Source organism: Manis javanica, chromosome 3, assembly GCF_040802235.1.
Source record: "Manis javanica isolate MJ-LG chromosome 3, MJ_LKY, whole genome shotgun sequence".
In the NCBI taxonomy this organism is placed as follows: domain Eukaryota; kingdom Metazoa; phylum Chordata; class Mammalia; order Pholidota; family Manidae; genus Manis; species Manis javanica.
The window spans coordinates 172,429,348-172,501,436 of NC_133158.1; the positions used below are offsets into that span (position 1 = coordinate 172,429,348).

General features: G+C 41.3%; 1 protein-coding gene and 1 long non-coding RNA gene across 4 annotated transcripts; one reads left to right on the forward strand and one right to left on the reverse strand.

Annotated features, from left to right (window-relative positions):
• Positions 1-11,056: 11,056 nt before the first annotated feature.
• On the forward strand, positions 11,057-47,320 carry CCR3 (C-C motif chemokine receptor 3). 3 transcript variants are annotated; one of them, XR_012129540.1, is made up of 3 exons: positions 11,057-11,272; positions 32,127-34,195; positions 45,628-47,320. XR_012129540.1 is itself a non-coding variant. In XM_017666566.3 (2 exons), exon 2 carries the CDS (start codon positions 32,139-32,141, stop codon positions 33,210-33,212), a length of 1,074 nt encoding a protein of 357 aa, XP_017522055.2. In that variant the 5' UTR covers positions 11,057-11,272; positions 32,127-32,138; the 3' UTR covers positions 33,213-35,520. The 3 variants fall into 3 exon arrangements, 1 of the variants encoding a protein (XP_017522055.2); XR_001854040.3 differs by lacking the exon at positions 45,628-47,320 and adding an exon at positions 44,889-45,612; XM_017666566.3 differs by lacking the exon at positions 45,628-47,320 and having other exon boundaries at positions 32,127-35,520.
• Positions 41,877-54,854, reverse strand: LOC140848514 (uncharacterized). The gene is made up of 3 exons (XR_012129541.1): positions 54,781-54,854; positions 54,542-54,683; positions 41,877-42,148 (listed from the first exon to the last, which is right to left on the reverse strand). It is a non-coding gene; the product is annotated as an uncharacterized lncRNA (long non-coding RNA).
• Positions 54,855-72,089: the final 17,235 nt, after the last annotated feature.

Below are 72,089 nucleotides of genomic sequence, written 5' to 3' on the forward strand. Positions count from 1 at the left end.
ATAAACTGCTTTAAATCTATAGATTAATTTGGGGAAAAATGATATCTTTATTATGTTGAGTCTTACATCCCATGAACACACTATGTGTTCTCTACACTTACGAGGTCTTCTTTGATTTATTTCACAGCATTTTGTTGTTTTCAGCCTACAAGTCTGCATTTGTTTTGTTATATTTATGCCTAAGTATAATCTAAAAGCTTTTTAGAGAAATTGTAAATGGCATTGTGTTTTTAATTTTGGTTTCCAAGTGTTCATTAATATATAAAAATATGATTTTTGTTGTTTTATTTTCCTGCAACCTAACTGAACCCACTTGTTTGCTGTAAGAGTCTTTTGGTAGATTCCTTGGGATTTTCTACATAGACAAAATGTCAAATGTCATCCTTAAATAGGCAGAATAGTATTTCCTCCTTTCCACCTGGTACTAGTTTTATTTCTGTCTCCCTTAGCGCGCTGATTAGGGCTTATGGTGAGAAGGGCATGCTTGCCTTTCCCTGATCTTAGAGGAAAGTGCTCAGTCTTACACCATGAAGTATGATGTTATCACTAGGTTCTTTGCAAATGTTGTTTACCAAGTTGAGGAAGTTTCTATTCATAGTTTACTGAGAATTTTATCATGAAAGGGCAAAATACTTTGTCAAATGTTTTTCTGTGTTAATGTCAACAGATTGTTCCACATATTCTAAATCTTTGGGAGTATGAGCATCAAGTTTACAGCGTTCCCTTGCCCCGGGTAATGGCCGAGGAATCTGTAGTGATGGCCCTGTTTCGTCCCTGACATTGGTGATCTGTCTTCCTTCCCCCACTCCCGCACCCTGTCTCCCAGCCCTGTCCTTCTCAGCAGTCTCACTAGAGGTTTATTCCTTCTAATGACTTTTTTGAAGAACCAGTCTTTTGTTTCATTGCTTTTGTCTGTGGTTTCTGTTTTCAATTTTATTGATTTGTGCTCTACCTTTGTTTTTTTCTTCTTTCAGCTTAATTTGGGTTTATTTGGCCCTTTTTCTAGTTTGATGAGGAAGAAGCTTAGGTTATTGATTTGAGACTGTCCTTTGAAATGTAAGCATCGAGGGCTGCATATTTCTTCTTAAAACTGCCTGCTGACCCCCATGTGTCTCCATATACCACATTATTGTTTTCATTTAGCTCTACACATTTTTTATTTCCTTTGAAACTTCCTCTTTGACCCATGGATTATCTAGATGTGTTTTTAAATTTTCAGTGCTTAGAAATGTTTCTGTTATCTTTCTATTATTACTTTTTAATTGGTCTGAGAACATGTTCTGTATAATTTCAATTTTTAAATGAATTTTGAGGGAGGCTCTGGATATGTTTTATCTTGGTGAATGTTCTATGGGTTCTTGAAAATATTTACTAGTCATGAAGGCATTGAAGCCTTGTTTTAATTTCCTTCCTGGCCAAAATATTTATAAAAGCCTTTTTCATGACCAAACATCCCATACTAGAAGGTTACACCCCCCACTACACAGTAATTCATAGTAAACTTCCTTCTGAACTTTCTTTTCCCCCCAAACTCTTTCTCATCTGCTGCCTGTTGCTGGGTGTCCTCTCTTCTCCCTGGCCCCACAGATCTTTCCAGTCTCCCTAGTATCAGCCTGATCACATCTACCCATTCCCCATGTCACTCTCTCTATCCCTTTTTTTATCTAGAGAAATTTTTTTTCTCTCTCAGATAAAAAATTTGAGATTTTTAATTTGTCCATTCTTTCAGCTTCATTTGGGTTTATTTGGCCTCACCATTCTCTTACTAAGAATTGTCTTTGTGCTTCACCCTCCTTAGAATGCAGAGGGACAGTTAGAGCAAATAACTTTCTCCTTCTCCTACAATTAAGTTTGACACCACCCTGTATCTGTTTGCAGTAGTCTTGTTGACCATCTGCTCTGAAGTCCAAGTTGTGAGAAAATTATTCTCTAGTCCTTCTAGAATCTTTGAATAGCAACAGAATCTTAATATTCCTTGATGCCTTGGGTTATCTTGAAATCTGCTGTTGATATTTCACAGTTTTCATGGAAATGGAAAGATGCTGCAACTGATTTGTTCTGCCTGATGCTACAGCAGAGGCTTAGGAATCAAGAAAGTCCTAGATGCGAATCTATTCTCTGCCATTTGATATCTGTGCAACTATGGGGGGCCATGTAATCCCACATGGCTTTTTCCCCATTGTAAGTTGGATGCCTATAGAATTGTGAGGATAAATGTGATAAAGTGTGATCAAGCACTTGGCTTGAAGCTACTCAAAAAAATGATAGTCATTTTTATTGTATGTCATTTTGTGGTTATGTTGTTTCTGTCATGGGTGATAATGATGTTACATGTCAGTACCCCTTTTCTCTTCCTCTTTATAACTTTTCCTGTCCTGGTCAGACAGCTGTATGCATGCCTGAGAAAATGTGTAATTTCTGGGGACACAGATAAGCTACACTTCTAACCTCTCTTGTGTTCATATCACTGAACACTAGCCAGTGGAAGGTGAGCAGAAATGATGTGAGTAATCTCTAGGCCTGCTCCTAAATTCTTCCATGATCATTCCCTCATATATTTTTCCCTTCTTCTTGGGCGATGAAGCTGTATACATTTTGATGCAAATCCTGGGTACACTATTACTCTGGGGGAAAATATTTTTCCAGCCCTGGGCAAAATACCTTTGCAACTGAAATTAGTCAAAGGGAGAAATAAAGTGGGAGAAACCCATTTATTGCTTACAAGCATTCATTCACTTCTGCTTGCCTGTTTCTCTTGCAACTCAGCTGCAGAAAGGGACCCCACCCAACCTCTCCAGTCCAGATATGCCCGCTCCCCCTTGTAATCACCTACTGATATGGAGATGGCCTACTTCTCTCCACCCCTGGGAAACACCTATTGATATGGAGATGTACCAAGGCCAGGAGAGAGATGATGGAAATATTGCAATTTTACCCACATACACACTTTAGTATTACCACACTCAAAGTATATAAGGTGCGAAGGACCCTGAATTAATGATTGAAAGTAGACCACCACCAGTTAGTAATCCTGACAAACTGTACATGATCAAAAAATACACTCCTACATGTTACATGCATTAGGTATTTTGGAATTTGTTTGTTGATAGCTGGCATTTTTTTAACTTATATAGAAATTGGTACCTTAAGGTGGTGCCAAATAAAAACCTAAAATATATAATGTTGGCTTAACAGGCAGGCAGTGGGCAGCAGAAAAACTGATCTTAAGAACTGGGAAGGTGTGGTTGCCTGTGGAGGGAGGGATGGGCTAGAAGCGGGCACAGGGAGCCTCTTGGAGGTGATGTCTTGACCGTGGGAATGCATATGACTGTTGAAATCCATCCAATTCTAGATGTTAAATAGATGCAGTTTATTGCCCACAAATTATATCTCAATCAGTTGTTGAGGGGAAAAACCAACAACTCCCATCTATGGCAAACGCCCTCTTATTCACGTGTGAGAGATTTGTGAAGTGACCATTCTCAGAAGAAACAGCAAAGGAGTAAGAAAGCAGAACAGGGAGGGAGGAAGCTCACAGGAATGTGAGCGCAGGCAAAATGCCCTGAACATAGCCGCCCTTCCCCTGACCCTGAAGGGGGCTGGCTCCAGGACAGAAGCCTCAGAGTGTGTCTTGTCTCAAGACAAAGAAGTATGACTCCTTCTGATTCTCTGTGCATACCGGCAAAATGGCTCGCATGGCCTGAGGATGCGCCTTCACAGTCAAGTTGCAGCTGGCTGGAAGCAAGGAACACAGAACCTGGGGAAGGACAGCACAGAAATGGTCTGAGGGACTCGAAAGGATCTAGCAGAACACTGACAATATCCTCTGCACATTTTCAGGTGACCTGATTGAAAAAAAAAGAAAATGTGGAATTAAAGCAAAGATGTTCTGATGTAAAAATAAGCTGTTGAATCTTTGTTAGGCAGGAAAATAGATATGAGCGGGGTGGAAAGAGATTAAGGCCTGGAAAGCCCTGAGTTAATCAGTTAAAGCTCAAAAAGCCGGGAGCAACTTGGCCTGGAATGTTTGCATATTCCCCAGATAAAGGAGGGTACCTCAGCATAGCCCATGTCTTTATTGTGTTAATCATGCAGGTCCAGCTTATTTTTTAAGTTTACCTATATGCCGTTTTTTGTCCTTCGACCCTAATCATAGTTTGCAACCTAGGCAACTAATTTAGCATGCAGGCCCAGCAGTAAACAACATAGTAAAAGGCAGGAAAGATTCCATCTTAAAGACAAGACTGCATTTTAACACCCAGGAAGTAAGATTCTTAACTTACTCTCTAGCAAACAGACAGTAACTCAGCCTACTTTGGGGGCTGGGCAGGCAGTCGTTGTTTGATCTGCTCCCAGACCAAGACTGCCCTATCCAGGGGAGAAATCAGAGCAGGAAGTTCCTTGTGTTAAGTTAATTCTAAATATTCAGAGACCACTTAACAAGTCTGCACCCCCAGCCCTTAGTCACATTCCTGAAGAATTCTTAAAAGGGGGAACCCCCAACCTTTCGGCATGCTCCGTGCTTCTGTGTAACCTTTTAATCTTAAACGTTCTCTCTCCAAACTTTCAGGGCACCTCTCCTTCCCAAGGTGGCCTGTACTTTTTCTCTCTTTAAGTAACTTTAAATAAAACTTTTACTCTGCTTCACTACTGTGTCTCTGCCCTTCAATGCTTTGTTGTGGCAGGGACAAGGACTGAGGAAAATATATAACACTCCCCCACCATCTTGGTCACGGGCTGCTGGAGTGGGTGGTCCAGAGCCAACTGAAGCACTCCAGCAGGTCAGCCCCCGGGGCCTCCAGAACTTCCTGTAGGAGGGAAGCAGCACAGAGATTAGGGGTGGGGGCCTGGAATCAGATAGAAGTGAATTCCAGGACAAGCCCCACTGTTTTGTGGTAGTGTGATCTTGGGCTTTTTGCGTAACTGACTTGCCTTAGTTCCTCCTCTGAGAAATGGTAAAAACAAATGGACTTACATCATGGGTCACCAAGATTTAAACAAGATGAGGTACAAAAAGCCCTTAGCAGAATGCCTGGCATGACACAAATGGTCAGGAAATGCTGTTTTAATTATTGAACAATGATTTCTCTGTCACCCTCACACAACTCCCCCACCATCCACAGCAGTCCCCAGTCCTTGTCACTCCTGGTTGCCAGCTGGTATTCAGGACTAACATACCTCTCCTCCAGCCCCCACCACATTGATTCTTTTATTTTTTCCAGAGCAGAAACTTTAGCACATTTTTTTTATTCACTCTGAATTTGCATTGCTCAAAACAGAGTAACACATTTAAAAAGTACCCAGATTAATCTTGGGGTAGGATGCAAAATAACACCCATATGAAAACTAAACATCTACCCCTCTCACCTTGATGTTACACTTCTAGGTGTCCTGCTGCCTGGTGATTTACAGAAGCCTCCACAATACCGTTATTACATAGTTGTGAACAATGTAGGAATTAAATTTTCTCACATGGTAGAAAGATTTCTGGCTGCTATTTGGAGAAAGAGGAGATATTAGCTTAAAGATCTATTATGTATCCGTCCCTGGTATCCTGGTTCCTCCATTTTATCTATCCTGCCCCTCGCTTCCTCCTCCGTTCCACGTCCAAGGGTCCGTCTCATACTTTGAGACACCGTGAGATGAAGGACTTGTGCTTGCCTGACTATGTATGTCTGCCCCTTTTTAAACAGGGCGCACTGTATTTGCACTTGATTAAGAAGTACTTCTCCTACCTTGGGGAGAAAACTATTCTCCGCATCATTTCTAAATCATTGTTCAGTTCTTTTCTCCATCATTTAATTTATTCACTAATTTTGATACTAGCTTTTGGTGTTTACATAGAAGACTTAAAAAGAACAAAACAAAACATCCAAAATAGATCAACAGAGCAACAATGGATTCCTCACAGGACTGGCCTGGAGGAGCTTGGGGTTTACTTTGAAGCTGACTTGGATCTACAAGTGGGATTAGTCCAGATCTCTGAAAAGCAGACACCTGGTAGGTTTTACAGCTGTAAAGCCTTTATTAGAGGAGGCACCTGTGAGCAAAAGTGGGCATGTTCTGGGAGAGGCTGGGAGAGCAGAGAGCTAGGGAAGGATGGTGCAAGAGTGTTAGACTGTTGCACAGACTAAGGGAAGCTTGGTATAGCCACTGAGGAATCCTAGAGCTGATGTTGGTCATCTGAGGAGGCGCATGGAGCGTGGCCTTGGGGCAAGCACAGTGTGGTGGCCCAGCAGAGCAGCCATAGTGGGTCCCACTCCCTGTAGTCATAGGTTGTGGGGAAAATGGAAGTTCCTACAGCCGGGATCCTCACCTGACCCTAAACTACTTGATGATGTAATCGGCCTTCTGCTAGGCTACTGCTTCCACACCCTAGGCAATAAGCTATTACTGACTGAGTCACTATATAAAGAGCTCTGCCCAATTCTCTGGGTGGAGGCAGAGATGAAGGAGGATTACAGATCTGCAGACTGCTGGAGGCATACATGATTCTAGTGCTCTGTATATCCCCTGGAGAACACAGCTTGGTATAAATCCTTTTACCCTATGGAGAAAGTGAAGGTTCCTATGGCCAAGATTCTCACCTGGCCCTGGTCAGCTTGCTCACTACACATGTATGGGCAGTATGTTATCAGTGACTCTTATATAAAGAGCTCTGCCCAGCACTCTGGTCTGCATGGCTGCAGGAGAGCAGAGGCTGGAGTGGTGGCAGCACCAAGGACAGAGACTGAGACGGCTGTGGGGACAGAGAGGCCCAGAGGCAGAGACCTGCTTGCTGCGTGCAGACTCTCTCTGAGTGGACGGGATTCTAGTGACTGACCTGCCACTGTGGGAATAAAGTTGGGTATAAACCCCTTCAGCCCAAGAAGGTTCCATTGTCATTTTTGGTCTCATTTAATCCATAGTGAACTTGTCTGGGGCTGAAACCCATTGGCAAGACGTGGCTGAAGCCCGACCTTCCTGCCCCAGGTGAGTCCCAAGAACTGCACCCCGGAGCTATTGTGGGAAGGTGGGTGTAAATAAGGAAGCTGTGCATTTCTCCTTGCAGCTTAGGCAGTCACTTCCTTTCACATGCTCAAGGCCCTGTTGACCTGAGCTCTCCTGCAAGAAATTTCTGGCTTTTCATAGCTTCTGAAGGGTCTTTGTTTGTTTTTCCCTCAATTGCTCCTATATTCCTAAGCTGCCTTTGGTTTGGTTTGTTGGTATTGGTGATGGTGGTATTTTTGGTTGTTTCTGCAAAACATTTCTGCTTTAGTTTATGTGGCATTGAGAACCTGGAAGATCGGAGGGCATTAGACTTTAGGCCAGACTTTCCCACGTACTTTGGTAAACCTGTGAGGTAAGTGCCTTGAGCAGCCCTAAAAAGCACCAAAAATCTCTTGCCCCTACTGAGAAGAGCTGGGATGGAATAAGCCACTCTAGACCTTGGGGAAACCACTTTGGGTCCTGCCCTTACATTTGGTCATGATGCCATCTTCATCTCCAGCTGAAGGACAGTAGGCACCTGTTCTTTAAATGTGGTATCATGCAGGGAAAAGAACTCAATGGATAGTCTGACCTCTAGTCTCTGTGGCTTTGCCAAGTCTCTCACTGGATCCCCATTTCTGCATTTATATGGGGTAACAAAAGCATCCCTGCCAACCTCACAGGGCTGACATGAAGACCCCATCAAAATGAGAGGGGGGCCAGAAAGCAGCAGCAACTGTACCATGCCATGCCAGTGTGCTGGCACTCATCAGACCAACACCTCTCAGGGTTCTCCTGGGCATTCCTCATCTTGAGGGATGTTAATAGGTGTTATTGAAAAAACAAATGCTTTTCCTCCTTTAAAATAGGTTTGGGAAGCACTAGGCTAACAAAGTTTAAAGTGGTTCTGCACTGAAGGATTTCTCAGACACTTTATGGTACTGTGAATCTCCATGAATGTTTCCAATGCGCAGGACAATCTTCTTTTCGTGGGTTCCACAGAACACCCTCTATTAGCAATGCCGTATTAGATAACACAGTGATCCTTGAGTGGAGGACGTAGGGGTCAGATTTGGTGCAGCTGTAATGCTGCTGCTCACATCATGGGACCTCAAACACACTGGGACAGGTTGTTAGTTTAACTAGTGGATAGGTCATGAGGAGCTGCAGCCTGAAAGACCTAGGTAGGGCACTTGATACCAGAAAAAACCCAGGAGAAGTCCTTGCCACATGTAAAGATCTGACCAAGATCTCCTGGACTCACCATGGGCTCTTGCAGAGTCCCACACAGGCTCCTGAGTCATACTTCTATCAAGAGTTATATGTGGTGGGGTTTATCCTCACATATATTAACTCTCACCTTAACTTTCTCTAAAGCTTAATCTCTCAAATGATGAGAAAACATTGCCCTGCTTTCTCATTTACTCCCTGGGGTGCTCACTGGTTCCAGAAATGCCTCAGGCGGTCCTGCCATCTCACGGTTGCCCACTTTTCCCCTTTTCTCTTCTCCCTGCTGTTCTGAGTCCTACCTGTGGTCAAGGTCCGGCTTCCCTCTGAGGATATCCTTTTTTGCTTAGAAAGACTGGACTCTGGTCCCAGTTAGCTGGCAGTGTGCTGAGGCTTCCTCATCTGTAAATGGAGACCACAGCACCTGCACTGCGGCTGTGGCCACAGACGGCCACCTGGGCTCTGCTCCAGCAGCTCCTTCAGCAGGCTCCCAGGATGCCCCCACTCTGGGACAGCCTGCTGAGACTGTTCTTCTTGACAGGAGCGGAAATCTGCCTCCTGGAACCTCTCCCCCCTGGGTTACCCCAAACAGCCCATGAGGAAGGCCAGTTGAGAATAACATAAAACAACCAAGGACTTCTTATCTTCTCTTTTCAAACCAGAGGCCTCCAGTTCCTCTTAACTCTTCTCTGAGAGGGGTTTGCAGACCCCCCTGAGACTAAATGCTGGCTGTCAAGCTCCCTCAAACTGGGGCCTCTGGGGTGCCCATGAACCCTACCTACAGAGTTTTTAATCTTTTTTTCCTAACTTTTCTTTATCATTTGAAGCATGTAGTGCAGTCCTGCCTACATAGCAGATATTTGATAAACAGTGAATTCATTGACTTGTCAACTTAGATTTCCTTCACTGTGCCAAAGCTTTTTTGTTTTATTCGGTCTCAACTGTTAATTTTTGCTTTTGTTCCACTTGCCTGAGGGAGATAGATCCAGTAAAATATTGCTTAAGTTGATGTCTAAGAGACTACTGCCTATGTTTTCTGTTAGGAGTTTTATGTTTTCAGGTCTTACATTTAGGTCTTTAATCTGTTGTGAACTTGTGTGTGTGTGTGTATGGTGTAAGAAAGTGGTCCAGTTTTATTCTTTTGCATGTAGCTATCCAGTTTTCCCAACACCACTTATTGAAGAAAGAGTCTTTTCCTCATTGTATATTCATGCCTTCTTTGTTGTATATTAATTGACCATATAACTCATACAACTCATACCAAAAAAATAAAAAATAAAAATAATCTGATTAAGAAATAGGTGGAGGACCTGAACATTTTTCCAAAGAAGGCATACAGATAGTCAAAAGAAACACAAAAAGATGTGCATCACTAATCATCAGGAAAATGCAAATCAAAACCACAATGAAACATCACCTCACACCAATCAGAATGGCCACTATCTCAAAGACAAGGAATAGCAAGTGTTGGCAAGGATGTGGAGAAAAGGGAGCCCCTGTGCATGGTTGATGGGAATGTAAATTGATGCAGCCACTATGGAAAACAGTGTGGAGGTCCCTCAAAATATTAAAAATAGAAATATCATACAACCCAGTAATTCTACTTCTTGGTATTTACCCAAAGAAAACAAAATCACTAATTTGAAAAGATATGTGTGTCCCTATGTTCATTGCAGCATTAACACCAATAGCCAAGATATAAAGGCAACCTAAACATTCATTTATAGATCAATGGATAAAGACTAAAGATAAATAAATGGACAAAGAGGTGGTTCAAATATACAATGCAATATTACTCAGCTATAAAAGAATGTAACCTTGCCATTTGTGACAACATCTATAGACTTAGAGGACATTATGCTATTTGAAATAATCCAGGCAGAGAAATACAAATATCAAATGATTTTACTTATATGTGGAATATAAAAAACTATGCAAATGAATAAACAGACAAATAGTAACAGACTCATAAATTCAGAGGACAAACTGGTGGTTGCTAGAGGTGAACGGGTTGGGGGGATAGGTAAATAGGTGAAGGGATAAAGAGGTACAAATTTCCAATTATAAATAAGTCATAGGGATAAAAAGTCCAGCATAGCAAATATAGTCAATAATATTTTAATAACTTTGCATGATGACAGATGGTAGCCACACCTATCAGGGTGAGCCTTCATATTGTATATACATGTTGAATCACTCTGTTGTACATCCAAAACTAATATAACATTGTATGTCAACTCTACTTCAAGAAAATCACACTGTACATGGTGCCACAAGTACTGTCTGAGCACCTGCTCTGTGCCAAGCATCTTGCTAGGTTCCCTGTTCACATCAGCACACAGAGCAGGCACAAGGCTCTGCCCTGGGAAGCTTATGTCACAGGGTGTTCTATCCACACATTATGTTTGCTTAGCCCTGTATATTCTACAGAGCCTTTTTATTGCATTTATCTTAGCTGGTTCTGTGGCAACCCTATATAGTTATTATTATTTCAGTTAACAGATGAGAAAGCTGAGATCCAGCAAGATCAAATGATAAACCAAAGGTCACACTGCTGTGTGCACTACAACTGAGACTCAAACTCGAGTCTTCATGGCTTGTCTAACCCTATGCCACAGCTTGCCTCACCAAAGTCTGCTGTTGCGCTCTCTAGAATAATTAGGTTAACCCTTAATCATCATTTCTTCCTTCATAGGGAAATTCTGATTTCATTTCTTGTCCTCCCTCCCCATGGGTCAAAGCAATGCTCATTTAAGAATTATCCACCCTTCCAAAAAATGAGCAATGCCAAGGAAACTCAGAATCCCTAAAGTAGCTGCTGAACATAGCTGCATTCATCTCAAGGATTACTCAACTCAGTGTTTAGTATGTAATCTCAATCATAAAAAAGAAGAACTACACCAAATTTGATATCTCTCTGAAATCTTGCAAAACCTGAGAAGCTAGCATATTTAAAGAGGAAGCTGTGTTATTTATTACCTTACTAATGTCTGTGATCAGATGGTATATCTCCGTTTCAAGAGGGGCGAGACCTAAGCCATCCCTGGATGCATAAAGGACTTTGCTAAATTAACAGGTACCACTTGTTTCTCTTCTTCTCATCTGGGCAAGCACTTATTGAATGCAACACAAGTTGTTTATTTAGAAGAGATTTCCAGGTAGACTGTTAGGTTTCCAAGAAAAAGGAGATGGAGCGAGGGGTGTATGCAGGTGGAAGCAATACCTCTCAGGAACGCTCTTAGATGGAGGAGGCAGAGGAGAAGGTGGTCTACCATAAGTTAGTAGGTAGTATGGGGCCAAAGTAGGAGGGTATATTGTGAAATATGTCCATTTTCTTTCTGCTTTCTCCCATTTTCCCTTCTTTCTCCCCTATATACCATGATTAGTTTGCTTTTCCAATTCATCCAAACTTGCTCTTTTATACTTCTTGACTCCCATGACTGTGTCCATGTTACCTTTGCTGTGATTTCATAAATTCCCAACTATTAAGAATATGACCACCCCAAAAGGGTAACATCTAGTAGTTTTGTGTTTATGGATATTGACTTTTAGGAAACAGTCAGTGAAAATATAATTTATGTGTATGTACATATATTTACATATCACATTTGTAATATGTATATATACTTCAATCTTAATTAAAAGTCTACTCTGTCAGACTATTAGGTGAATCAGTTGATCAGTTGATTTGGTCTCTTTGTCTGGTTTTACAAGGTTGACTGTTTCTTTTCCTGGAACTGTATTAGAGGATAGGGATAGAAAGCCTTCCTAATATTCTGGGAAACCTTGCATTGGTCGGGGATGGAAGCTGACTGTTGTTTGACAAATGTTTCAAGAGAGGATGGTGGGAATATGGGGTCTTTAGTATGGAAGCAATAGGAGTTGGAGTGTATCTGCAGCTCTTTTCAGAAGGTGGTAATCAATACATTAAACCATGCACACTGAGTTATTTCTCCTTGGGGAAGAATTGTGTGACTCAATAAGGAAAAAGCATACATACTCAGCAGAATAAAGTGGGTAAAGGACACAAAGAGGTAATTTACAGAAAAGGAAATACAAATGACTAATAATTAGTTTTAAAAAATCTTAGTAACTAAATAAATGTTAATTACAAAAATAATGACATCCTTTTTGCTCACATAATTGGCCAAGTAATTTTTTCTTTTCAGTCTTCTCCCTGTTGATGGATGTTTACTGAGACTGGCATGATCAACTATTAGTGCCAAGAGTGTATATATGCTCACACTTTCTGGAAGCAATTTAGCAAAATGCATCACTTAGGAATATGATTACAGGTCGAAATTGTGCTTTAGGAAATCTACTTTAAGGAAATAATAAAAAATACAGGCAAAGGTGTTTATTGCAGCATTATTTACAAAAGTGCAAATTGGGAGCAACTTAATCACACAAGATAAGACTAAATAACCATTTATACAATATATTGGAGTTGTTAACAAAATCTATTTTCAAAGAATTTTTAACCATGTAGAACTAGATGCAGGATATAAAATTTAAAATAACAGGATAAAAAATGATGTACAAGTATGATATCTATTATAACAAACATGGTACCTAGGAAAGAGATAGCAGTTATTTCTCCATGGTACAGGTAGGGACAGTAGTACCAGGGACTAGGAATCTGAGTCCTCTGGTTAAACTGAACAACCCCCAACCATGTTATTTTATTGCACAGGCATACCTTCCCTATGAAAACATATTCTTCAGATTATCTCCTTCAACTAAATAACATATCAGCCTGCATTCAAATACTAAATATGAGCTACATTTCTGAAATGAAACATACAATGGAGGGATTTAAAAGCAGATTAGATGTAGTAGAAGAGACATTAAATGGAATAGAAATTATATAAGAGGAATACAAAGAAGCTGAGGCACAGAGAGAAAAAAGAATTTATAGGAATGAAGAATATTGAGAGAACTTTGTGACCAATCCAAATGGAACAATATTCACATTATAGGGATACCAGAAGAAGAAGAGATAGAAAAAGGAATAGGATGTGTCTTTGAAAAGGTAATTGCTGAAAACTTACCCAGTCTGGGGAAGGAGATTGTCTGTCAGGCCATGGAGGTGCACAGATCTGCCAACACAAGGGACCCAAGGAAGACAACACCAAGACATATAATAATTGAAATGTAAAAGATCAAGGATAAGGCCAGACTTTTAAAAGCAGCTATAGAGAGAAAAAAGATCACAGACGAAGGAGAACACATGAGGCTATCATCAGACTTCTCAACAGAAATCTTACAGGCCAGAGGGAGTGGCATGATGTATTTAATGCAATGAAGTAGAAGGGCCTCGAATGAAGAATATTTTATCTGGCAAGATTATCCTTTAAATTTGAAGGAGGGATTAAACAATTTCCAGGTAAGCAAAAACTGAGAGAATTTACCTCCCAGTGCATTTTGGAGGGACTGCTATAGATGGAAGTATTCCTAAGGCTAAATAGCTGTCACCAGAGGAAATAAACTATAGCAAAGAAAGTGGAACAATTAATTACTAAGCAAATGCAAAATTAAATAAAATACACACAAAGTCAGTCAAGGGATACACAAAGAGCACACAATATGACACCTAATATATACAGAATGGAGGAGGAAGCAAATGGAGGAAAACAAAAAAGAACATTTAGGTTGTGTTCATAATAGCATACTAAATGAGTTAAGTGAGTAAAATTAGACTGTTAGATAGTAAGGGAATTACCCTTGAACCTTTGGTAACCATGAATCTAAAGCCTGCAATGGCAATAAGTACATACCTATCGATAATCACCCTAAATGTAAATGGTCTGAATGCACAAATCAAAAGACATAGAGTCACTGAATGGATAAAAAACAAACCATGTCTATATGCTCCCTATAAGAGACTCACTTCAAACCCAAAGACATACACAGACTGAAAGTAAAGGGATGGAAAAAGACATTTCATGCAACTAATAGGGAGAAAAAATCAGGAGTTGCAGTACTTGTATCAGGCAAAATAGACTTCAAAACAAAGAAAGTAACAAGAGACAAAGAAGGACATTACATAATGATAAAGGGCTCAGTCCAACAAGAGGATATAACTGTTATAACTATCCATGCACTGAACACAGGATCACTTACATATGTTAAATAAATACTAAAAGAATTAAAGGGGGGAAATACAATACAATGCATTCATTTTAGGAGACTTCAACACATCACTCACTCCAAAGGACAGATCAACCACACAGAAAATAAGTAAGGACACAGAGGCACTGAATAGTGTATTAGAACAGATGGACCTAATGGATATCTACAGAACACTCCATCCAAAAGCAACAGGATACACATTCTTCTAAAGTGCACATGGAACATTTACAAGAATAGATCATATACTAGGCCACAAAAAGAGCCTCAGTAAATTAAAAAAGATTGAAATTGTACCAACAAGCTTCTCAGATAATAAAGATATGAAACTAGAAATAAATTACACAAAGAAGACAAAAAAGCCCACAAACACACGGAGGCTTAACAACATGCTCCTAAATAATCAATGGATCAATGACCAAATAAAAACAGAGATCAAGCAATATATGGAGACAAAAAACAATAATTCAACACTACAAAACCTGTGGGATGCAGCAAAGGCCATGCTAAGAGGGAAGTATAATGCAATACAGGCCTACCTCAGGAAAGAAGAACAATCCCATATGAAAAGTCTAAACTCACAATTAACAAAACTAGAAAAAGAAGAACAAATGAGGTCCAAAGTCAGTAGAAGGAGGGACATAATAAAGATTAGAGCATAAATAAATAAATTCAAGAGGAATTTAACAATAGAAAGAATCAATGAAAGCAGGAGTTGGCTCTTTGAGAAAATAAAAATAGATAAACCCCTAGCCAGACTTATCAAGGAAAAAAGAGAGTTTACACACATAAACAGAATCAGAAATGAGAAAGTAATAATCACTACAGACACCAAAGAAATACAAAGAATTATTAGAGAATACTATGAAAAATTATATGCTAACAAACTGGATAACCTAGAAGAAAAGGACAACTTTCTAGAAAAATACAACCTTCCCAGGCTGACCCAGGAAGAAACAGAAAATCTGAACAGACCAATTACCAGCAATGAAATAGAATTGGTAATTAAAAATCTACCTAAGAACAAAATGCCTGGACCAGATGCTTTCAGTGCTGAATTTTATCAAACATTTAGTGAAGACCTAATACCCATCCTCCTTAAAGTTTTCCAAAAAGTAGAAGAGGAGAGAATACTCCCAAACTCATTCTACAAGGCCAGCACCACTCTAATACCAAAACCAGGCAAAGAAAACACAAAAAAAGAAAATTAAAGGCCAATATCCCTGATGAACATAGATGCAAAAATACTCAACAAAATATTAGTAAAATGAATTCAAAATACATCAGAAAGATCATCCATCATGATCAAGTAGGATTTATTCCAGGGATGCAAGGATGGTACAACATTTGAAAATCCATCAACATCATCCACCACATCAACATAAAGAAGAACAAAAACCACATGATCATCTCCATAGATGCTGAAAAAGGATTTGACAAAATTCAACATCCATTCATGATAAAAACTCTCAACAAGTGGGTATAGAGGGCAAGTACCTCAACATAATAAAGGCCATATATGACAGACCCACGGCCAACATTATACTTTACCGTGAGAAGCTGAAAGCTTTTCCTTTAAGATCAGGGACAAGACAAGGATGCCCACTCTCCACTTTCATTCAACATAATTCTGAAGGTCCTGGCCATGGCAATCAGATGTCACAAAGAAATAAAAGGCATCCAGATTGTCAAGGAAGAAGTTAAACTGTCCCTGTTTGCAGATGACATGATATTGTACATAAAAAATCCCTAAAGAATCCACTCCAAAACTACTAGATCTAATATCTGAATTCAGCAAAGTTGCAGGATACAGAATTAATACACAGAAATCTGTTGCTTTCCTATATACTAAGGATGAACTAGCATAAGGAGAAATCAGGGAAACAATTTCATACACAATTTCATCAAAAAGAATAAAACCCTAGGAATGAACCTAACAAAGGAAGTGAAAGACCTATACTCTGAAAACTACAAGACACTCATGAGAGAAATTAAAGAAGATACCAATACATGGAAACACATCCAATGCTCATGGATAGAAAGAATTAATATTGTCAAAATGGCCATCCTCAGTCATCAAGACAATTTGGTACTGGCACAAGAATAGACCCATAGACCAATGGAAAAGACTAGAGAGCCCAGATATAAACCCAACCATATATGGTCAATTAATATATGATAAAGAAGCCATGGACATACAAGGGGGAAATGACAGCCTCTTCAACAACTGGTGTTGGCAAAACTGGACAGCTTCATGCAAGAGAATGAAACTGGATTATTGTCTAACCCCATACACAAAAGTAAACTCAAAATGAATCAAAGACCTGAATGTAAGTGATGAAATGATAAAACTCTTAGAAGAAAACATAGGCAAAAATCTCCTGAATATAAACATGAGCAACTTTTTCCTGAATGCATCCCTTTGGGCAAGGGAAACAAAATAAAAAATGAACAAATGGGACTACATCATGCTAAAAAGATTCTGTACAGCAAAGGACCATCAGCAGAACAAAAAGGCATCCTACAGTATGGGAGAATATATTTGTAAATGACATATCTAACAAGGGGTTAACATCCAAAATATATAAAGAACTCACATGCCTCAACACCCCAAAAGCAAATAACCCTATTAAAAAATGGGCAGAAGATATGAAGAGACAATTCTCCAAAGAAGAAATTCAGATGGCCAACAGACACATGAAAAGATGCTCCACATCGCTAATTTTCAGGGAAATGCAAATTAAAATCACAATGAGATATCACCTCACACCAGTTAGGATGGCCAACATAGAAAAGACTAGGAACGTCAAATGCTGGCGAGGATGCAGAGAAAAGGGAAGCCTCCTACACTGCTGGTGGGAATGTAAGCTAGTTCAACCATTGTTGAAGGCAATATGGAGGTTCCTCAAAAAACTAAAAACAGAGGTACCATTTGACCCAGGAATTCCACTCCTAGGAATTTACTAAAAAAAAAAAAAACTTCTCAGACTCAAAAAGACATATGCACCCTATGTTTATTGCAGCACTATTTACAGTAGCCAAGATATGGAAGAACCTAAGTGTCCATCAGTAGATGAATGGATAAAGAAGAGGTGGTACAATGGAATACTATTCAGCCATAAGAAAGAAACAAATCCTACCATTTACAACAACATGGATGGAGCTTGAGGGTATATGCTCAGTGAAATAAGTTAGGCCGAGAAAGACAAATACCAAATGATTTCCCTTATTTGTGGAGTATACCAACGAAGCAAAACTGAAGGAACAAAATAGCTTCAGACTGACAGACTTCAAGAAGGAACTAGAGGTTACCAAAGGGATGGGGTTGGGGAGGGTGGGTAGTATCATGACTGTTGCACATGATGTGCATGGGGTCACAGGGAAGACAGTGTAGCTCTGAGAAGACAAATAGGGACTCTGTGGTATCTTACTACACTGATTGACAGTGACGGCAATGGGGTATGGGGAGGGACTCCATAATAAGGGTGAATGTAATAACCACATTGTTTTTTTGTGTGAAATCTTCATAAGACTGTATATCAATGATACCTTAATAAAAAAAAAGATTAGGCAGATAAACTCAACATTGAATTGTGAAAAAAAAATAATAATAATGATTGGCCATTGGTTGCCCTAAAATACAAATGCTATGCTATGTCTGCAGCTGGAAAGAAGATTGTATTTATTCATGACTTCAACCTCGAGAGGTTCTTGTGTATTTCCCAGGACGGAGCCTACTGGCTCATAAGGTGTCTCATTCTGTTCCTGCACAACTTGGTCATTCTCAGCAAATTCTTCCACATGTGTGAAAATGTTGTTTCCTCCAATGCTATCAAATTTCTGCTCTCTGAAGAGTCTACCCTAATCTACAGGAAAAGCTGTCATCAATCCACCTCAAAGGGACTTTTCTATCTCAAAGGGAACTAAAACATTGCGTAAACCAATCCTTTAGTAAAAAAAACTTTGGTCCAGACCAAAGACATATCAATCTTGGTCAAAACAAAAAATGAATCAAAATGAATCTGAAGACTGTTTTTCATACAAAACATTCCAAGTTCTGCCAACTTTGGTTGATGTTTCTGTATGTTCATCATCCCGGTGGCTACTAACCCTCTTCAGATGTGGTACCTGGGACAGAAAATGATATCTTAAAGATACCGTCAGAACTGAAAAAACAGAGTAATTAATAATTATTCTCATCATTGTAGCCATTTCAGACACACTTACTAAGTAGCCATTCCTTGTCAGGCATTATGTTGTCGGGTACTAGTACTGCCCTGTCCAACATGGCAGCTGTTTGTCACATGTGGCTATTCAAATTTAAATTAATTAAATTACAATAAAATGAAAAGTTCAGTTGCTCAATCACACTGCATTTCAAATGCTCAGTAGCCATGTAGCTAGTGTGTGCTTTACTGGATAACAGATACAGGACATGTCTATCACTGCAGAAAAGTTCTGTTGGATAGTGCCGCAACACAGCATTATTTTTTCGGACAACCCCGGGTTCTCTGTGGAAAGAAGTAGAAGGGGAGGGAGGACTGGCTTAATTGTGCAGGTGGGAAGCAATGTGAGTAGCTAGGTGGATAGGTCAGTGGATGAATAAATGAAGGGATAGGTGAGTAGATGGGTGGATGGAGAATCAGGCGGGAGGATTTCTTTTATTCCGGACGATCAGTGTGGACTAAAACTGGATCAGCTCTTGGGGTGGCCGTGTCACATGCTGGCTTCTATTGATCTTGCAACTGAGGACATTCTTCGTTTTACCCCTACATTTCCTTTTTTCTTGTCACCTAAGCTTCAGGAAGTTTGGAGAGTGTATAACTCAGAGATAGAAAACAGACTCATAAAATTTAGGAGGGACTTCTTGTCCCCTAGAACAGGAGTTGTCAACCTAGGCTGCACACGGAAATCGCCAGGGCACCCTACGAATCATTGAGGCCTGGGTCCCACCTCCAGAGACTCTGATCTAATCGTTCAGGGGTCACTGGGGTGTCAGACGCTCCCCCATGATTCCCACGCATAGCCAGGGTGGAGAACCACTGCTCTAGTCAAGCTTCCTCTTGCTGTGGAAGTCCCCTCCCGCGATGCCCTTGACAGGCAGCCGCCCAGCTTTTGCTTGAATTCCTTTAATCACAGCTTGCTCCAGGCCTCACAAGGCGCCCATTTCATTTGGATAACACTGCTCAAGCTCCTGCTTATGTTGTTACTGAATTTGCCTCTCGGAAATTCCTGCTGGTTCTGGAGCACTGCTGGGAGTCAGCACATGATTCTGATTCTCACCCACACACCACCATCTTGCTTGCTCTCCTCCCCTTAGTGTCCTTTCTTTAGGCTGAATAGCTCTGGCTCTTCAACTCAGCTTTATTGGGTAGAGTTTCCTTTCAACTGTATTTCAGTGGGGTAATGTTTGCATTAAGTGTCTTGCCTGGGACCTAGCACAGAGCCCGGGATATAGTCTCAGACCATTTAAAAACCCCATCACATGCTAACCTGTCATTCTAGTTGAGCATAAAGTTAGCAAGTAATGGGGATTTTTTTTTCTTGCATAAGATCATATATTGCAGCATTGTTTGAAATAGCAAAAAGTATCCATTTATAGGACACTGGCGAAATAGACCGGTATATTCACACAATGAATGCTCTGCAGCACTGAAAAAGCATGAGAAAAACTTACATGGCTAAGTTAAAAAAGCAAAGTGCCTATTGATGAATGTAGTGTCCTGCTTTTATGCAACAAACAAGGTAAGATTAGAAAGTATATTTATATTTGCTTACAATTGCATATGGAATCCCTGGGAGAAACACAAGAAACCAGCAAGACCAGTGACCCTAGGTGGCTGAGTAGGGTATCGGGGGACAAGGTTCTGAAACTCTTCTGAGCAGAGGCCCAACAAAGTTTGTTGTCAATTAGCTTTGTAAGGATGTTTTGAAGAAACAGACTTAGAAGATCAAGATTATGTCTCCCTCCAGAGCAGAAAACAGGTTTTTTTTGCTATTAAGTAGAATAAAGATTATGTCTCTTTCCAAAGCAAAAATTGTGCAGGTTTGTTCTCAGCCCAGTGAGAAAGACTGGGGGTTTCTAAACTCGGGTTCTTTGGCTGTGTGGCAAACCCAGTGTTCACATGACCCACCCTGGAGAACTGGTGAGAACATCGAACTCATGCAGCCTGCTGCGCCATGACTAACGACATCCTTTGCTCTTACCTGATTGTTGCACATCTTCTGCCAATATCCATGAAAAGGTGGCAGGCTTGCTTGTTAGCTGGCAAGTAGAGTAAAATCTCCAACCCTTCACAGTTCTTAGAGAGGATGTGGGGAATGAGATATATGGGGAAGGAGTAGGATGAGACTTCTTATTGTACATCTTTTCATATTATTGTATTTTGAGCCACATGGTTGTGTTACCTAGTCAATCATAAATAGCGTTTAAAATTACTCTTGGAAAAATAATTCCTGCATGTAAACTTAAATTAAATGAATAGAAGTGTTACATGCAGATTATGGGAAGTGATCATTTTACAAATGTGGTCAAAATAAGTAGAACTCTCCCTCATTTCTGGTTGTCTTTAATTTTCCAGGAATTCAGTTATATGTTTATCTATCATCTATCTATCTATCTATCTATCTATCTATCTATCTATCTATCTATCTATCTATCATCTGTCACCTACTTGTCATCTTTGTCAAAGATAATTTGACCCCTGATATCTCTTTATTAGACATGTCGGTAAGTAAATGGTTAATATAATCTTTGGTTCCCATTAGGTTATTTAACTTGGTTGAGGTACAAACACACTTCTAGAAATTTAATCTCCCCATTTATTGTAACTAAAGATTTTAATGAAGGCTAAAATGTCTTGTAGAACAAATTATTGGGGTCTTTGTGGATTTTCTATAACCTTGGATAATGGTTATAGAATATAGACTAATTGTGGAAAGGTAAGAATTTCTGCTTACGCAGAAGAGATATTTCCTCCTCTAATGTTGTATTATATGATGTTGGAAAAGACCTAAGAAATTTTGGAAAGGCCTGAAAACTTGAAAAATAAAGGTCAGTTGGTGGAGAGAGGTATAGAACTAATGTATATCTTCCTGTTCTAGATGCTTTCACGTGTTAGTTCATGTAATCCTTATGTCACTCCCTCCTTAACCTCTCTGTGCCTCAGAGTCCTTATGTGTAACATGGTTAAGCTACTTGCTGTATGTCACTCAGTCATTTTTTTCAGACCCAGAAGTTGAAACATTATTCTACACTGAGGAGGACCCAGGTTATCTAAGAAAGAAAATCTTACAGCTACAGATTCCCTGGCACTAGGTACCAGTGAAACCAAAAGGCCCTTGAGCATAGGATCTGACCTTAACCCCAGGTGGTCCTGCAGGAACGAGCACCACTGGGAGTCACCTGGAGGCAGGGCTCTTCCAGTTGGGCAGGTAGGTCCAGGTGGCGAGCAGTGACTTCTACTTGCTCTCTTCTCTATATCCTTGGGATGACCCATCAGTTCACCTGAGAAGCTGATCCCCTCAAAGAGACTACACACTTCATTAAATACACCTGGATTAGTGACTTTACTAAACTGAGGTATCATTCAGTATGTGGTCTATCGGATATACCTGGTTTTAACCAAACTCCCACTACTGTCAAGGATTAAAAGTCTTAATTATTAGGCATAAGAGTTTTCCACTACAGCAAACTTTTAGAATAAAATGAATTTTAAATTAATAGTATCTTTTTTCACCAATCTGATAAGAGCTTGTTGACATTTACTTCTAAAAACATTCACACTAGCCCAAGAAATATTGCCAATGATTACTCAGTATATCTCTGGCTTTGGCCGCCATAGATGGATCACATGCGATGGTCTTGTCATTATTGAGAGTCATGCCTCCATGTACAGTAGATGTCCACAGTGAGGGAATGGTGCTGGAACTGAGAAAGGTGTTTTCTGTCACACTGAAGGTCCCCATCCAGGCCTCATGCTGACAGGCAGGGGAGGCTGGGAAGATTGTCTGGGTTTCTTGAGCCAGGAACACGTGGGGTCAAGTCCCAACTTAGACATTTGCTCTCTGTATGATTCTAAGTTATGGAATTGCTATGACCTCTGAGGTTATTTATTTATTTTGGTATCATTAATCTACAATTATATGAAGAACATTATGTTTACTAGGCTCCCCCGTTCACCAAGTTCCCCCCCACATGGCCCTTCACAGTCACTGTCCATCAGCATAGTTAGATGCTGTAAGTCACTACTTGTCTTCTCTGTGTTGTAGAGCCCGCCCCATACACCCCCACTACATTATACATGCTAATCGTAAGGCCCCCTTTCTTTTTCCCTTCCCTTATCCTTCCCTTCCCACCCATCCTCCCCAGTCCCTTTCCCTTTGGTAACTGTTAGTCCATTATAGATTCGGTTGATTCTGCTGCTGTTTTGTTCATTCAGTTTTCCTTTGTTCTAATACTCCACATATGAGTGAAATCATTTGGTACTTGTCTTTCTCTGCCTGGCTTATTTCACTGAGCATAATACCCTCTAGCTCCATCCATGTTGTTGCAAATGGTAGGATTTGTTTTCTTCCTATGGCTGAATAATATTCCATTGTGTATATGTACCACATCTTCTTTATCCATTCATCTACTGATGGACGGACACTTAGGTTGCTTCCATTTCTTGGCTATTGTAAATAGTGCTGCGATAAACATAGGGGTGCATCTGTCTTTTCCAAACTGGGCTACTCCATTCTTAGGGTAAATTCCTAGAAGGGGAATTTCTGGGTCAAATGGTAAGTCTATTTTAAGCATTTTGAGGAACCTCCATACTGCTTTCCACAATGGTTGAACTAATTTACATTCCCACCAACAGTGTAGGAGGGTTCCCCTTTCTTCACAACCTCACCAACATTTGTTGTTGTTTGTCTTTTGGATGGTCGCGATCCTTATTGGTGTGAGGTGATATCTCAATGTGGTTTTAATTTTCATTTCTCTGATGACAAGTGATGTGGAGCATCTTTTCATGTGTCTGTTGGCCATCTGAATTTCTTCTTTAGAGAACTGTCTATTCAGCTCCTCTGCCCATTTTTTAATTGGATTATTTGATTTTTGTTTGTTGAGGTGCATAAGCTCTTTATATATTTTGGATGTGAACCCTTTATCGGATCTGTCATTTATGAATATATTCTCCCATACTGTAGGATACCTTTTTGTTCTATTGATGGTGTCCTTTGCTGTACAGAAGCTTTTCAGCTTGATATAGTCCCACTTGTTCATTTTTGCTTTTGTTTCCCTTGTCCCGGGGAGATATGTTCATGAAGAAGTCACTCATGTTTATGTCTAAAAGATTTTTGCCTATGTTTTTTCCTAAGAGTTTTATGGTTTCATGACTTACATTCAGGTCTTTGATCCATTTTGAATTTACTTTTGTGTATGGGGTTAGACAGTGATCCAGTTTAATTCTCTTACATGTAGCTGTCCAGTTTTGAAAGCACCATCTGTTGAAGAGGCTGTCATTTCCCCATTGTATGTCCATGGCTCCTTTATCATATATTAATTGACCATATATGTTTGGGTTAATGTTTGGAGTCTCTAGTCTGTTCCACTGGTCTGTGGCTCTCTTCTTGTGCCAGTACCAAATTGTCTTGATTACTGTGGCTTTGTAGTAGAGCTTGAAGTTGGGGAGTGAGATACCCTCCCACTTTATTCTTTCTTCTCAGGATAGCTTTGGCTATTTTGGATCTTTGGTGGCTCCATATGAATTTTTGAACTATTTGTTCCAGTTCATTGAAGAACACTGTTGGGAATTTGATAGGAATTGCATCGAATCTGTATATTGCTTTGGCAGGATGGCCATTTTGACGATATTAATTCTTCCTAGCCAAGAGCACGGGATGAGTTTCCATTTGTTAGTGTCCTCTTTAATTTCTCTTAAGAGTGTCTTATAGTTTTCAGGGTATAAGTCTTTCACTTCTTTGGTTAGGTTTATTCCTAGGTATTTTATTCTTTTTGATGCAATGGTGAATGGAATTGTTTTCCTGATTTCTCTTTCTATTAGTTCATTGTTAGTGTATAGGAAAGTTACAGATTTCTGTGTGTTAATTTTGTATCCTGCAACTTTGCTGAATTCCGATATCAGTTCTAGTAGTTTTAGAGTGGAATCTTTAGGGTTTTTTATGTACAATATCATGTCATCTGCAAATAGTGACAGTTTAACTTCTTCTTTACCAATCTGGATTCCTTGTATTTCTTTGTTTTGTCTAATTTCCATGGCTAGGACCTTCAGTTGAATAACAGTGGGGAGAGTGGGCATCCCTGTCTTGTTCCCTATCTCAGAGGAAAAGCTTTCAGCTTTTCACTGTTCAGTATGATGTAGGCTGTGGGTTTATCATATATGGCATTTATTATGTTGAGGTACTTGCCCTCTATACCTACTTTGCTGAGAGTTTTTATCATGAATGGATGTTGAATTTTGTCGAATGCTTTTTCAGCATCTATGGAGATGATCATGTGTTTTGTCCTTTTTCTTGATACGGTACATGATGTTGATAGATTTTCAAATGTTGTACCATCCTTGCATCCCTGGGATGAATACCACTTGGTCATGGTGTATGATCCTTTTGATGTATTTTTGAATTCAGTTTGCTAATATTTTGTTGAGTATTTTTGCATCTACATTTATCAGGGATATTGGTCTGTAGTTTTCTTTTTTGATGGGGTCTTTGCCTGGTTTTGGTATTAGGGTGATGTTGGTTTCATAGAATGAGTTTGGGAGTATTCCCTCCTCTTCTATTTTTTGGAAACCTTTATGGAGAATGGGTATTATGACTTCTCTGTATCTCCTGGGCTGCTCGGTCGCTGCCATGGCAGGCTTGCACAGGCCGCTCCCGGTCCCCTCTGGCACTGCCACCCCCGGTGCGTGCTGCTGCTCTCCCACTACTGGGCTGGTGTGTCGGGCTCCGCACCAGTTTGGGGAATGACTGGCAGGCTGCTTATTGCCGTGAGGGGCTTCAGAGCTGTGCTGCCACCCAGGGGTTTAGGGTGCCTAAAGTTCCCCGGGATTCCCAGCTGCTGGCTAACTGTGTCAGGACGACTTCATCCAGCTGTGGGGTCCCTGTCTTTTTAAGACTTGCAAAAGGCACTCGCTTTTCTTTTGTCTCAGGGGTGCCCATTACGGGGACCTGCCCACAGGTTTTGCTTTTTCCGTTTCTCTAATATCCAGCACCCTGTACAACCTTGTGTCTGCACTCCAGGTGCAGATTTCTAGAGCTGGTTGTTTAGCAGTCCTGGGCTTTCACTCCCTCCCCATTCTGACTCCTTTCTTCCTGCTGGGTTCTGGGGTGGGGGGTGTTTGGGTCCCACCTGGCGGCGGCTTGTATCTTACCCCCTTCATGTGATGTTGAGTTCTCACAGATGTAGATGTATCCTGGCTGTTGTACTGCATCCACTGGTGTCTCTTTTAGGAATAGTTGTATTTATTGTATTTTCATAAATATATATGTTTTGGGGAGGAGATTTCCACTGAACTACTCATGTCGCCATCTTGGCTCCGCCCTTCTCTGAGGTTTTTTTAAGCCATAAAACCAGAATAATAAAAATGCCTATCTCCCATTGTTGTTGCGATAAGTAGATCATACAAAACAAGTTAAGTTTCTAGAAAGGAACATCAAACAAGGTACCTACTCAAAAAATGTTAATTTTCTTATCCCCTAAAGACTAAAAGTATTCCTCAAGCTTCCTCTTTTTATTTTTCAGGCTTATGTCCAATGGCTTAGTTTTTGAATTGCCATCCATTCTTCAAGATTCTTACTCAAATTCTTAAGAGCTTTTATCGAAAGTAGACTGTCTTAAGGAACAATGGAAGGCTTGCTCAGTGCTCTGGGACTTTCGAAAGGTTGGAAGGGGTGGGGGGTGGTCTCCCATTCAAATCAGGAACTGGACAAACTACGGATATCACTATTATTCAACATCTCTGTGGGATTTCCAGCCAAAGCAATAATGTGAGAAAAACAAATGAGCACTGCAAGAAAAGAGGCTGGACTCTCATCGGTGTTTCACAGGTAATATGCCTGGCAATCTAGAAGTCCTGAAGGAACTTATTTTAAAAATCAGTATGATGGCAGCTGAAAAACTAAATAATTTTCTTTGCTGAATATAATAATTAGTCAAAAATTTATTAGGAAAAAAGATCTCGTTCACAGTAACCTCAGAAAATAGGAAGATAGATAGAAACAATAAGAAATGCACAAGACCAGAAATGAAAAGAACTATAATAAGTAGGTAAACATGTCATGTTCCCAGATATAAAAACTTGATATTGTCAAGTTATCAATTCTTCTTAAATTTATTTACAAATGTATTACAATTCCACTCAATTATGTTGTGATAAGTAATTGCCCAAGTGATTCAAACTGAACAAATGGCTCTACTAGATAAGACATATTTAGAAATGAATAATGAAATGAAGTTGCATAATCATATAATCTAATCAACAACCTAATATCTCTAATAATTAAAAGAGTTTCTGGCACAGAAATAAGAGATCAGTGGAGTGGAATGTAATATACATAAACAGAATCAGGAATATGAAAGAAGATAGGACACCAATGATGTTTCAAGTCCAAGGAGGGAAGGGTGGTTATTCAACCATTTAGAGAGAAGTAAAATAGAAGTGCACTTCACACCATGTATCAATTTAAATTAAAAATAGAGTAAAGATTTATATGTGTAAAAACACTGAATCACAAAGTTACTAGAATAAATGCAAACATTATGTGATCTTGGAGTGTGGCGGTCCTTACTAAAGGGAATCCTAAGGCAATAATAGTGTGGGCTTTGGAGCCAAAGGACAGAGGATCAAGTCCCAGCTCTGCTGGAAGCGGACAGGAGAGCCTCCGGCAAGTGACCGAGCCTGCTGAGCCTCTGTTTGCTCCCCTATCAATGGGGATACAAACACCTGCCTTGCACAGCTGGGAGGACAAGCAAGCATACGTCAAGAGCCTGGCCTAAGGAAGGCACGATTATTATTGACTCTTCTCTCACATTGATCAGTGTAAAGAATGTAAGCTTCTGGAACTCAGAGACCATTGTCTTCCTAGCACTTTTTCCCTTTCCAGATTGTTGTTAACAATAAGGAAAAAACACATTATACAAAGAAAAGTTGTGACCTTTTCCTGCATTATGTGATCTGTGCTGAGAAAGAATTTTTCCTCCCTTTAGATGCACCATGTGGACCAGTGCACAAGACCACAGGGCTGCAGTCACAAGCTTATCTGGGGCATCTTTGGTGTTTAACAAGCCTCCCTGAGGAGATCCTCATGAGTGAGAGGCTCTGGCTTGTGTCTGGGGAGGTGTTGGCAGGTGCAGAGAAATGTTCGCCATTTCTTACAAGACAGGGAGGTTTGAATTACTGTGAAGTGGGGAAGTACCCTTCTGATATTCACTCAGGAACATCTGAGCACAGCCACCGAGGCTGAGTCTGGGCTCCACCAAGAGAAGAACAGCTGGATAAGACCACCAACTCCAGCATTTGCCAAAAACACTGAGAATTGGAAAGCAGTGAGAAGAGAAAATGTGGGCGTGAAAGTATCACACACTACATAATTTGGAGGCATGTGTTCACGGGGAGGTGCATGCCATGGTCATCTGAAGGCCCTTCTCAGTCTCCCTGTGGAGGCTGGCTAAGCCCCTGACTGCACAGCTGTCCAGACCCTACAAGAAATTTCCCCTTACTGAATCCAGTGTTTGCACATCAGCTGTACCTAAGATCAAAGAGGAGAACCGAGCTAAGATTTCTAACCTTTAAAACAAAATCCGGATGTTTTACCTAGTGTGGCCTCCACTTCAGGTTTCTTATGATGTGTAACTCTTTATTTTGACCTTTGCCTAGGTTTTCAACCCAATTACCTTCAGAAACTCTTTACCGAAACTTCCAGCAGCCCCTGCCTGAAGGCACCTGCTTTTCATTACAGTTTAATTGATCAGAGAATACACAAAAACTTTAATAATTCTACAAGTTTAAAAATTATAATCCACTTGCCTTGAACAACTGTTCTTTCATCCATTGCCTTTTAAATGCACATGTAGTTTCACATCGCTGCAATCTTAGTTTGCACAGTTTACACTCTTTATTTTTCCTAAACATTTGTCTGTGATACTACTGGGTCTCGAAATATTTGTTTTATTGACTACATAATAATCTATTGTGTAAATGGATGACAATTTATTCAAAATATCCTTCTTGTGTCATTTAGACTGTTCCCATTTCTTTTCTGCTTTCTGTTATGAAAACGATGCCACAGTGAACATCTTTGTACATATTGAATTTTGGTTTGGAGGACTTTTTCTCTTAGGGTAAATTCCAAGGAGTAGAACTGCTGGATCAAAGCCATGTGTATCTTGATGATTCTTATTATATATAAAATGTCCAAAACTTATTGAATCAGCAATGAATTCTCCAGGTTCAGTGCAACCCCATCAGCTTTGAGCGTCATCACTTAAAATTTTTTAAGAATCAAAATGGCATTTTCCAAACTTAAATACATTTTCTAAAGAAGGCTCCCCAATTCTAGATGCTTATCCTTATTTCAGCTTTGCAACATTCATTAACATTCTAAATTGGTGAGTGTAAAACTATGCTTGCTAACAGGGAGAGGTAGCCATTACATATTACCTAATAAAAGTGGAAGTTGCATATATATATTTACTTGGAGCTGGCCAGCCAAGACTGGGGGCAAAAGGGCTCCTCTCCCTCTGCCTCCAGGAATTGTGAGAAAAGAGACAGTGGCTATGAAGAGAAACAGTCACAGCTGTGAACTCCCAGATCCCCCCCATCCAGGCTTTGCCCAGAGTTAGGGGGTTTGGAGGTCTGTTTGATAAACTGGGGGACTCCAAGAGGACGAACCCTCTCTGCCAGGTGCCTTCTTACCCACACAGGGTGGGCAGCACTGTTAAGTGAGTGATGAGGCAGAAAAAAGATGGAGTTTATACTCTTGAGTGTCTCTCGGGATGGGCATATGCATGGCATGGGCATGAAGGCAAGGAGCAGCATGCCTGGTACCTGCCAGTTCAGAAGGGGGCCAGCCTGGGCCAGAAATGTGATGGACATGTGGCAGCAGCAGAGGGTTCTTTGTTCCAGTCAGAGCTGAGGGAAATCTGCCACCTGGGAGACATGCCCACCACAACCATGGCTCATGAGGCCATTAAATACAGATGCTGGCAAAGGGCTCAGGGCTGGGCCTAAGCCGCCCAACCCGGGCAGACGACAACCACAGGAATGGGACCGACGGGAGACAAAGGCACCCCCTTCCCATCCTGCCCACCCTCGAGTCATTATGCTGGCCCCTACCCTGTATCTCCACTGCCATCTCAGAAAGGACCAGTGAGAGGACAGAAACTGAAATTACAGGCTGGCAACATAAACAGGATGAGTAAAACCTAAAATCATCATTCAAGTGAATGGGTCAGACTAACTTTAAGCCACTTTTGACTAAAATCTGTGAATCATTTTTCTTGCTACCCAGGAGGCAGGAAGCTGGGAACAGAGACCCAAATTGTTTTGGACACTAAAGAAACTTCATTTACATTGCACAGCTGAGTTGTACAGTAAGCAGTTTCAGCGAACCAGCTGAAGTAATATGATCTCATATTTTGCACAGCTTTTACCCATGTATGCTTATCTGCATAGAGAAATGCTAACAGGTCAACTCCACATGGTGAAACTTAGGGTGGCTTTTGCTTTAGTTTTTTTTTGCTTTCCTTTACGGTTGATGTCATTTATTTATTTACTATAACCATGTCATTTTTCCAAAATTCAAAATGCCATTTTTAGAACCTAATTCAAACCTCTTGGCTATTTCAGATCTAAATATTCATTTTGATTAGGGCTTCATAGACAGAAGAAAACCATATCAGTTTTCGTATCTCTGACCCCATGTAACTAGTAATCAAGGACTTGGCTCCTGGCTCTAGAGACCCTGCATGCTCCCCTGGGCTTTGTGTTCTAGAGCCCCCGGAAGATTCTACAATTCTATACTGGACAAGTTGCTTTTGGAAGTGACACATGAATTAAAGACACAGTCCTCAAGCTGAACAAAACTTCAGTGAATTTTTTTGGAAGTTAGACTTATGTTTAGATCAATCTGGGAGAAAAGGAAAGAAAACACAAAGAATTAACTATGAGTAGAGGCTACTTTGCTTCCAGAGCAAGCTGCTGTGTCCCTGTCTTGCATTAGACACTGAAGTGTAGAGGGACGTTCTGTGATTGTAAACACACAAGAGACAAAGTGATGGGTATTCCTTCTCTGCTGCTGTGGATTATGCCAATCGGAGTAAGAGTGCTGGTAAGATCATCCAACCCCATTTTTCACCTCAAAAGCCTGAATGTGTGTCCCTGACCAGTCATGTGAGCTACTGGGACAAGAGCCATAAAAACAGATCAACAAGTTCTATCCAAGAGACTCTACTTTTCCCTAATTTCACAGTAAATGGCTTCTCATCATCTTTCCTTCATTTCTGCTCCCTACCAATTTTATAGCTTTTTTTAGCTTAAAATGTGATCTCATGTACACTCTCTCGTTTGATTCTTCCCATAACCTCAAGTGATGTCGTGATGCTTATTTTGGAGATGAGTAAATGTGACTCAGAGCTAAGGGCTTGCCCACGTCCCCAGCTGGTGAGAGGATGGCTGGGAGTGGCCCCTGTGTCCCCATCTCTGCTCTCACTTTGACTACACAAGCCCCTGAGAGGGGCTGACCTTTGGGGTCCAATACTCTATTAAGAAGCCAGTTCCTTGCTGGCTCTAATTATTGCATCCCCAAAACCTACCTTGAGAAATGTGCTCTGACATGTAGTCATGGCCCCCACTCGTGCCCTCCTCACAGAAAGGAGAAAGATGGCAGGACTGCCGAGGATGGAAGGCAGGAGTTAGCTGCCCTTCAGGGAACTACTTCCTGGTCTGCTTTTCCTGCTTCTACAGTGAAATCTGTAATCTTAAGAAAAGCAGGCACTAGGCATCCTTGTCTAAAAACAATCAGATTTAATAGGAAATCCCATTGGCCTCCCCCTCCTGCTCAGCTCCTTTGCGAAAGAGAAGCCCTAAGGAGTTTGCTGTTGACACATGACCAGCTCATCTCAGCACCATCAGGAGCAGGAAGAGGGAAGAATCCTAGGTTAGTTCCACTTGTCACTGTAATTGTTATAATAGTCAATTATAGTAGCTAAGTCTTTAAAAATTAAACCTAAAAATCACTGCAGAGAATTGGACATAAATACCACAGGTCTAGCCTGAACATTTTTGTTTACTTGTAGAGGTTGTTTCTCCATCAGCTCCGATGAAGGGTAGTCATTTGTAATAATAATCACTGTTATTATTATTATAAGCATTATTTTTTTAAACAGGTAAAACAATTTGGAAGTCATTTATAAACTGTTAAACATAAAATGCAAAATGCCTTAAAACACATTTTAAATAATTGTTATAATGCTATTGTTATCATGATCCAGCCTGTTTTTTTCCCCTATTTTGTCTTTCTTCCTTCAAATGCTCTCAGAAACCCACGTGCACATCCTTCACCACCATCCACAGTATCTGTTCCTTCCCATCACAGGGTCTTGCTGACGATCAGAACTTCCGACCTTTCGTTCCTCACACCTGCCCATTGCATCTCTGATACATCTTTTGAAATGCGTGCTGAAGAACTTTAAATGTACGGGCTGTTCATCACATGTGGTTTTGTTGGGTGAATGAATAAATTAACTGGTGTGGTTACAAAGGGTGATCGTGCCTAATTGTTTTTCTCTCTTTCTGTCACAGAGGGCTAGAAAAATGGGGACCACCGTAGACTGGCCTGAGGCTGCGGCTGTGGGCACCACACCCTACGACTACGAGGAGGCAATGCCGTGTGAAAAAGTCAATGTCAAGGAGCTGGGGGCGCAGTTCCTGCCCCCGCTGTATTCCCTGGTGTTCGGGGCTGGGCTGCTGGGCAATGTGGTGGTGCTGGTGATCCTCACAAAATACAAGAGGCTCCGGATTGTGACCAACATCTACCTGTTTAATTTGGCGATTTCTGACTTGCTCTTTCTATTCACTCTGCCGTTCTGGATTCACTATGTGGCGTGGAATGAGTGGGTCTTTGGTCACCGCATATGTAAGTTCCTCTCAGGGCTTTATTATCTGGGCTTGTACAGCGAGATCTTCTTCATCATCCTGCTGACGATAGACCGGTACCTGGCCATCGTCCATGCCGTGTTCGCCCTTCGAACCCGAACTATAACATTTGGCATGGCAACCAGCATCTTCACATGGGGCCTGGCAGGGCTAGCAGCCCTCCCGGAATTTATCTTCCACGAGTCCCAAGAGGATTTTGGAAAGCCTGTGTGTAGTCCTCTTTACCCAGAAAATGAAGAAAACACCTGGAAGCATTTCCTCGTGCTGCGAATGAATATCTTGGGTCTTGCCCTGCCTCTGCTCGTTATGGCTGTCTGCTACTCAGGAATCATCAAAACGCTGCTGAGATGTCCCAGTAAAAAGAAGTACAAGGCCATCCGGCTCATTTTTGTCATCATGGTGGTCTTTTTCATTTTCTGGACACCTTACAACCTGGTTCTCCTTCTCTCTGTTTTTCAAACGACCTTCTTTGAGACAGACTGTGAGAAGAGCAAGCAGCTGGACCTGGCCATGCTGGTGACGGAGGTGATCGCCTACTCGCACTGCTGCGTCAACCCCGTGATCTACGCCTTCGTCGGTGAGAAGTTCCAAAAACACCTTCGCCACTTTTTCTACAGGCATGTGGCCATCTACCTGGGCAAATACATCCCATTCCTTCCTAAGGAGAAACTGGAAAGAGCCAGCTCTATATCCCCATCGACAGGGGAGCAGGAACTTTCTATTGTATTTTAAGTCAGATGCAGAAAAAGTCCTTAAGAACAGGTGCTGGGCGGATGAAGCAAACGCATTGACCCCTCCACCACCCCTTTGAATTTCCAGCACAACACTGAAGCCCGTGAAGAGATTAAAATATACACACAATGATGGTAATATAGCTGTGTGCCCCAAAGTCATTACCAGAGGTCAATGGCTGGTCAGTTTACTTAGTGTCAAACATGAAAAGCAGAGTTTTGCTTGATTCTCTGTAGAGTTACATGTATTTTAGTGCACCTGAATGTTAGTATATGCAGCTGCAAACAGGTATATCTTTAAATATTCTAGATCGTAACTTCAGCCAGCTACTGCTTAAGGGAAACATTTCACAAAATACAATGAATCAGTTATAATGCTTCTTAATATGCCAGCCCTTTCCAAGCTTGATGAAAAGATTTTTTTTTTTTAGCTTATGGATATGTACTCTCAAGCAACCTCATGGCATATAACATCTGTTCTGAATATGCTTCATAGCGAATTTATTTCCTATTCACACCAAATGACCATATTTCCCATGAGGGACTTAAAAGAAGAAGAGCAATTTGGTATTTTTAGTGTAGAGAATAAAGGCGCTGCTCATAGAAATTCCTCAGAGCCCTGAAATGTGCAGACACTGTCCTCTTAAATGCTTGTCCAACAACTTTGCGTTAGGCAATACAGACAAGATGCACAGACATGGCTTTAGGTTAACTGGAGAAAGCAGAAATGTCTAAGACAAACACATTCCCTGCCCCCATGAAACCTTCCATCTAGCAGAGGATGTAAGATAGGAAAAAATAGCTGCAGTGCAAAGAGAAACACACTCACTGCTCTGCCTGGCCCAGGAAGGGAAAGACCATTTCCAGCTGGAAGACTTAATGGAGGAAGTAGCTTTTGAGAGGTTCTCTGAAGAAGGGGCAGGATTTGGAAAGTGAGAGGATTTGGAAGATGCATCTTAATCCAATGGAATCCTCAAAACAAAGGTGAGAAGGGAGGGCATGAACATGCGTGGACAGCAGGGTGGGATGGCAGGCTGGGATGGGCCCGGAAGTTCAGGCAAAGCACCTCTTCGGGCTTTGTTGGGAAGGCAAGGGGAGCTACTGAAGGGTTTAGAGCAGGGAAGAAAAACAATCAGCATGGTGTGTTAGGAAGGTAAGTCTGGTAACACAGAGAGGACAGAAGAAGGCCCCAGAACTAGGCAGGGAGGGAAGTTAGAAGACAAGTGTAGGTGTGGAAGCAAGGGAAGATCCATGGCTGATGAGAGAGATGCCAGGACCTCCCAGAGAATAGTCTGGCCAAGAGGCACAGTGAGGCAAGAGCCAAAGCAGGAGTGATATATGGTTGATTGAGAAAAAAAAAATGAGCAAAAGAGAGTAAATCATAAGTTAATAAAAAAAGGAGATACCATTTTTCATCGAGGTTAGAGGCATTGGCCATCCCTTAAAGGATACGAGAGAAAGCAGTGACCTGTTTAACTTTAGAAAGGGATATGGGTGGAAAACAGGAGGAGTATGACCTTTCTTTGAATACCTTTTGTGCTTTTTGTATTTTGAACCATGGAAACATGCTACCTATTCAAAAAAATAAACCAAGGAAACATGCTTCCTAACACACCTTGTTGATTGTTTTCCTCCCCTTTAGAGTTACATAAAAAAAATAAAAGGCTATACTGCTCTTCATATGTGGAATCCATTTTACCAGCTTGAAAGACATTAGAAGCCCCTGTGTGAATTGACCCTGAAACCTGGTTCAATCATCTCTAGCCCTCCTGTAGCCAAAGAAGACTTGATCTTGCTGAAGTTTTGTAGCTGGAGGCTCAAAGTTAACAAAATAGATTCTAAGAAAGCAGGGACGGGACACAGTGGGCAGTTTCCATAGCATCCCTCCTATTGGCCATGTAGTTCCCACTGCCTACTACGGTGGACTCAAGTTCCATATGTCCATTCCTCCATCTGGTCACTTATTCATTCATTCAGTAAACAGTTGCTGAGCACCCACCATGTTCTCAGCTAAGTCCTAGGTAAACAAAATCAGGCCCACTATGGGCCCTGCCCTCGGGCTGGATTGCACACTGCTCTTGTCCTACCTTTGCCAAAGGTCAAAAGCATGTCTTAAAAAATTCAACCCAAATGAGAGAAACATTCATTTTATGACCAGAAAACATTCCACTTCCTAATCAAAAGCTTGGAGAAGGGATGTGCCTGCTCTCGCCCATCCATTCTATCCGGCCCCCACTGGTGGAGAGCGGCTTCATCTTTTCTTGCCTTTACATCTGTCTGAAATCTCTTAATCCTACCCTGCATGGGCAGCACAGGATGTGAACTTTGGAAGGCTAAACCACACGACATGAATCTCAATTTGGCTAGGAAACTTTGAAGTACTTTTTCTCTTTTTTGTGGTTCAGCCAAAATGTAAATAAAGCAATCGTTTGAAAACCTGACTATACATCACTGGTTCTCTCTTGCGATGTGAAGTAGTGTCTGCCCTTAGGTAACCACAAGTGCAGGATATTGGTGCTAGTTCATACTCCCCAGATTCCTGAAAGCTTTTAGGAGCTTCGTGACCCATACAAACTGCACGTAACCAGACCGTGGAGTCGGTGCGCTCCATTTTGCTCCCTAGCCCCACTCTGTCCAATAGAACTAACTACAAAGATAGAAATGATCTGTGTCTGCATTGTACAATATGGTCACACTAGCCACATGCCACTATAGAGCACTTGGAATGTGGCCTGTGTGACCAAGGAACTGAATTTTTAATTTTTATCCAGGTTTAATTTAAATAGCCGCATGTAGCTAGTGGCTACTACATGTGGTGAGCAGTGTGGCATGAGCCCCTCCAAAGTTGCCTCTTCACATCTGTTCTATCTACAGCTCAGGCTCCCTGTAGTCAGCAAACACGTCTTCCTCACTGAGTGACAGGCCAGGGACAGTGATGCTGAGGAGAGTAAGGTCCACTTCAAACCTCACTCACTGCAGGGGACGAGCCCCATCGGACTCAAGTGACTTGAATGAAATATGAGGGGTGCCTCAAGGCCCCCACTGCAGAAAGCAGAAAGGAGACCTTGCAGAAAGGTGCACAGGGAAAGTGACATTCTGCTTAGGTTGGGTTTTCCCCAGAGAGCAAAGAGTTTATTTGGGAAGTGCAGGCAACTCCAGAAGGAAGTTGGGAAGTAAAACAGGAAACGGAAAGTGCCAACAAAAGGTACTTTATGAAGTATGTTCCCCTAGGAGTGACTGGAGCTCAGAATCACTAGACACCTCCAGGGAACAGTGTAAGTCATAGTCCGTTATTCCCTTCCTTGAAGACATAAGGTTGTGTGGGGTATTGAGTATTCATTCCCCAGCATTCATTCCAGCTTGCCTGGCTCTGGCAAAAAGACCTTCCCGGCTTTGGGGAAAGCTCCCAGGGCAACAAGATGCAGATACTGGATTTTGGAAGCCCTAGTTGGGCACCCTCAGTTAAGGCTTGAGGGATTAAGCATTTGCTACCTATTTGAATGGCTTTGTGAACAACTGTTTCATGAAGCAAAGGGTAGAAGTGAGAGTGGTGTCCAAGCAGGTTGGTCAATTCTTCGGAAGGCACAATGGCACAGAAGTGCACTATGGAGAGCCTTCTGGGAGGCCTGGAGTGACCTTGGCAGTGGCAGTGACCTTGAACACTCACCCGTGTTGACTTTCCTACTCCTCCTTTTTTTTGAGAATCATACTCTGAAAGTTTAGCAAATGTGTTCCTTTTCCAGCTAGAATTTCTGAGGTTTTCTTCAAATTCCAGAACTAAGATTCTAAAGTCTTCACAACTTCTGGAAAAGCAGGTCCTTATCCTTTGTAACCTATGGGCTTTCAATAATTCATTGGGGATCTCTTCCATTTCTGCCCAAATTCCCAGTATAGTTAGGGTCACCATTCCTCTTTCTATGTTTGCTGATCTAACCCAGGGGTCAGGGAACTGTACTCCATGGCTAAATACAGCACACTGCCTATTCTGTAAATAGAGTGTTACTGGAACACAGCCACACTCATTTGCTTAAGAACTGTCTGTAGCTGCTTTTGCCCTACCAGGACAGAGTGGAATAATTGTGACACAGACTGTATGGCCCACAAATCCTGAGATAGTTACTTTCTTGTCCTTTGCAGAAGTTTCCTGACCCCTGATAACCCATGCCCCACAGGATCTAGGGCTCTGATATGCACAGTCATGATAAGGGAGACCAGACTGCAGAGGAAATCTGGGGATATGAGGTCTGTAGATAAGCTGCTAAATTTCCAGGTTAGTTCTACCTTGACCCGGATGCAGTTCAAAGCAAACAAAATAGGGTTAGATTAGTAGTCCAATGTGCTCTCTAATGAGGAATGTAAACAGCATTACCAAGCAAGCATGCTGGCAGCAGAATGCTGTAGATGCTGTATTCCAAAGCAGACTATAGGCAGAATTAACACAGGAATTGTAAAACCAGCTTTTGTGACTCTTTAGACTCCCTCACCTATACTGGGAACAAACATATTGGGTTGCTGAAAATTAGGGAGATAGATGAAAAGGGGTTTTCCATAAAAGGCTGCAGATGCTTGTACCCTGGATGGGAAGAAGGGTGGCATGGTGGGTGCTTGTCTTAAGCCCAGAAAGAGTGAAGCCAATGAGACCACCTGGGAGCTTGCAATGAACCACTCTGATTAGAGGGGCTCCATGCACTAGGAACTGACTCTCACCCAGAAGATCAAGAGACAAGAGACAGGTAGGCTAGCGGCATTGGGGGTAGAGTGGAGGAAAACTGCCACTACCTTGGGATGGGTCTACTCTTTCAAAGTTGATTTTGGCAAATCAGGGGAAAAAAAGGTGGGATTCTTCTCCATGGACCAGATGAGCTAACTGGATGATTCCTGATCTTGGCCAAGACAACTACCTGGATGGAGTTTGTCTGTGGGAAGATGTGTGTGTTCAGTGGACTGCCAAGACAACAGGGGATACTGGGACGTGTCAACCAGGGGAAATGCATTTCTTTAAATCACAGGAGTTATTCTGAATATTCCCAAGGTTGTCTCCAGTCACTCCACAAAAGCAGCCTAGGAGAGAAAGAATCAACTTGTAAATACCTGGCAGTCCCAGAGGTGTGGCAGGGTGACATCATATTAGGATGTGGGCAGTCAAGGAAAAGCTTTTCTAACCAACTTTCCTGCCTTCCCAGTGCCCACTGTCCAGAGGACTGGAACTAGGGGAAGGAGTAGAAAGGCCAGGTAGGCAGGGAGATAAGTAGGATTGTGATGCACTCCTTTCTCCTGCAAGTGGTTTGTCTGTCAGCCAGCTGGGGGGAGGACGAGGTAAATGTCAAATCAAGTTGAGTCATGATCATCATATGGGGATCAGCTCTTTCTGAGCTGAACCTCAGTCTTTTGGTGACTTATGATCATAAGACTTCTTTGTACGTAAGCATAGTCACGACAGTCATAGGACTGGAATGCCCACATTTTCATTTGGGGCTTTAGCCTCTATTCAATTTAAAGGAATGTGAGACCCAACAGTAAAGATTCTTCCTGTTCATACCTCACGGATCCTACTGGTTCAACATACTGGTGGAAAGTCAAAGTCCCCAAATGCCAGCTCTCTGAGGTCCACATACACAGAGTTTCCGTGAACCCGCAAGACTGCCATACAGGACTTAAATGGGTCTTAGAGACTCAAATCTTGGCTGAAAAATAAGGAAAAGGGGGGAAAAGGTAATTAAATATGCATATAGATATAAATATAGATATGGATATGAGTATGGATGTGGATGTGGGCTTAAATATAGAAATATCTAATAATGCCTTCAAAATCCTATATAGGTAAATTCTCTCAGTTTTCAAAGGTAACATTTTCTGGCTAAGAACTAGTCTGTTGAGCACAGCCCTGTGCAGTCAGAAGGGCTGCTTCTCATCATCTAGGATTTCTGAGCTGGCAAAGCCTCTCAATCTTAAATAGGACAGGATTCTTCTTGGCTCAGCTTGAGGTCCCCACAAATGTGTCCCAACCCTTAGATGGTCCTTGACTTGCTAACACCAGCCTGGGTTACAAGTGCAGTGAGAAGTGTGAACTTTAGGGGGCCCTCACGGAACACCAGAGCCGCAGCTAGCCCTGGCAGTCATTCTGTCCTCAGAGAAGACACACCCCTATGCCAGAGGAGTGGTGAGGTTTTCATGATACTACAGGGCAAAACTCAGGAATGATGTTGTTCAACTATGTCACAAAAGTCTAGGGGATGCCATTTATATTCCTAGGAATTGTTCTGTGCAGTGGCCAGGAAGAAGCAGCAGAAGAAAGGAAACACAGTTCTGCTTTCCGTTATCTGGCCTGATGTGTAGTTCCCTGATGTAAGATTTTGGTAAACTGGTCATAGTTAAAAGCCCATGAAAACCCACCACATTTTCCTATACCAAAACTCGAATCTTATTCCAGAGGTCTAAACCAAGCCCAAAGCAAGGGTATGCCGAAAACATGTGTGAATAAAAAAGAACAAAGAGAAGCAAGATAGCATATGTACCTACAAGGCACAGTCTGATTCAATATACTGCTGTCCGGATGGTGGAAACAGATTAGACTCTCTAGTGTGTGTGGAAACCTGTGGACACACAAAGGCTCCAACTGCTAGTATCTGAAATCTGACAATCAGAACAGCAGCTTCCCTGACCTGGGCCAAGTAAGACCGGACAGAGGCAGCCTTTTTGCTCATCATAGGTTGTTCAGTCAAGATGCTGTTCATCTGTCAACCTCCAGCTGGTCACATTTACTGAACATCTGCAATTGTCCTAGTCTTTATGGGGGGTGGGGAGGGCTGGTAAAGTGAATGATAAAACAGAAATATGGCTGCTGGCCACAAGGAGATAGTTTACCTAGTTAAGGAGTGCACAGGATATTCAACTGGCCCTGCCCCGATGCACCCTCCTCCCTCCTCCTGCCGGCTCTGTGCCTGGGAGCTGCGCTGGATAGACCACACCAGTGTTCTCCCTAGCTCCCGGGGTTGAGCCCATGGGTAAGCACCTGCACAAGGTTGGAATAGGGGAGAAGAGTAACGTCGGAGCACTTTCTCCCCACCAGTTCCCTGCAGCAGCAGGGGGGGCTGGCTGTCCCCACGGAGAGCAGGCCCCACCTCCCAGCTCTGGGCCCCTGCACAATTTTTTCCACCCCTCACCCCTTCAAGGCTGGTAGCAAACCCTGCCATGTTCATCCCAAGGACTGCGGTCTTCCTTTACTCCGCTGTCACCTTTATAAATCGTCCCTTACCAGCTCTTCTCAAAGTGCCCAGTTTGTGTGTCAACTGTTTCCTATCAGAATCTTGAGTGACATGAGGTGACAATATATAGCACAGGAAAAGCAGCTGGCAATAAAAGGAAAAGTAAGGTAAGTGTCAAGTAAGCATTCAGTAAAGAGGTGGGGTAGAGTGGGGTAGACAGGACACTGCCGAGGAGGGCAGTGGGAAGGGGCGAGAACTAGCAGAGTCGAGAATGAACAGAGAATGTTCAGAGAACAGATATTAATAGGCAGTGTGGAACGAGGAAATCGGGCAGAGCAGGAGGGAGAGGTCTGGAAGCAAGGGCACTTGGATGTGTGGACTAACGGCCTTAAATGTCATGGGTTTGGATGTACCTTGTCAACAACAGGGAGTGACGCTGCTCTAGACACAAACTGGGGGGTTCGCTTGGCTTGTGACAAGTCCTGTGGTGACTATCACCAGGCCCCTGCACATCCCCCTTACCTGTTTGATCTAAGGGTGATTGACCCTAGCCTGACCTAGCTAGGCCAATCGGAATTTCAGAACTCAAATGAAGCACACAGAGGTAGGTGGAACTGATGGATCCCATGGGTGAGAAAGAGGCTCCCTGACCTCCTCCTGTAGTCCGGTGGTCTCTCCTGCTTACCTTCTGTGAGCTGTCCAAACCATGCTTATATGGTTACTTTTAGTGAAGTTGGGGTTGTTTAAAAATAAAGACAATTAACTTGTGCAGAAATGAATGCTAGAGAGTAGGTGGCACACATCAGACTTCCAAGGAAGAGACTCTCACCCATGTCCCGGAACTGGAAAATGTCATCCCATGTGTGGGAGTCTGAGACCATCTGCCCACTGAGGACAGAGTCTGGCCAGGGCTGGGCCGTGGGCAGTAGGAAGATGTTGCTATTCACTAATCTAAAGCGAATGAGGACTGACACAGCAGAGGGTAGGATGGCTGCTTCAGAAGGCACTGAGCAACTAACAGCAAGAAAAACACCACCCAAATACTGACATTTTTATCTTCAAATTAGAGTAAAACTTTTAGCCTTTATGTAACTAACCATAGTGAAAAAAAAAATGTGTTTCTTGATACTGCCAGGTGAAACTGGCTGGAAACCAATTCAGAGACTAAACTGGCAGTGTCTTGATTATAATGAGTTAAATTCCCACACTTCCTGAAAGCAAGTGTGAATCTTAGAGTATTAGCTGAGAAAGAGGACCGGTGGGAGTGAGGCTACAAGAAGGGTGCAGAGGACCAGGGACCCCAGTCCTTCCTGGCCCTCTGGCATAGTGTCATCTACAGCTTTTCCCAAGGAAGCTAGTTCACCTCAGCATGATAAAGTTACAGTTACCCCATGTCCCACTCTTCATGGTTGTTCTCCTAAGAAATAGGATTTTAATTCAACATGGCCCAGAAGATAAAATGCAGAATCAAAGTAGGGGGGAAAAGTCCATAATAAATTACAGAAATTGCTTAATTGATATTATCAAGATCTAGTTTTGGATTTTGAGAGTGCTTAAAAGTGGGCAGAACAGAATTTTGGATTGGGCTGATTTATGGATACTTGCACTAACCAGAAATACTGAATCCAATAGCTGAGGTCTTGGGGGGTTGCTGTGTGGACTCATACAGGCTTGTACCAAATGCTGGTCCATGCTAGGTGAGTGTCAAAGGCCAGGGATGCCTTGGTACAACCTAGAGGAAGATAGAACACAACATTACCTCTGTTGTATGGGTTCTGACCAATCTATCTTGCTCTTTGTCTCTCTAGAGCAGAAAAGACCATTCTCTCTTTTATCATTAAGACAAGATTGGAGTGGGAAGGTCATCTAGAATGGTGGTAGGAGGGATATAATTGAAGTACAATCCTTGACCTTAGTGAGGTAGGGAATATATTAAGTGTGGATGTTTGCCTGCCAGAAACAGCCCAAGTATGGCCGTTATAAAAGCCAACAGAAAAAGGAGGCCGATCAGCTCTCAAAGAGTGACCTTGCATTTCAGAAACCTCTGCTGTGTTCATTCATCACAGGAATCCCATGAATTAAATCATATCTTACTCAAGAAAATTTCAGGTCTTACAAAAAAGAGACCTATGTTGAGTTGGTTTAGTAGAGAATGAGGCCTCTCCAAATTCTCAGAAATGAGTCATTTCAGAAAACCAGGACCTCTTGAATAATAAGGAAACTACACATCTTTGAGGAAGATTTTTACCATATTGCCTCTCATGAGGACTTTTGCCTAGCCCTTTCCCTTGTGTCAAATACTGCTAACCCCCTTTCTCATTCCCGCCTTTAAAAACTCTGCACCCAGGCAACAATAACACACACACACACACGCACGCACGCACGCACGCACGCAAGCACGCAAGCACGCACACATGCACACGCCCCAAGCAGGAGACTGGAGGATTCTTCTTTGTAGCAACAAATGACCCCAGAGAAAAATACATACAGGTACTGATGTTTAGTGGGTCCAGCTCACTGTCTGATCCCCCGTGGTAAAGCCCACCGGTGGAAAGCCCTGCCCACTCAGTGCTTCCAGTCAGCTTTAGTGTTTCACTCCTCAAAGTAAATAGGATGGCAAGGATTGCCAGGGAAAAGAGAGAAATGAGAGGTCAGTCATGGGGAAGGAGAGGCCAGCATGGAGAATGGTGTCCAAAATTTGACCAAAGGAGTTCGAGAACAGAAAAAAAAAATGTTGTAAAGGCTATTATCACAATGTAGTAGTAGTGATTCAGAAGAAGTTTCCAGAACAGGACAGAGGCTTCTAGAATGAAGGAGGCAGCAAGTGCCCGGTGCAATAAATGGACACAGAACCTTTTCCAAAGCACACCCTCATGAACTTTCAGAACAGCAGGGATAGATAAGTATATAGAGAGCTTTCAAGGTGAAATAAAAGGGCAAAAGAAAGAACAGAAATGGACCTGGCATCAGACTTTCAACACTAACTGGTAACAGACAGAGGGGCCACAGCTGCACAGTTTTGAGAAAACTTTCCACTCAACCTGGAAATCTGTATGGAGCCAACGTATCTATCAAGTATGAAGGTAGAACAGGGATAGTTGTAGACATGTGAGGACTTTAAAATTTACGTCCATTTTATCCTTTTTCAAGAGTCAAAATATATACTTCAGCAAAATGAGGGAGTAAGTAAGAAAGAGGAGATCCAGGCTCCTAGAAACGGGGTTCAGCACAGGAGTACTGCAAAGAGGATTCGAGGACCCCAAGAACAGCCAATCCAGACTGGTTTGGAGAAAGAACATAGAATTTGTGGGTTTTGAGCATTTTGAAAAACTATTGCTGGGCAATAACTGACAGATCAAATTGGAGAGTTTTGAAAAATTGGTGATAGGTATCAAAAAGCTAAGCAGATGGGTGGGGTTGGGGGGCAGGGACGAAGCCACCACCACCTCCAGGAACAAAACACACTGGCTCCACAGCAAGTCATATTACTGTGGTCATAATAATAGGAACACTAATCAGTGATTCGACCAGAAACTGGAAAATAGCCATACTGAGAAGACGTAGGGAGGTGGGAAGGAAGTGTGAGTGAGCTGAACTCCCACCTGCGAGAACAGGAAACCAATAAATAATGCCTTAAATTGATATGCCATGTGGTAGCAATGTAAGCATATTACTTACCAATGTGGAGGTGATATGCTGATATCACCCGGGAGAAATGACTGATAGAAATGAAAGTGATTGGAGGAGTGCCAAGGGTCAGAAGAGGTGAATCGGGAGATGCTATTTCTATTCCTTAACTATGTACTGTTATAATTGTCATAAAAAGTAACTTTTTAAAATTTGATATTATTAATTGAGGAAATGAGAGCAAAAAGAAAATAAGGATAGGGGAGTAACATTAAATCCTAATCGGAATTCCTTATTGCATACTCTAAGGCCCTGGTGATTAAAAGAGAGAAACACAAACTTGATCATGAGCTTCTTAGTAACCCAAATCACAAACACTGTCCCCTACAGTCACTAAAATACTATCAGATTATTAGAACATTAAATTAGAGGGCAACTAAAATACACATTTTAGGTAAATACTGAATGGTCCACTGCTAGCTAAAATTGAATACCTGGCCACATCTAAGGCCCAAACTGATGGTCCCCGTAATAGAAAGACTGCTGGGATTTAAGAACAACCTGAAATCTCGTTTAACCATGCAATCATTACTGCAAGTGTAATGTTAAAGGTGAATGCTCTTTAAAGTTTGACATCATGGCGCAGAGACCATCACTTCTCTGCTCTGCCAGCATTTGGTGGCTCCTGTGGTTACTAGGTGGCACATTTAAGATATTATAGTTCCTCACTTCCAACTGAGATTGGTGAAGGAGCAAGGTTTTTTGTATCCTGTGCCAGTACGGTGAAGTGTTCACAGTGATGTTGTCACTGAGTTACTAAGCTTTCCTTTCTTTATCTCTCACAGTAATCAACTAAGGTGACAGTTTACCTCCTTCTCAACTGCTGGAATTAAAGATAGCATCACTGGTATCGAAACAATTGCATTGTTGTTTGTGCTCTGCCTGAGGAAGGTGCCTTCTGAGTAGTATTCTCAGAAGCTCACTCTTTGACACCTCCTAGGAACCACTTCCAGTCCTCTTGGCCTTCACTGCTGGGGGCTCCCATCAGCCTCACGTAGGTGCAGACTGACGGCGCCTCATTGGGGCCAAGCCATGACTCTCACCATCCATCCTGGGACTCCTCTGTTGACACTCAGGGCCCACACACATGCAAGCTGGAAGAACAGGCAACTTGATGTTCAGGGAGGCAAAGCTTTGACCAATGGGAGACAGGAGCTGGTGGAGAAATGTGTCTGCCTCCATCCCCCAGGCAGACAATCCTGAAAGGCGTCTCTTATCTTCCAGCACTCGTGGTGGCCACAGTGTCCTTGTACTGGCCTTGCTCCCTCCCTGCCTTACTGCCTGAGATCACACATCCTGATGAAGTTCTGGGACATAAGCCTTGATCTTGGGCTCTGCCTTCTGGGGAACCCAAGTGAATAGGATTATGGTCATTACCTTCACTTTCATTTTTAAATTTCTAAAAATTTTTCTATGCACTGGGGGTTCCATACAAGCACCTGAGAAAAGTTTGTTCTTAAACCTTGAATATAATAATGTGTTGTGGAGCAATGTAACTGGCATTAAATATTTTTCCATCTGCAGTTCAGCTTTCATTGCACACACACCCCTGGAGAGGAAGGATGGCAGGATCTTTACAGCAGTGCCAAGTCAGAAATACTTACGCTTTCAAGGTGACTTCTCCAGTGGATTCCAGCAAATCAGCTCTTTTTCCACAAGCAGCTATTGGTTGTTAGCAAGTTCTACTATGCCAGTACTGTTATCTGTCAAGTGTATCATTACACTGTCTTTTGATCAAACAGCATTTCTAACCCATCATGGATGCTATGCCATTTGTGTAAGCACTTTGGATAAGTGTATTTCAAAGCAATATCAATATCTTGTACATATCCTGACATGTGGTAATTTTCCTTATACTAAAAACTAAATAATATAAGAGACCTTCTACCTTTTTGCTTAGGACCAGCAATTCTGCTACATTATGCTGTACTGTCGGTACTTTCTGAAAACACAACTGAAAGGTGTGAACAAAACATTGTGTGCTTGTAATCCCTAAATCACTCATGGTTTCACCATGTGTTTTCCATTATCAAAGACAATTACAGAACATTTTACTTTATGGATTTTCCACACAGTAAATATTTTTTTTCTTCAGACCCACTATATTGTGATGTATTTGAGAGCCAGAAATCTCTTGGCAAGCAAATAAAGCAAAAGAATAATAGAATTTAGTGTGATTCTATTGTGCTCTCAAACTTAAAAGGAAAAAAAAGATATTTGGTGGTCTCTGCATGTCCGGTGGTGGGTACATCAGACACAAGACCAGCACATTTAGTACTGTCAGTAACCTTTTGTGCATGACAGAAAAACAGATGTTTTCTAGAAGCACCTTCGTACGTAGAACTCAGTGTGGACAAATCTCAAAATTCTTCAACTTTCAAAAATGGTTGGCAACCTCTAGCAGTTTTAGCCTCTATGTTTTCAATTGCCTTTTGAGAACAAAGATTGTGTCTTTATAAAACATTCTTGTGAAGTGGCTTGTTTAAATGTTTGATGAGTGAGATAAAATATGTTTTGGGTTTCTCCTTTCCTAAGATTTTCTTCTCTTCTCTATACCTTATATTCTTTTTTGTGTCTGGGTCAAAGAAATTTATCATAGACATTTTTGTACATTCTTCTGGAATCTCTTTGGGAAATTTTGAAGTAAATATCTTGACATTCTGCTTTTAATTTATCCTCACAGCATGAGAACTCTCAAATAGGAAATCTGGAAAGATTACTGGCTGAAATTCAATGAACTAAACTGAACTTTAATTATAGTTCTTAAAGGTTACTTTGTTTCATTTCATGAATAATTCTGTCAAATCAAACCACAAGAATCCAAATTATGTAATTGAATCTGCATTATCTCTACTCTTTCTGTGCTTTTTAATGTTATTTATATGTTTATAAACATCTCTCAGCCCAAAGCTGACACAATGTGCTTCCTACAGTATCCAGATAACATACCTTCCCTTATTACTTGTTTTAACTCCATTCTATTTTTTCCTATTTATTTAACCACTTGAAACATCTTAATTTTGTGTATAAAATTGACAGCTTATAGTATCATTAGATTTTGCAGCATTTTACCCTTGCAATATTCAGTGTACATTTATATAGGTAGATTTTCAACAAGTGAAGCACCTAAAATTTTTCACTCGGTTACATCTAAATGCTTACTTTCATTTGGAACTGAATATTCAATTATTCACAATAAATTTGTGCTTATGTTGCATGCATTTATATGATGGAGCTCTACATGATCACATGACCTTTGATCATACATAAATTCAGAAATCCCCAAAATAACACTGATGCAGCTACCTTGCTTTTTGTCCTTCCAATGACTAAGGTCAGAGCTGAAGCCAAAATTAGATTCTTTCACATTTTTTTTTTACCCAGCTCATTATCCCAACCACACCTTTGCATGGCATTGAATTCTTACGTAAATTATATCTATATCAGGTACTTGTCAAAAATCAATGTGCTATTTTGTCTCTTGTGACTCATAAGGAGTTAAAATAGAAAAAAAAAGAGAGCAACATCTGTGTACTTATTTCAAGAACTAAAGATATTTCAGGAAGTCTTATAAGAAGCCTAAAAATGTGTTGGTATAATGCTTTTCTTACTTTGCCTGAAAAAACAATATATTTTTTTATAACTGATGTAAACATTTAGCTAAATTAACAGTTGAGACAGCCTCTTGAAGGCCCAAATGATTTAGCCTCTGAACCAGAGCTGGAATGCACAGGTCCAGGAACCACAAGATAGAGATGAGGGGAGAGGCAAGAGACGGTCATATGTCTCATGTTCTTACCTAATGATCTGCTCGTAAATGTGACTTCCTGTCCTCACACCTTTAGACTCCACTGGTCTCGAGGTTTTAGTGCCCAAGCAACCCAAAAAAAGTTCTTCTTACTTGGAAACTGAGAGTGCCACCTGACCCTGTTGTCATTTCCTTACTCAATTAGAGAAATGGCCAAATATATATATATATATATATATATATATATATATATATATATATACACACACATATATACATATACATATATGTGTGTGTGTGTGTGTGTGTGTGTGTGTGTATTCTGGAAGAGTATATATCATATGTGTGAAATCTAGGGGAACATTTTAAGCAATGTCCTTGCATTATAATACACCTAAGTAGAAGTTAACAAACTACTGCATTTCTCTAGAGCCAGGTCTATGGATGTCTCCTTAGATGGCTGGGCCACTCCAAAGGACTTCACCCACAGAGGTGGTGGACAAAGGGGAACATGAAGTAGTAGTGGAGGAGGGGTTTTAAATAACAGTTGCAAAACTAATATTTTTTCTGCCTGTACTTTTCTCCCAGCTTTACTTCTCCATTATTGTGTATCAGTTATGTCAGTCATGGTTAAATTTAACATTTGGTTCATAGACTGTAGACTATCAATAGGCTCACAGTGAAACTCCAGTAGAAGTCAACATCACTGGGAGAGCCCCAACTAAAATGAGAGTGAACTCAAGAACTCATTTCGATGTGCAGCAGTTGGTGATGACTTTGGGTTACTCTCCCACCACCCCCATGGAGGGGCTGAGTGCTTCAGCAGTTGGCCTGTTGTCCAGGGTCACCTTTGGATAATTATGAAGAAAGGTCAAGTGTGTGTTTGCATGAAGCCGAGGGATGGACTATGGTAAATGCCCCGAGTGGTGTCCATCAGCTGACAGAAATTCCCACAGTGCCATGTGCGTGCCACCCACTGTGCTCCCTGGCTGTAGAGATGACCCATGCTATACGATCAGATTTGAACATTCCAAATCAAATAACTTTTAACCTTTGAATGAAACCATTCTGGGACCAAAGATGGGTAGAACTGAGTTATCTCAAGGTAAAGCCCTAGAGAATATGCCCATGACCCCCTGCTGCTGAGACACCCAGAGTTTCCACAGCTCCTGTTCTTCCTGACACCAGGCTACCCAGCTCTGCCTTCCATTCCCTCCCTATGCATCTTTCCAACTAATCCAGCAGGAGCTAAACCATCAGTTTCAGTAGCTTTCTGAAGAAACTTAACTGATGTGGGCACAAAGGGTTACTTTAGGAAGTTTGATCTGGTAGCAAGGAACACTGGATTGGGCTGGAGACAGAGAAGATCCATAGAACAGAATCTTAGAATAGTGATGAACAAATCTGACATAGGTAATAAAGACTTGGTCAAGTATGCTGCTCAGACAAGAGTGTTCTCCAATCTTAAAAATACAAAAGAACAAGTGCTGAATGGTGTGTGTGTGTGTGTGTGTGTGTGTGTGTGTGTGTGTGTATGTGAGAGAGAGATGTGTTCCATAGCTGCATTAAAAATGACCCCAAAACTTAGTGGATTAAGACAACAAAGTCTGTATTATATCTCCTGTTCCAAAGGGTCAGGAATTTGGTGACCAACTGGGGTTACTTGGTGGTACTCAGCTGGTGGTTTGGCTGGTCAGAGCACTCAAGACAGCTTCACTCGCCGTTGGCCCCTAGCAGGGATGGCTGAGGCTAGGTCCAACTGGGCTTCTTTCTCTCTCAAGAAGGTGTCAGGGCTCATGGCATCTCTAGCAGGGTAGCTGGACTTCTTACATCACTGCCAATGACTCTGAGAGCAAATGCTCCAAGAGATTAATTTCCAGTCTTTTAAGGCCTAAGCCTGGAAACTAGCATAGTACTACCTGTGCCATAGTCTACTGACCAAAGCAGGAACAGAGCCCACTCAGACTCAAGGGAGGGGACATAGACCTCAGCTCTCCATGGGAGAAATGTACAAGAATCTCTAACTACCCTCAAACTGCCACAGTGCATGTGTGTGTGTAAAGACTAAATACTGACTTTCCCTATGGCAAGAATATCTAAGCAGCATAGTCCTTAAAATTATTATTGTAATCAAATAGTTGGTGAGAGGAAGCTTGTCTTTGTAGAAGTAGTCCAAGTAATAAATCAAGAAGAAACAGCACAATGATAATATCACCACTTTGTTACTCCTGAGTTAATAAACCCAGGCAACAATCATCAGAGGCTACTAACGTCACAAGTGGGACAACCTCCTCCTAAAAGGAAGATCCTCCTTTTACAGAGGAAAGAAATATTTTAAATGTTAATAATAATCACTGCTTGGTTTTACTTTCCACTTAATGCTTTTCCTTTTTTGATGATTTCCAGATTATAAAAATAATACACATACATTTTACAAGTGAAATAATAATATATACAGATGTCTAAAGGCAAAGGTAATCATTCTCCCTTGCCCCCTTCCCCTGGCGCTTACCAAGGGAAATACAAGCATGTTCACACATAGTTTTCTTTCTTTGCTTTCACTGTTGTATCATCATATGATACTTATTTCCCTTCAGCTTGCTGATTTTTCACTTTATAGCCAATTATGGACATCCCTTCATTCAATAGATGTGTAACTCTCCATCTTTTTTCCTAGTTTCTTTATGCAAAAACACACATTTGCATTTTTATAAGTTTTTAATTTATGGGATCATATCACACATGCACATGTGAGGCTACCTTTTTCTTTTTAGTACAGTTTCTTCTTTCTCCTTTTTTTCCCCATCTCTCCACCCTCTGTCTTGCCTCGTACATCTGATTCCCTCAGCCTCCCTCGCAGATGAACCTGTGTTCTCTGTCTGAATGCACCATATCCCTACACAGAGTGCTTTGGTTTGGTTTTGTCATTGTTCACAACACATATAATACAGTCCTTTTCATCTGACTTTTTCATCCAGTAATACCTTGTGGAAATCCCACCAAATCAGCTGACTTAGCTCTAATTCCTTCTTTCTAATCACGTAACAATATTATAAAGTGTGGATGGGCCATAGTTTATTGACCCTTCCTAGTATTTAGACTTAATCACTTCCCAAGATTTCTATTTTTCTACTTAAATATCTTTACATGCCAGTCACTGGTACTTTTATTTACATGGCATCAATTACCAGGAGTGGGATTGATGGGGCACAGATGTCTTTTAAATTTGAAAGATCCTGCCAGATTATTTTCTGGAACAATTATTAGAGTAACTTATTTTTCCACAGTGTTTGAGGGAAATGCTCACTTCTTCCTACCCTTCACCAGCTTGTTATACGAAGAATCTCCACTCTTGCAGATGTGGTTATTGTGATGAGAATAAAGTGATATTTTGCTTTTATGTAATTTGTGTGTCTGCACGTGTTTGTATATTTTTTAGCCATTTGAATTTGCTCTTCTGTGAACTGCCCACTCATTAAGGATAAGAAAGGAGACATACTCATAACCATGGAAGGAAAGATGAATGAACAATTATAGATGAATTCTCATACCCCTGAGAATCTTGAGGAAATGGGAGATCTCTAGTAAATTTTAAATTATCAAAATTCACCCAAGAAGTGGAATATGATAGACTAATTACCATTGAAAAATTAGAAAGGTAAAGTAATATCTACTTTTTAAAAAGGCACTATAACCAGATGTTTTCACAACTAAGTTCTACCTATCCTTTAAAGAAAAGATAATTTTCATGATATTTAAATAATTGAAGCTTATAAAAAAGATGGAAAACTTTCCATTAAATTTTGTAAAGCCAGCCTATTTTAAAGGTAGAATGCAATTATATAACAATCTCACCTATAAATTTCTAAGTAAAAGTCAAAACAGTGAATGAAGTCCAGTAGTGCATCAAAAGAATTAATATACTATGATCAAGCAATGTTAGCTAAACATGAAGAGCAGTCCAATGAGGAGGTCTATTCTATTAATGATCTAACAAATTAAGGGACACAAACCAAATGATTGCATTAAAAGGTACTTAAAAACTTACTTGATAAAAAGTTAATTCCAAAATAGGGGAAATCATGGAACTAGTTCTAATGAAATATGTTACCAAAAATATGAAAAAATATCACCTTAAATGGTAAAATATTAAAACTAATACAATTTAGTTCAGGAACTTTATATAGATGCCTGCCACCACCATTATAATTTAAATATTATCTTAGATGGTCTAACAAATATAATGAGTACAGCAAGAAAAAGTAATTGGTAAAATTCTGCATGTTTATATACCTAGAAAACCCAAGAGAAAAACATTTCTGGAATACATAAAAATCAATAGCTTTTTTTATACCAGCAAGAGTAACACAGGAATCCAGAAGCTGTTAAAGAAAAGATAAACATATTTGATTACATAAATGTTTCAAATTTCTGTAGAACAAAATGGACCACAGCAAACTCAATATAAAAATAGTAGTTTGGGGAAGAGAATACTTGCAAAAAAGATTATCAACAAAGTATTGATATTTGCCATATAACCTCCATAACCCGTGAATCGTACACATTTGCAAGAAAAGACAAACAGCCCACATAGAAACCAGTGTTGAAAGTCACACCTTGATGAGATAAGAAACTAGACCTTATACCGCAGATTGTAGGTTTCCCCTCAAAATGGTTGCTTCTAGCAAAGCAAACTGTCCTAGATCAACAATCAGATTGCAACTCTGTTTTCAGAGCATTTAAAAAATAAGAATATAAACCCTTCAAACCAACACCACCTAAAATAGTATACCCTCAAATTCTAGTTTAATATTTGTACAAGCTGTCTTTGTCATGGAGAAGAGAGACCCTGGCACCCTTGAAGTCTCCGAACAGATTCTGTCTCAACAGTACCTCCTGTGAATTCTCGTTCATCTGTGTGAACCCTGAAATCCTACCTGTCTGCAGAGGATGTTCTCCCCTCACCCTGAATGTCCTCAGCCTTCTCTGTACTCCCAGTCTGCAGTATGGCCCCACAGGACAGATCATGTGGATTCGGGTTATAGACTTAGGTGGTATCTGTACTTTTACCAGAAGGCCCCACACACTGGGCTGTTTGGATGGAATCAGGAAGTCAGGACGCCCCATTGGACACTGTGTAGGATGCACCACATGACCTTCCTTCAGGTGCAGTATGGCAGCCCCTCCACTTCCCCTACCCCTGGTCTAGGACAGTCCCCTTCCTCCCATTAGGGGTTGATCCACATGTGTCAATTAGGGCAATACGAACATTGCGAGTGGCCTGGGGTAAGGAGAAGAGCAATGAAATGCCAGGAGTTCACCAGTGTCTGAGCTGCACCTTGGCCCCAGCCCATGTGCAGGATATGTGTGGCACGTCAATCCTCTTCCCCCTGGGGGCTGTGTGGACCTCCGCAGAAGCCCGCAGGAGTGACTGCTGGAACAACCAGGAAGGGGTAATGAGGTGTGGATGGGGGAGGGATATCAGTCTCTGCCCCAGAGAGAAGGTTGGTATGACAAAGCAAGGTGAAGAGTCTCTCAGGAAAACCGATAAGGTGACTGTGACACATCCCAGAAGTGAGTGGGCTTGGGGGCCAGCAGGTGACAGGGAGATGTAGACTTTCAAAAAGCAGAGGGAGAGATGAATCATACAGATAACTCAAAACCTGCAAAAAGGAAATTAAGTACTTAAAACCAAAGGTTGCTAGTTTCAAACCTGCTGTAGAAGCTAAGTCAGAAGAACAAAAAGACAGGTGAGGAGAGGGGGTTTCAACATAGGAATCAAAGCTGAGGCAGCCTGGGGCTAAGAGAGGGCCAAACACATCGTCTTCTCTCTTACTGCCGATGAGCCCAGCTCCAGTCCATGCAACTCCGAAGAATCAGGTTGGTTTTGTGATTTTCTGACAGCCCTCACGGTGCCTACCGAAGATTTAGAAAGCAGTGTCCACACATGCAGTATGCAGCTAAGCATTATGGGAAGTACAGGGGAAATGTAAGACCTACTCCCCACGTGAAGCAATTGGAAGGCAATAAACAACAGTGCAACTGGCTGTATGTAGGGTCTCGTTAGTCAGCATTAGGTCAGTGGACCAGCAACATCAGATCATTTGGGAGCTTATCAGAAAGGCTCAATATCAAGCCTCAGCCCAGACCCACTGAATCAGAATTTGCGTTTTTAGCAAGATCCCCAGATGATGGGTAGGCATGTTCAAGTTTGAGAAACACTGGTATAGGCACTAAAGCAGAATGGGGAGACTGCCTGGAGGTAGGGTTGCTATTGAAAGCTTCGTGGAAAAGCTGGGTCTTGGGCAAACCTTGGACATGGATGCTGAGTGGACCTGTAAGTGCAGGGATGGAAGAGCTAGGGGTAATCTTCAAGGCAACTTGATATGCTTCCCACAGATGAGCTCAGGAGGACACATCTGTCCGCCCGCCTGCTCCACAGCCAGCTTCCCTAGACTTCTTAACCCAGGATACGGTTCTGATTATCAAGTGTGAGGCAATAATGGAGTGGCATCTTCTAGCAGAGATAAACAGCAGGACATCAGGCTTCCAGGCCTGCCTAATCATAAGAATCCCCTGGAACTTGTTAAATGCATATTCCCAGGCTCCCTTTTGAAAATTCAGATTCAGAGGGGTTTGAAGTACAACTAGATATCTGAATTTTTATCAAGAGCCCCAGGGGTTTCATACCTTCAGGTAGCACTGTTCAAGCTCTTCTTTTCCTTGGACAGCACTGGTCATTGAACATCCCAGCAGTGTCCCAGCCTGGTTCTGATGCTTGTCAGACTTCTCTTTTACCCAAGAGCCATATGACTTCCACCCCATCCTCATGCTGCAAAGATGGAAAAAGAGCCCATCACAAGCCCGTTAGTGAGTGAAAGTGACATTGGGAGGAGGCTTCTTGGTTCTATAGAAGCTATACAACTGACCCACTCAAGGAATCTGGCCTGGCTGCTAACATCAAGGCTTCAGATCACCCTTCCTTGCTGGCTGCACTCTGGAAGTGGGCCCGTGGTTTCTGCAGAGGCCCCAGTAATGACCTCACCACACGAGGCCTTTCTTTCCCTTACTCATGTGACCTTCCTGTTGGAGAAAATACTTATTTAGTTTCGAGTAATACATTTCCTCTCCATTAAGGAGTCCACGACTTGCTTTTAGGAAACTCATAAAAGGGAAATTTCAACTCCTGCAATCTGGAAAGAAAGGAATATACCAGGGATGGTCCTAATCCTTTAGCAAGAGACTGTTTTCTGGGAGGCTGCTCTTTGCATATTTAATGAATGTCTAGTGTGAGGCAGATGCTGTCCTCCACTCCCCACCTCCCCAACTCAGAGCACCTCTTCCCGAAATGTGCATGTAGTCACTGGCCTATGTGAAGGAGCTTTGCATTTTATAATGGCTCTTTGTGTCTGTTGTATCATCTCTATATACACTGCTGTGCCACCTCCCTGGACTTTTTTAAGGACATTGATTGCATTTCCCCTGTAATTGCCTTCGTGTGCTCCATGATACACTAGTTAACAGCTGCTACACAAGAACAAGAGCAAAGGGAAGAAGTCAAAAATACTCTCTGTGCTATAGTCGCTCTCAAAGCTAGTTAGTTTGCTGTGAGGTTTGCAGAGCCTATGACACCTCCAGGTGGGATTCTGCAAGAAGGAGGTCTGATGATGAGGCTTTCCAAACTTACGCAGTGATGTTTTTCAAGATGGTCTCATGTAAAATGCTTCAGAACAAGCTTTACCACACCCATGTCTTCTCAAAGAAGACCCATGGGAAACATTTCTCTCCTCAAATCCATTACCAAAAATGGTCATGTATCCACGATCTTGTGATTCCTAAGAATCCAAAACTAGATGTGTTTTGCTCCTTTTATTGGCTGTTGGGCTGAGAGCCAGTTGTTGGAGGGCTTCCGGCAAGTGTACTGAACCTTGGACCACACCCTCTGTGGCCTGACTCACTGGCATCTGCTTATTTTCCTCCATTTCCTCATCAATTAACCTGAGATGTTTTCTTTGGCATATCTACATTTGTAAGTCACATGAACTCTTTTGCCAAACAAAAACTTAGAGAAGCTAAGTGACTTGCCCAAGGTCACATAGTGAATCAGCAAGAAATCCAAGATTCAGACTCAGTTCTGCCCACCTTTGAAATCTAAGCTCTCCCATGCCACCTCCCTAATCCCGTGCGGGGCCCATGAAAGACCTGGGTATGTGGGCAACACTGCAGGTGGGTAAGAAATGACCATAATCGAATAACAATGATTTGATTTAATCTTTTCCTCTTCCTAAGTCTGTTTCTTGCTGCCTAGCCTCCTCCACCCCCACCCTTTAGAACCCCTTTCCTATTTTCCAAGACTGTTTATCAGCTCCCCAGCCCAGGACCCCTTGTCTGTGACTCCCAGCTCTAGCCCATGTATTTCCAGGTAACCAGGTGTGCCAGAACAAAGCCCGGAGCAGACAGCACAGCCCCGGCCATAGATGCAGGATGGCCATTCCCATCTAGACGGCTTGTCTTCCCCATCTGCACACAGCAGAAACCCAGTCACAGGGGTGGCCTGACTAAGGAGGGCTTTGTCTTACACCAGCACCCCAGCTGCTACATCCAGATCTCTTCTCAGCATCCCTGGAATGAAGCTTTCATCCCCCTGGTTGCTATGAGGACTCCAGATGGCTGCTCACCACGTTTGGCCAGCCTCATATTTGCGTGCTAAGCAGAAAGAAAAAAGAATAAACTAAGAGGAGGAGGAAGAAGCAGCAACAAAGGAAAGAAAAATGTCCCAGGAATCCCCGGCAAACATCCACTTCAGTCTCCTTGGCCAGGATGGTGCAACACGGCCACCTCGAGCTGCAAGGGAGGCTCTTCTGAACATGACCACAGTGAGGAAGAAGAGGTATGCTTGGGGCGGTCAGTTCATCTGACCTGCCACATCAGGGGCCTCCCCAATGCCCACACTGGGTACAGCTGCAGAAAACAGGCAGCATCTGGAAGGAGGGCGCCAGGTCCAAGAGGGTGAGTGGTCAGCTAAGGGGGGCCTGCGGCTCCCCTTCGGAGCTGATGGGCTCATTTGCCTCTGCTGAGAGTGCAGCCAGTACAGCCTCAGCTGCCAGCTTTCTTTGGGAATCACCTTGGCTAAAAGTCCTAGCCCTTTCCCAGGTCAGCCCTCACCCACTGCCTCATCTCTCCACGACTCTGTAAGACCTTCCCAGCCCAGAGCTGCCCGTGGAGTAAGCTGAGGCCTTTGCTGAGACTGCACAGCAGCCTAGCTCCTCCCGCTGCCCAGTCCTACTTCCTGCCCCCCCTTCCACCAGTGCTGTCCCTGAGCCCTCCTAATAGACATCTTGCAGGCTGACTTCCTAGGGACATAGCCTGCACCAACAAGCTACTTCTTTCTTTTTCTAGTTCAGCGTACCAGGTATCTGCTGAATGCTCAGGTATGTCTAAGGCTCTAAGCCTGGTGCTGGGAGTAGACAGGGCTGGTGAACACAGATAGGAATAGCATTGGTCCTTGTCTTCCAGAAGCTCACAGACTTGTGCAGTGGAGCCAGGAAAATAAGCAACTAAGATACAAGACAAATACATAAAGTGCCCCTGATGTTCTAAGGAGGAAGGCATTAACAGTGTCCACTGCGAGTAGGGAGAGTCAGAAATCTGGCTGAGCTTCATGGGAGAGGAAGCCTTTGAAATGGTCTCTGAGGATGACCAGGCAGAGCCCAAGAAGCACTCCAGACAGAGCCAGTGTAAGTAAAGGCCCAAAGGGCTGTGGTGTGGGCCATGTCCAGAGGGTGACCACGGATCCAGTGTGGCCAGAACAGGAAGTGAAATAAAGCACTAGCTAAGAACATGAGCTCTGACACGAGTCAGACATCCCAGGGTTTGGCTCCCAGCTCTGGCCTTGCTGAGAGAGGGACATCAGGCACGTTCCTCACCTCTCACAAGCACAACTTTCTCTTCTGTAAAACAGTCGTTACACATCCCCTTTCCCCAGAGAATTGTTGTAGGGACTGAGTAGTTAAAAAATGTAAACCACTGCATAGACACCTGGAAAAGCACGAGGCTTAACTGCTACTCTAGATGTTATTACACAGGAAGAAATGTTGTGGAGATTGCTGTTCAAGCCAGTGGTTCTCAAAGTTAGGTTCCTGGAGCAGCAGCGTTCTTTTAATTGGGGACTTGGCAGGAACTGCAGGTTCTTGGATCCTGGAGGCAGCACCCAGCGATATATTTTAACAAGCCCTCCAGGGAAACCTGATGTGCATTAAAACCTGAAAACTGCTTGTTTAAGCCAAGAGGAGGAATAGATTTTAAAGAAACAGGTGTTATTTGGGGAATCTGAAGGCAGAGGTTCAGCAGGACCTCCAAAATTGGGGAGGCTGAAGGGGCAATGGAGACAAGAGCCAAGCACAACAGGAATCTCCTCTCTGCTTCTCTCATCTTCCCTCTCACCCTCAGCCTCTCTCTTCCTGTAGCTGCGAATATGCTTTCTCTGTTTCTACTTCCACAGGCTCAGGGCTTCTGCCATAGAGACCTGCTAGACCATGGGGCTGAAATCTCTTGGTCTCAAGTCCAGGTTATCTTGGAAGCAGCTCACTAGCCCAGCTGGAGTCAGGTGCCCACACCTGGAACGATTGATTGTGGTTTAAGGCCAAAGGCACTTAGTCTGAACACAGGTGCCCTTCCCCAATTCCCAAGTGGATGAAAGTGATGTACTGCCTCAGTGTGGTCTCCTGTGCTTGGAATTCCAGTCAGGTGCATGGGAAAGAGGTCAAGGTGAGAGTATAAAAGTTAGGAGTTATAAGCTTTGGGCCCAGGTGCATATAGCACTGGTTCCCAAAGTGAGACCCCAAGACCACAGTATCAGCAACATGTTGTCAGAAAAGCAATCTTGCACGCCTCCCACCCCTCCAACCCATACCTATGGAGCGGGAAACTCTCTGGGTGGGCCTGTCAGTCTGTGCTGTAACGAGGACGAGTCAGAGAACCATTGTCAGGGAGGTGTCAGAAAAAGTGCAAACACCCACTTGATTAGAGAGACAAATCATTTCTGTAAACTTGTCTGTCTTTCACTCCACTTTCTTAGAGTCATAATGCAATAGACAAAAGAGACATCGGAATAAAAAATATCCAGGGTGGTGGTTCCCCTGTACTTTTCTTTCCTTAACATAGTGTACATAGCAGGAAATATTTTTCCAAATTCCACACACAGTTAGGGCTGGGACAGAGCCCCATCTTCCCTCTTTACTTTGGGGAAATAAATGTCCTGAGGGGTAACGTGCCATGGCTGATGTCTCATGTTCATCAGCAGAGTTGAGACTGAAGTTCCAGCCTCCCAGTTTCAAGCTACCATGATTAAAAATGAAACTTTTCTAAGCCAAAGAGAAAAGTAACTGAGAAAGTAGGTCTAAATGAAGCCATATAAGACCTATGTGAATAATTAGCAGCAACTCAGAACCAGCCAGTGGAGTTACATAGCATAAGAGTTACACGTACGGTGTTATTTTGTGGAATCCCCAACCAAAATTATCAATCTGCCATTCCTTACCAAGCCTCACATTCTACCATTATAATTATTAAGAGCTTGTTATTTGTCACAAACAGGCAAACTCACCCCACTGCTACTCAGAGTTGGAATATTCATAAGGCTTTAATAAGAAAGGAAAGAAGGAGGAGGAGAAGAAGAGAGGAGAAGACATGTTGTAGGGCCACAAGCAAAAGAAAGCTACAGCGTCTAAGTTCTTACGGTTAAATGGCTCTGTAAAGCATCCAACAGGGAAAAATAGCAAAAACATTGCACAAAGAGTTGTGAAAATTACCTACTTTAGAGTCTGAACTTTGTGAAACTACAAAAACAAAGAGACTCTTGGCAGTTAATGTGTCAGCCTTAATAAAAGGAAGTGGTGAGTCCAGCCTGAACTAGGGTGGGTCAATGTGGCCTGTGTGGGATGCAGAAAGAGGTGAGTAGACAACACAAAATATTAGCGAGGATGAAAAAGAGGAACCAGACGGAACCAAAGCAAAGAAATCTTTGGTTGCTCTTGGCTCTGGGTTTTACCAGCATGCAGACTGGAGGATGGGTGGGCAAGGACAGCTGTGCAGGTTGTACCCTAAACAAGCTCTCTGCTTCTGCCAGAGAGCCAGGTGACAGCTGAAGTCCGTCTGGCACTCTGCCCACACAGCCATGCTCAGGCCAGCCCTGGGAGGTGCAAGCTCCTCACAGGACCAAATGACAGGCCTGCATTTCTGGGTTGCTTTTGGGTATTTGTAATGTGGTGCATGCATGTTCAAAATAACTGCTTGGCAGCCCACACATTTCAAAGAATGACTTGAGTTCTTTTCAAATAATTCCTTCATTTTCTTTATAAAGTTTCAAACTCTGGAGATCCAACTACATAGAGTTGATATCTTGGAGCCTGGGCAGAGCAAAGTGAGAATCTCCCCTCATGGAACAACGTAGGTGAACAGATCTGCTCTTACAAAGAGGCACCAACTACTATGTAGTCATTTTCTGCTTCAGGAGCCAGAGTCATAACTCCCCTTATTCTTTTTTTTTTAATTTCTTCTTATTTGTTTCTACCTCTACTTTTTTCAAGACCTTAGGGATCTCAATAATACACGCTGGGACTTGCCTTCTTACACCATTCCAAGACACCTCCGTGCTTTACATGACTGGATACTGTCACACCTCTCCACTTTTAGAATTCTTTCCCAAACATCAACTCTAAATGGTCAAAATTAAACAAACAGAAATAGTGGTGGCCTCCACACTCCTCACTCCCACACAGAACAGGAGAGAAGAGCTGCTTGCCTCAGGAGAAGCTGGTTTCCAAGAGGTACAAGCTGCAAACTGTTGACTTGTTTGCTATTCGAAAGTTTCAAAACAGGTGACTGGTTAGTGTGTAGGAGTCATGCTGGTGCTTTGCGCGTGCTTGACATCAGTCACGTTGATCCCAGGATCTGACCATTGATCCCCACCTCCATGCTACAGTCCTTGCCCAGTCACGGCGATGGGTGGGACTTCTGCCTAATTTGTTTCCAGGCTTCTGTTTGCCTTAACAGGCTGTGCTCAATGCAGCTACGACAGTGGCCCTGTTACACATCAGTCCCTCAGCTACCCAGAGCCCCACAAAAGCTCCTCGCCAGTGCCCAGTAAAGGGCAAAGCCCTGCCCAAGGGCTGCCAGGTCTCACATGACATGGCTCCCAACTGCCTCTCTGCCCTGGGCCCTCCACACTCCCCCTCACTCCCTGCGCTCCAGCTTCTCTGGCCTCCTAGCTGTTCCTTTGTACACAAATATTGACTTTCTCTAGGCCTAAAAACGGAACTGCTGAATCAGAGCATCTATACGTTTTGTAGATAGTGCCAAATCCCTCTACTAATGTGTTTGCCAATTTACATTCCTACCCACACTGTGGGAGAGGGCTGGTTTCTTCACATTCTCCGCAAGGCTTAGCATTGCCAGTCTTTCTAATCTTTACTGATCAGACAGGTGGCAAATGTTGCTGCAATACTATTTCAGTTTACATTTTCTTCATTATAATGTATATTTAGCATCTTTTCCTATTTATTGGCCATTTGTATTTCTTATTCTGGATATCTGCTGGGGGAGAGAGATTTTAATAAGTCAATTTATTTAAAAGTTTATTCAGTTTTCTATTTTTCACAAGCCAATTTTGGCAGTGTATAACTTCCTAGAAAAGTATCCATTCTATCCAAATTTCCAAATGCATTGGCACAAAGTTGTTCCAGGAATTCTCTTACAATGCTCATTCTCTGTTTTATGTAGTTTCATCTTTTATTGTTGCTAATAGTGCTTCTCTGTGCCTTTCGTCATTTTTTTCCCTTCATCGTCTTGCTAGAGGGATAATTAAGATTGCGAATAGCCTTAGGTTAGGCTTTGCCACCAAATGAATTATGAATAAAAGTTTCAATTTTCAGAATCTTTTGGATTTCAGAATTGTGGACTACAGGTTATGGATCTCTGCTTTCATTTTCACTCAGCTCTAATTACTTTGTAATTTTTCTTCTTTCATTTTTAACTCAGTTATTTAGAAATTAATTTTCTAGCTTCCAAAAACATGTTCTTTAAAATAATTTACATAAGGGTAATTTTTAATTTAATAAATCATGGTCAGAGCATGTGGTCTGTGTGATACCATTTCTTTCATATTGACTATTAACTCTATTGTGAACTTATACAAGGTCAGATTTATCAGTTTTCTTATATATTCTCAGTTTCAGAACTTCTCAGCAGCTTGTGGGTGTGTGGAAACAGTGTTTTCTTCAGCCCTCAGGACAGTGGGTGTGGGGAAGCTTATCAAAAGCAACCTTACCTGGGGATCCTGGTGGACAGCCCCTTGCCCAGGAAGTCGTAGCCCCCACGTGCGGCCAGCACGTGACCCCCATCCAGCCTTGTGCTCTGTGGCAACATGCTAGGAGCCCAGACAAGGAGGTGTCTCTTGGTGGACATCCACAACATTGGCCAGTTGCAGAACTCATGACTGCCCGTCAGAACACGGGGTCTGGGGAATCGGAGGAGAGTCTGTCCATGTTCCAGGGTCCCAGGGGGTGGAGCACAGCCTCCGGGAGAGGTGTGGGCCAGGGAGGCTAGGCTCAGGGCTGTGCTTCACAGCTTTTGCTCAATTCTGCCCATATGTGGCTGATGTGCTCTTCTAGTGGCATCCAAAACCGCTCTAGGGGTGACTGTCCTAAGACACATGTGTCATTTGTAAAGCAGAACTCCAGCATTTTTTAACCTCTTAATATAAAACATTTAATTGCCTTTGATGCTTGTTTGCATTTCAATATTACAAGAATTAATTTCAACATTACATTTGTTCATGAAAAAGAACTATTAGATTCTTCAAATACAATTTCAACTGTTCCAAAATTTTGTATGGTTGTAAATATTCTGCTGTAATTTTTATTACCTACTTAAAGTGAATAAAGTTGCTCATTGATGGTGACTAACAAAACTTTGGAATTACTGTCATCAAAAATCTTGATCTGGAATGTATCTAGCAGTTTCAAGCATAAAATATGGTAAGGGCTTATGTCTGTAGGAGCAGCCTCATTTCTCATTTACAAATGGGAACATATTTTGTTTGTAAAATTTATAAAAAGTCAATAATATTTTATAATGTGAATTTTACATTTCTTATTATGACTATAATATTAACAAAATGAAAATTACTTTCTTAATAGATCATTCCTTTAATATTATATGGCTTTCTTCTTTCCCCAATTAAGGATTTTTGCCTTAAATTCTGTGCTGTTATTATACCTCAGAATTCTTTTGGTTAATTTTTATCAAGAACACCACTTTCTCTCCCTTTATTCTCAGTCTGTGGTTTTCTTACAAGATTCTTGTGTAAGTAGTGTCTGATAATTTATGTCTTTTAGCAAATTATGTTAATCCAGTTACTTTTTTGCCTCTTTCCATGATTACTGATATAATCAGACTTACTTTAGCCATCTTACCTGGTTTCTGTTACTAACATTTTTCTTGAGTTCTTTCTTAAACCTCTTTCCCTATATTTAGTTTTTGTTGTTTTTTTCCCACCATTGCTAATTTGGAACTTATAGATGTAGTCAATTCTCTTTGCAGTTACTCTTATTTTTTTAAACACACCTCTTTAATTACAGCTTTTTCTAAGAGATTCTGAAGTTATTAAATATTTCTATTTTCCTCATACACACAACATGGATTTTGTACTCTACTCAACATCACCTCGCTCCTATCTAGTCATTACTGCCATGAAGTTTATTTTTTTGTTTTTGTTTTTACATTTTTAAACAGCACCACCAAAAGTTTTTTTCTATCACCATCTAAGTTTACCAAAGTATTTTTATCTGTTTCTCTCCTTATAGCTATTTTTTTGTATCCCATGATTTCCTTCTAGGTTCACTTTTCTTCTTGTTAAATCATATTTTTAAATACTTCTCTTATTGTCTGTAGACAATAAAATTCCTTAAACCTTGTATGTCTTAAAGTCTCTTTCATTTGTCTTCACTCTTAAATGATAAATTAGCAAGGTATAAAATCTCCAAGTTAACATTGTACTTAAACACTTCGATGATATCATACCTTGGTCATGTGGTATAAAAACCAATCTTTTCTTTCTGACATCCTTGAAGAGGTTATCTATACCACTGATGTGCTACAGTTTCACAATGATATACCTGTTATTATGTGTATATGGCATATTACTGTGAACCACTAAATACAGTTATTTTAAAGTCCTTTTCAATAAATTAATAGTTAATTTCATCTGGAATAAATATGAATCACTATGATTTTGGATGCAACTATCAGAAAAGCCAGCCAAAATAACAGCTTAAACAATAAGGAGAGTTACTATTTTATATAACAACAGTTCCAGAGGTAAGATAACGACATGACAATAATCAATCATATCAATGTTTTGAGATAAGACATCTACCTGTGTTATAAGTTTATCTTATGTAATACATTCTTACAGCTAGGAAATAAATCACACATGCCCTTTTCACTATAAGTATTCACAGTTATGGAAATAAAAAATGTCAGCTTGAATATTATTATCAAAGGCAAGAAATGATCAATCACAAGAACCAATTTCACAAACCAGACTTTTTGATACTTAAACATGCATTTCATAACAATTACACTGTATTTGAAGTCTAGCTATCTTGAAAATTTGCTACAAATGCACTGCAAGGATGATTTTTTATGATAAAAGAAATAGATGGTTTACAACCTTCCAAGACTGACCCAGGAAGACACAGAAAATCTAAACAGACCAATAACCAGCAATGAAATTGAATTGGCAATCAAAAAACTACCCAAAAACAAAACCCCCAGACAAGATAGATTCACCTCTGAATTCTATCAGACGTTTAGAGAAAACATAATACCCATTCTCCTTAAAGTTATCCAAAAAATAGAAGAGGAGGGATTACTCCCAAACTTATTCTATGAAGCCAGTATCACTCTCATACCAAAACCAGACAAAGACCCCACACAAAAAGGAAAACTACAGACCAATATCCCTGATGAACACAGATGCAAAAATACTCAACAAAAATATTAGCAAACCGAATTCAAAATACATCAAGAGGATCATACACCATGATCAAGTGGGATTCATCCCAGGCATGCAAGGATGGTACAACATTCGAAACTCCATCAACATTACCCGCCACATCAACAAAAAGAAGGACAAAAACCACATGATCATCTCCATAGATGCTGAAAAAGCATTTGACAAAATTCAACATCCATTCATGATAAAAACTCTCAAAAAGTGGGTATAGAGGGCAAGTACCTCAACATAATAAAGGCCACATATGACAACTCACAGCTAATATCATTCTTAACAGTGAGAAGCTGAAAGCTTTTCCTCTAAGATCAGGAACAAGACAAGAATGCCCACTCTTCCTGCTTCTATTCAACATAGTACTGGAGGTCCTAGCCATGGCAATCAGACAAAACAAAGAAATATAAGGCATCCAGATTGGTAAGGAAGAAGTCAAACTATCACTATTTGCAGATGACATGATATTGTACATAAAAAACCCTAAAGACCCCATTGCAAAACTACTAGAGCTACTATCTGAATTCAGCAAAGTTGCAGGATACAAAATTAATACACAGAAATCTGTTGCTTTCCTATACACTAATAATGAATTAACAGAAAGAGAAATCAGGAAAATAATTCCATTCAAAATTGCATCAAAAAGAATAAAATACCTAGGAATAAACCTAACCAAGGAAGTGAAAAACCTATACCCTGAAAACTACAAGACACTCTTAAGAGAAATTAAAGAGGACACTAACAAATGGAAACTCATCCCATGCTCTTGGCGAGGAAGAATTAATATTGTCAAAATGGCCATTCTGCCTAAAGCAATCTACAGATTCAATGCAATCCCTATAAAAATACCAACAGCATTCTTCAACAAACTGGAACAAATAGTTCTAAAATTCATATGGAAACACCAAAGACCCCGAATAGCCAAAGCAATCTTGAGAAGGAAGAATAAAGCAGGGGGGATCTTGCTTCCCAACTTTAAGCTCTACTACAAAGCCACAGTAATCAAGACAATTTGGTACCAGTGGAACAGAATATAGAGAGTCCAGATATTAACCCAAGCATATACGGTCAATTAATATACAATAAAGGAGCCATGGACATACAATGGGCAAATGACAGCCTCTTCAACAGATGGTGTTGGCAAAACTGGACAGCTACATGTAAGAGAATGAAACTGGATTACTGTCTAACTCCAAACACAGAAGTAAACTTGAAATGGATCAAAGACCTGAATGTAACTTATGAAACCATAAACCTCTTAGAAAAAAACATGGGCAAAACTCTCTTGAACATAAACATGAGCAACTTCTTCATGAACATATCTCCCCAGGCTAGGGAAACAAAAGCAAAAATGAACAAGTGGAACTATATCAAACTAAAAAGCTTCAGTACAGCAAAGGACACCATCAGTAGAACAAAAAGGCATCCTACAGTATGGGAGAATATATTCATAAATGACATATCTGATAAGGGCTTGACATCCAAAATATATAAAGAGCTCATGCACCTCAACAAACAAAAACCAAATAATCCAATTAAAAAATGGGCAGAGGATCTGAACAGACACTTCTCCAAAGAAGAAAGTCAGATGGCCAACAGACACATGAAAAGATGCTCCACATCACTAATCATCAGAGAAATGCAAATTGAAACCACAGTGAGATATCACCTCACACTAGTTAGGATGGCCACCATCTAAAAGACAAACAACAACAAATGTTGGCGAGGTTGTGGAGAACCCTCCTACACTGCTGGTGGGAATATAAATTAGTTCAACCATTGTGAAAAGCAGTATGGAGGTTCCTCAAAAAACTCAAAATAGAAATACCATTTGACCCAGGAATTCCACTCTTAGGAATTTACCCTAAGAATGCAGGAGCCCAGTCTCAAAAAGACATATGCCCCCCTATGTTTATCACAGCACTATACAATAGCCAAGAAACAGAAGCAACCTAAGTGTCCATCAGTAGATGAATGGGTAAAGAAGATGTGGTACATATACACAATGGAATATTATTCAGCCATAAGAAGAAAACAAATCCTACCATTTGCAGCAACATGGATGGAGCTAGAGGGTATTATGCTCAGTGAAGTAAGCCAGGAGGAGAAAGGCAAGTACCAAATGATTTCACTCATCTGTGGAGTATAAGAACAAAGCAAAAACTGAAGGAACAAAACAGCAGCAGACACACAGAACCCAAGAGTGGACTAACAGTTACTAAAGGGAAAGTGACTGGGGAGGATGGGTGGGAAGGGAAGGACAAGGGGGGAAAGGGCGGCATTACAATTAGCACACATAATGTAGGAGGGTGCACAGGAAAAGCAGTATAGCACAGAGAAGACAAGTAGTGACTCTATAGCATCTTACTACACTGATGGACAGTGACTGTAATGGGGTATGTGGTTGGGACTTGATAATAGGGGGAATCTAGTAACCACAATGTTGCTCATGTAAGTGTATATTAATGATACCAAAATTTAAAAAAAAAAAGAAATAAGTGGTGACAATGAACAAATTTTCTCACCCTGTTCCTTAACAGACAAAGGAGTACGACCAATATTCTTGTCAATGTTTTTAGCTTAATACATTATAAGAACTGACTCTTTTATTACCTTTATTGTTCAGAACTTCACCTTCTGCATATGCTGAGAGGTGGGGTTAGAAGAGAAAGGGAATGGGAAAAAGACTTTTATCTTTTCTAGATGTACACTATTTACTACCAATTTACACCAATACTGATACCTAAAAAGACCTAAATTATCAAGGTTAAGGACAGATATTTCATTGCTTAAATTTTTGAACAGATAGTTTTTGTGTATAAAAAATAGAGCTTTACATTAAAATCCATTGTATTTTATCACATTAGTTTTGGTCCATTATTCCACGCTGCTACGTGTTTTTGAATTCTTATCTTGTCTTTTAAATCATCAGCTACTAACTCCCAGTTTTGTATCAATTAATATTCTAATAAAGCATGTTTCTTTATTTTCATATCCCTAATCACATATTGCCATTACCCATTTATTTGTGTGTTTTCAATTACATTTTAATTTTTTTCAGATAATTGTTGATTCACATGTACTTAGTTATAAGAAATAATACAGAAAGATCTTACGTACACTTTACCCAGTTTCCTTCACGGTAACATCTTGATAAAAATATCACAACCAGGGTATTGACATTGATACAGTAAAGATACAGAACAATTCTATTTGCACAAGGATCCCTGGGATGCTCTTTTAGAGCCACACCCTCTTCTTCACATTCACCCTTAACTACAGTCCTTACCTCTGAAAACTGATAGTCACCATTGCTAAAATTTTATAATTTCAAGAATGTTATATAAGTGGAATCATACAGTATGTAACCTTTGAAAATGGCATCTTTCGCTCAGCATAATTTCTGTGAGATTCATCCAGATTGCCGTATCAGTAGCTTGTTCTCGTTTATTGTTAAGTAGTATTCTATGGTATGGATGTGCTGCAGTTTAACCATTCATCCACTAAAGGCAATCTGAGAGGTTTCCATTTTTTAACTATTACGAATAAAGCCACAATGAACATTCATGTACAGCTGTTCCTGAATGAACGTAAATTTTCATTTCTCTGGGAAGAAATGCCTAGAAATTCAATAACTATGTCATATGGTATTTGCATGTTTAATTTTTTAAGAAACTGCCAAACCATTTTCCAAGATGGCTGTGAAATTTTACATTCCCACCAGCAATGTGAAGTATAAACACTTTTTCTGCACTGTCACCAGCATTTGATTTTGGCCAATCTGATAAGTATTTAGTGATAGTTGATCATGGCTAATTGGCATTTCCCTAATAGAAAGTGATGTTAAACATCTTTCAAGTGATTTTTTTGCCACCTGTATATCCTCTTTGATGAAATGTCTGTGTTATTTTTTTTTTGAGAGCGCATCTCTCATATTTATTGATCAAATGGTTGTTAACAACAATAAAATTCAGTATAGGGGGGTCAATGCTCAATGTACAATCATTAATCCATCTCAAGCCTAACTCTCATCAGTCTCCAATCTTCTGAAGCATAACAAACAAGTTCTTACATGGTGAACGAATTCTTATATAGTGAATAAATTCTTACATGGTGAACAGTACAAGGGCATTCATCACAGAAACTTTCTATTTTGATCACGCATTATGAACTATAAACAATCAGGTCAAATATGAATATTCATTTGATTTTTATACTTGATTTATATGTTGATCCCACATTTCTCCCTTTATTATTATTATTATTATTTTTATTTTTAATAAAATGCTGAAGTGGTAGGTAGATGCAAGATAAAGGTAGAAAACATAGTTTAGTGTTCTAGGAGAGCAATTGTAGATGATCAGGTGTGTGCCTGTAGACTATGTGTTAATCCAAGCTAGACAATGGCAATAAACCATCCACGGATGCAGAAGATTTCTCTCAAAGCAGGGGGGATGAGGTTCTGAGCCTCACCTCTGTTGATCCCCAATTTCTCACCTGATGGCCCCCCTGCGACTGTGCCTGTCTTAGGTTGTTCCTCCCTTGAGGAATCTTACCCGTCTCTGGCTAACCAGTCATCTTCCGGGGCCATACAGGGAAATGTAAAGTTGGTAAGTGAGAGAGAAGCCATATTGTTTGAAAAGGTAGCTTTTTACTTCTTTGCAGATTTATGCCCTGTGGCTTCTATGCCCAGCACTTGTCTCGAGGTATCTTTACCACCTGGAGGAATTATGATACTCGGTAACTTCGATATGAGGCACGAATTCTATTTAAGGGTTGTAATTAGGAAGGAAGAAGAAAAGCTATAGAGGTAGCATATGGAAGAAAACATGGGAGGATTGATTATTTCTTTGACATATCTTCTTGTAGAGTACCTTAAGTATGTATAGGTTTTAAACTACTAACTAATTTGTACACACATAATAACATAATAGGAATACGGTGACATAAATAAAGCAAATCTATAATTACCATCCATCTCCAGTGAAGCCAAGAAAACCATTTAGGCACCCTAGGCATTTGTGAAAATTGGTCTATGATATGATGGATATTGTCCAACTGTACTTGAACAGTCTGAGAAAAATCAGACAAATTAAAGCAGCCCATTTCTGGGATCTGTTCACCTCCCATATGTCCTTTTAACCGTAGATAGTCTATAGTCATAAGATTTTGGAGTGCTACACCTTGCACCCCTCCCAACTCCTGGTTGAGTTCCAACAGTACAGATCTGGTCAAATTCGTTGTCTCACTGTATGCACATGCCAGCCTAGACATCTCCCTCCTCATTCCAATGGCAAGTCCAGGAAACGGTGGGGTGGACACAGCCAGGACTGCAGCATCGCCCGGATCCCTGTGGAAGCTTTTTGATGATCATCCTCCGGCACGAGTCCTCCAGAGAGTACTGATGCCGGAAGCTCCTCCTCATATCGTATCTTAGTTCATTTTCTGGGTATCCAAGTTAGGCCTTGATCTTCTGCATGGAAACAAACAGACCCTTTGCCCACACTTTGACATGCCCTCTATACCACTGTGCAGAACTCATTGGAGGTCAGCACACAGGGACTGCCTTTTTTTTTTTTTTTTTTTTATTAAGAGAAAGAAGTATTATCAGAAAAGAGTACCTCAATAGCTGATCATCTGACACCCTTTAAGTGATCAACATTAAGGATATTTAAAGCATGCATTGATCTTTGATTTACCAATAGTTTTATCCTATCAAAGAGTAATCCCCCTTTTCTTTCTTTCTTTCTTTCTTTTTTTTTTTTAATCTTTAATCTACACTTACATGAAGAGTACTATGTTTACTATGCTCTCCCTATATCAGGTCCCCCCTAACAACCACATTACGGTTACTGTCCATCAGCTTAGCAAAATGTTGTAGAATCCCTACTTGTCCTCTCTGTGTTGTGCAGCCCACCCTCCCCTTTCTCACTCCCCCCCCCATGCATGCTAATCTTAATACCCCCCTTCTTCTTCCCCCGCCCTTATCCCTCCCTGCCCACCCATCCTCCCCAGTTCTTTTCCCTTTGGTACCTGTTAGTCCATTTTTGGGTTCTGTAATTCCACTGCTGTTTTGTTCCTTCAGTTTTTCCTTTGTTCCTATACTCCTCAGATGAGTGAAATCATTTGGTATTTCTCTTTCTCCGCTTGGCTTATTTCACTGAGCACAATACTCTCCAGCTCCATCCATGTTGCTGCAAATGGTTGGATTTTTCCACTTCTTATGGCTGAGTAGTATTCCATTGTGTATATGTACCACATCTTCTTTATCCATTCATCTACCGATGGACATTTAGGTTGCTTCCAATTCTTGGCTATTGTAAATAGTGCTGTGATAAACATAGGGGTGCATCTGTCTTTCTCAAACTTGATTGCTGCGTTCTTAGGGTAAATTCCTAAGAGTGGAATTCCTGGGTCAAATGGTAGGTCTGTTTTGAGCATTTTGATGAAGCTCCATACTGCTTTCCACAATGGTTGAACTAATTTACATTCCCACCAGCAGTGTAGGAGGGTTCCCCTTTCTCCACAGCCTTGCCAACATTTGTTGTTGTTTGTCTTTTGGATCAGGCAGCTATCTTACTGGTGTGAGGTGATACCTCATTGTAGTTTTAATTTGCATTTCTCTGATAATTAGCGATGTGGAGCATCTTTTCATGTGTCTCTTGGCCATCTGTATTTCTTTTTTAGAGAACTGTCTGTTCAGTTCCTCTGCCCATTTTTTAATTGGGTTATTTGTTTTTTGTTTGTTGAGGCATGTGAGCTCTTTATATATTCTGGACGTCAAGCCTTTATCGGATCTGTCATTTTCAAATATATTCTCCCATACTGTAGGGTTCCTTTTTGTTCTATTGATGGTGTCTTTCGCTGTACAGAAGCTTTTCAGCTTAATGTAGTCCCACTTGCTCATTTTTGCTGTTGTTTTCCTTGCCCGGGGAGATATGTTCAAGAAGAGGCCACTCATGTTTATGTCTAAGAGGTTTTTGCCTATGTTTTTTTCCAAGAGTTTAATGGTTTCTTGACTTACATTTCAGGTCTTTGATCCATTTTGAGTTTACCTTTGTATATGGGGTTAGACAATGGTCCAGTTTCATTCTCCTACATGTAGCTGTCCAGTTTTGCCAGCACCATCTGTTGAAGAGACTGTCATTTTGCCATTGTATGTCCATGGCT

Excerpts from the sequence above, each read along its gene's own strand:
- CCR3 (XM_017666566.3), top strand. The coding sequence starts at position 32,139 with ATGGGGACCACCGTAGACTGGCCTGAGGCTGCGGCTGTGGGCACCACA.